The 72,089-nt window shown below is 45.6% G+C and overlaps 1 protein-coding gene across 4 annotated transcripts; it reads right to left on the reverse strand.

The window, feature by feature from the left end:
* Positions 1–5,391: 5,391 nt before the first annotated feature.
* On the reverse strand, positions 5,392–51,024 carry SLC6A20 (solute carrier family 6 member 20). Of its 4 annotated transcripts, none has more exons than XM_049862445.1 (11): positions 50,787–51,024; positions 34,054–34,194; positions 31,971–32,062; positions 28,751–28,978; positions 25,203–25,313; positions 22,398–22,639; positions 21,356–21,518; positions 16,835–17,061; positions 14,713–14,853; positions 10,980–11,145; positions 5,394–8,642 (listed from the first exon to the last, which is right to left on the reverse strand). In XM_049862445.1, the coding sequence occupies exons 1-11, from the start codon at positions 50,905–50,907 to the stop codon at positions 8,493–8,495; spliced, it is 1,782 nt and encodes a 593-aa protein (XP_049718402.1). In that variant the 5' UTR covers positions 50,908–51,024; the 3' UTR covers positions 5,394–8,492. The 4 variants fall into 4 exon arrangements, with proteins under 4 accessions (XP_049718400.1, XP_049718402.1, XP_049718403.1 ...); XM_049862446.1 differs by having other exon boundaries at positions 5,395–8,642; positions 14,713–14,872; positions 16,857–17,061; positions 50,787–51,023; XM_049862443.1 differs by lacking the exon at positions 28,751–28,978 and having other exon boundaries at positions 5,392–8,642; positions 50,787–50,997.
* Positions 51,025–72,089: the final 21,065 nt, after the last annotated feature.

Consider the following 72,089-nt stretch of genomic DNA (forward strand, 5'->3'; position numbering starts at 1 on the left):
TGTGGAAAGAGGGCAAGCCAACAAGCAGGGTATCCCGACTTGGCTTTTCCAGACACGGATTTCCCTGAAGGTGAGGATTTTATTCCGTTCTCACTCATGACCTTGAAGGCTCTTATTACTGCTTCTCCTCTTCTCATCTCCTGTGTCCCAAGGTCCTCAAATATACATGCTGCACAGAATTTTTGGTGGTATTACATCACTCTCTGTCCCCTACACACCGTATGCTTCAGTATCCTCAGTGAGTTAGTAGAGCATTGACTCTATTCGGCAGCAAAATGATCCTGCTTTTCCCTCTTGTTCCCAAGTGTTTACTGTACAATTAAATATTTTTCTTTAGCACAGTTTCTCATTCTTTAAATAATATTTGATAGTAGCACTTAACAATATAGAGGCTATAGAGAAGATAACGAGGTAAATTTGATGTTTTTAGCTTCGACAGAAGTAAATAGTGTATTGGAAGTAAAAGAATATGTCGGCAGTTTTCTGTGAGAATTCAGAGAAAAGGAGTGATTATTTCTGACTAAGTTATCAGGGAAGGCTTCCTGGAGTTGGTGGCCGTTGCTTGGCATATGATAGGTATGGAATGGAACTTGAAATCTGAAGACTGAGTTGGAATCCTGGCTTTACAACCTAGTAATGGTCTCATCTTGGCAAAGCTATCACATCTTGAGGTCAATCAGTTCTTGATTGGAACTACATGTTTGCATTCACGAGCCTTGCCCCTAGACCTGGGGTTCTGCTTGAGCAAGTCTGAGGTGAGGCCTAGCACACACACGTTTCCCTACTCTTACCTAAGGAAGAGAGCCGCTGAGGAACTCCTTGAAATAGTTTCTCTTATTTGTGAAAAGGAGATAGCTATTCATACCTCAGAGTTTGTAGGCTTTAAATAAGGTAACATGAAACAGTTCTCTAGAATGTGGGCATCGGCTCAGTTTCTACACAGAACAGAGGTGAGTGTCAGACTCCTGGACGTCTTTATTTCATGGCCAACAGGGGCCGTCAAGGCAGTGGAGAGGAGTCTAATAGTAGAACATAAAGTAGGGGCTCCCAAGGAGGCAGTGTCAGACCCCCCGGGGGCTGTAGAAGCCCCTTCTGGAAGATTTTATTGGAGAGACCAGATCATCTCCACATTTTCTGTTTCTTTACTATTTATTGTATGAGGTGCTGCTACAAGCATTCTTCAAAGCATTCCTCCATGGTGTTACCCATGGTGGAACTGTAAGCCTGAAATAGACATGATAACATGAAATTGATTTCTAAATTGGTTGTGCCCGTTTAAATTCCTCCCAGTTCCACATTACCACCAATGCTTGGTATTGTCAGACTTCTGGTTTTTGACCCAGTAGGTATAAAATAGTATCTCATTCTGGTCTTCATTTGATTACTGTCATAATCACTAATGAGGCTGAGCATCTTTTCCTAGTCTTCTCCCAGCCCACCTATTCTAGTTCTATGCCTGCTGAGGTCTTGTCCCTGTCTCTGTCAGATTGTTTGTCCTTACGGATTTGTTGAAATTCACCATATTCTGGAGACTAATTCTTTGGTGGTTAGCTGTACTACAAATGTTTTCTCCTAGCTCGTGGCTTGTCTTTTCATTTTCTTTGTGATGACTTTTGGTGGAAGAAATGTATACTTTCAATGGCGTTGAATTTACAGATATTTTTAATGATTTTTACAATAAATGATTAGCACTTCTGGTGCCTGTGTAAGATCATATGACTCAGCTCCAGGGGGCACTTTTTCACATTGCTTTTCCCTTAAAAAAAAAACAAAAAAAAAACCCATTGCTGTCAAGTTGATTTCGACTCATAGCGACCCCATAGGACAGAGTAGAACTGCCCCATACGGTTTCCAAGGAGCGCCTGGTAGATTCGAACTGCCGACCTTTTGGTTAATAGCAGTAGGTCTTAACCACTATGCTACCAGGGTTTCCAGTGCTTTTCCCTTATAGGTCTTTATTCCATCCGAGATTGACTTTGGGGTGTGAACTGAGGGAAGGGTCTGTCTCAATCAAGCCCATTTACTATTCTAGCTGTACAAGGCTGAAGTGTCATCCGTTAAAGCATGGGTCAAAGCATAAAATAAATACTGATTATGCAGTGGAAACAAGTCATCCTCAAAATAGCAAGGCTCTAAGTCCTTGAAAGGTTGCCTGCATCTCTGCTAATGGCGTCTTCATTCTGGGACCCTGAGTGATGGAACTGCATCTGTGTGGAACGCTGCCAGCTGCCTTTGCAGAGGGATAAAGGAAAAAATGTCCACTTAAAAGTGACACGGTCTCTTCTGCTCACATTCCATTGGCCAAAGCAAGTCACATGGCCAAACCTGAAGTTATTGGGGCAGGGGACAGACTCCTTTCCTTGGGTGGAGGTGGGCTGGGGTTGCAGCATGTGGTATAGTGTGACATGGAGTCCATTGTTACCTTTACCCGCATGGCCTACCAGTTGCCGGGAGCTTGACTGTCCTCCCTCCTGATCTGCAGTGTCATCACTGACATCCACCAAGTTCCCCTCTGTCGATCTGTTTGGGGACTTTCCGTTCTGTCCCACTGGCTTGTTGGTTTTCACTGCTGAGAGCTATTCCTCATGAAGCCACGTCTTACAGGAAGGCCTGGCTCTGGCATGAGCGTTGGGCTCCCCTCTCTGCAGTCTGTTAGGCAAAGAGCCTGATGTAGCGCATTTGCCTGAGTGTTTTATATAGTAAATGGAGTTCTCCTGTGTATTCATAGTTGTTTTTTGAAAACAGGGATCTGTGGTGAGAAAGGTTTGGAAAGACAGGACTAAACAAAGGTAAAGAGTTGTCTAAACTGCGGGAGTTGTCAGGCTTTAAAAAGTGACTGAGAGGGAGTGTATGCGAAGCAGCTGCACCCAAACGTTTTGGCCCATGGAACCTTTTATTCATAGAGCACCTCATCGGACCAGTCTTCTGTAGAATACATTTTGGGTCACACAACCAGAAGCATGGGGGTGAGCACTTCAGCCTCAAAGTTGGAAGACATGGACCTTACTTTATTTGCACTTCAGTTGAGTGTTGAATCTGATGGTCTCTTAACTGTAAATTCTATGGTTGTCATCTACACGGTGCTTCCCTAAGATCCATGCACAGATGTGTACGCACACACACCTGCTGAGAGGCCCAGGTAGATCTGCAGGTGGGGAGCTCTTCCTTGGTGTCCAGCTCTCGTCCTTCCCAGCCTCCAGCCTCATTCCTCTGTGCTGGACACCCGTATGCAGAGGCTCCATGAATGTGACTTCACTGGGAGGGGCCAATTAGGAGCTGTGCCAGGTTTAATTATTACAATCAATGCCCTGGTCCCAGGCGAACTGGTTATATGGTCTGTTTATTCTTAGCACTTCCTTTTGTAGATTATTTTGAACATGAATTTGTTTCTGCCAAAGCCCTGGGTATTCATCTTTCTACGTTCACCATTTTCAGTGATGTATGCCTATTGCCCGTTTATTATTCTAGCTGTACAAGGGTAAAGTGTCCCCCATTAAGGTACTGTGTTACATTTTATGTCCTAAATTAAGCTCCTGTTAGTGTTGGGTACAAATGTGGACTCTGGCATTAAAGTAGAAAGTGCGGGCTGTGAGTCATATTTAGAATTCAAGAAGCTCTCCTCTGAACTCTGGAACCACACATCCTCCTGGATTTTGTTCAGCTGTATTCACTGCTCCAATCCCCCACTGACATCTGATCTCAACTTCTCCCTTGTTCCAGTTATTTCTAGAAAGTAATCTCACAATGCTTACCTGATATTTCCACGTGGTTTACAGACATCTCAAATCCAACATGGTCAAACAGAGCTCATGATTTACACCCTCCAGACTGGTTCCATTCCTAGCCTTTCCATCTCAGAAAATGCCGCCAGCAGTCACCCAGGACTTCCATTCCTCACCTCCCTCCAATCATGCATCCAATCCACCAAGTCTTGGCAACTCTCAAAAATACAACTCAAACCTCCTTTCCATATTCATGTCCAAATTCATCTCTTTCATAGACTTACTAAAGTAGTTCCTGGAGTGATTTTTCCAGCTTCCACTCCCTTGCCCCTCTCCAATCCATTATCCATAGCAGCCCATGATCTTTTAAGTGTAAATCACATCATGTCATGCCCACACTAAACCCTCAGAACCCAAGCTCCTTCCCATGGCCTGTTGTAAGGCCCTGCACACTCTTCCAAGCTCCCCTCCAATCCCCCTTCTCCCATTCCAACCAGACTTCCTTTCTGTGCTTTCCTACCTCAGGCCTTTTGCACTTGCCATCACCCCTGCCGATACAGACCTTCCAGGAATTCCAATGACTAGTGCATTGAGAAAGAAATAACATATTGCATTGGACAAATCTGCAAATGACCTCTTTAAAGTGTTGAAAAGCAAAGATGTCATTTTGAGGACTAAGGTATGCCCGACCCAAGTCATGGTATTTTCAGTTGCCTCGTATGCATGCAAAAGCTGGACAGTGAATAAGGAAGATCTAAGAAGAATTAATGCATTAGAATTACGGTGTTGACAAAGAATATTGAATATACCGTGGACTGCCAGATGAACGAACAGGTCTGTCTCGGAAGAAGTATAGCCAGGGTGCTCCTTGGGAGCAAAGATGGTGAGACTTTATCTCAGGTACTTTGGACATGTTATCAGGAGGGACCAGTCCCTGGAGAAGGACACCGTGCTTGGTAGAGGGTCAGGAAAAGAGAGGAAGACCCTCGATGAGATGGATGGACACAGTGGCTGCAACAATGGGCTCAAATATACCAACGATTGTGAGAATGGCACAGAACTGGGCAGTGTTTTGTTCTGTTGTACATAGAGTTGTTACGAGTGAGAACCAACTCGACAGGACTTAACAACAGTTCATTCTTCAACCTTCAGTTCACAAAGCACCTCCTTGACTACACAAAGTATTGTCCTCCTTATGTCATCACATTGGCCTATTTATCTCCTTAGAAATGATCAGTCTGTAATCATCTCATTTATTCGTTGTTATTGTCTGTATCCCCTTCCAGAATGTCAGTGCCACAAGAGCTAGAGACCATATCTGTCCTGCTCATTATTATCCCTGGTGCCTGCCCAGGGACTAGATTGTGATACACAACTTGGGTGACTTTCAAAAAGGCTGATACTGTGCAGGTGGGCGATAGTGAGAGGGAAAAATGATGCACATATGAAAGACTGGTCAAGCAATTCTGGGCAAGAATTTCGTATTCGTAGATGCACTTTGTGCTTTACAAAACCAAAAAACCAAACCCATTGCCGTCAAGTCGATTACGACTCATAGCAACCCTAAAGGACAGACTATAGCTGCTTAATAGGGTTTCCAAGGAGCACCTGGTGGATTTGAACTGCCAGCCTTTTGGTTAGCAGCTATAGCCTTTAACCACTATGCCACCAGGGCTTTTCTTTGCAAAGCGGTGTCCAAATCTGTATTTTTTTCTTCCTCCCCTGACTGGCTTAGGGTGGAAAGTCATGGGTGAGTTAGTTAGTTCTCTGCCCCAGCTTTTCTATCTGTAAAGGGTCAATAGCCATACATTTGTTATTCCATGTAAAGTAACTCATACAAAAGAAGTCTAGTGTCATCATTTGCACTTTCTTTCCCTTAGGCGGGGTTCTAAGGTGACGCCCAAACCTTTTGTGGGTACACATGGAGATGCTGACTGAGAGACGGGCAGAGCGCCCAGGACACTCTCAGAGGGCTGGAAAAATCCTCAGCAATCCACAGGAGCTCATATTGTCTTAAAATCAAAAACCAAACTCGCTGCCATTTAGTTGAGTCCTGCTCATAGCGACCCTACAGCACAGAGTAGAACTGCCCATAGGGTTTCCAAGACTGTAATCTTTACAGGCCACGTCTGTCTCCCATGGAGTTCAAACAGCTAACCTTTCGGTTAGCAGCCCAGTGCTTAACCGCTGTGCTACCAGGGCCCCTTCTATAATTCTGTCTTAAATTCAGCAAATTAGCATCTTTTTTTTTTTTTCTTATGGAATCTAACCCTTGCGAATCTCAACCCTGTGGGCTCTCTGGTGTGACACTTTCCATACCCTGGGTTGGTGTGGTTTCTCTAGTTACATGAGGTAAACACAGAGAAAGATGTTTGGAAAAGATGACTAGATGGATTCTCCCCTTCTTTATTTTCCTCTTTTTTCAGAATTAACGTGTATGTTTACATAATGAGAGCAAACATTGGGTTAACAGGAAGTTCTTAAAACCGTAACCTGTAAATGACAACAAAATGAAAACCCCCCCAAAATTTTCTTTGTTTAGGGTTATATTTATGATAACAGTTGTTTAAAAACAAACAAATATTGCTGTACTTGAGTTTTTAGAGCTAAGCCAAGGGTCTTTAAGTTTCCTGCATAAATACAAAGCTTTCTAGAGCCCACATCTGTCCATAACATGATGGCTACAGTTAAAAACATTTTTATCTTGAGCATATTATTCAATAATAGTGGTACTTCTGTCCCCCCTTGGTTAGCAAAGATGACTCTGCGGAAAGGACTCTTCTGTACAGTTGGAAATGCTCAAAAATGCTTAAAAACTGTTAAAAAGTCATTTTTGATGTCAATAGCCCTATATATGCCACACATTTCCCTTTCTGAATTCGGGCATTGCTTCTCAAATTCGTCTGCACATAAAAATTACTGAGGCCTGGGTCTCACCCCCAGAGTCTGATGGCCTGATGTGGGGGGCAAGGCCTGGGCATCGGGTGTTAAATGACACCAGGTGGCTCTAATGGACACTCGAGGTCGAGAGCCACTGCAGTAGAGAAACTGTGAAAAAAGGAACAATTTAGGACAGGAGACACCTTTTCACTCCTAAGGATACCTGGTGTTCAGGGCTGAGCCACCGTGACTGGGGACCAACCTCAGGGAGGGTGTGGCCCCATGCTGTAAGACGGTGAACCGTGATCGTGATCGCTGGAGGAGAGGAGGGACTGATCCGTGGAGATTCAGAAACCGACTCTGTGCTGTGTATTTGCTACTGAGCATGTCCACTCTTCAAACCTGATAGCTGAGATTTTTTTGACACTAATGAACCATATGATAAGAAATCAGAGGGCTGAAGATTTGGGGTAAAAATTGCTGATTCCTACACTGTAACTGCGAGTGATCTTTTTATAATGACATCAGGTGAGGCTGGAAGTGTGAAACGGCAGCTTTTAAGATAGCAGAGGCCCTTTCTAATGCTTACTTCTGCTGTTGGGAAATTTGTAGCATGAAAAACAAGTTTAAAAAAAAAAAGACATCTCTGGTTCAACATCTCAAACAACTCAAAGAAACGTTCCAGAATATTCCATGATTGCAATGAAGCACAGAATATTAAAGCTGGAAGGGGACCTCTCATTTATTGGGGACAAATTCTCATGGTAGACTGATGCTATGTCATAAAGAAGATGGTGTTCAGTGACAAGATGCTCTCTTTGAATTACATACATTTTAGAAAACTTTCTTATGTACAGATAAATAAAGTTGATTATAGGTGATGTTGGTGGTCTTTCCTGTGAAGAGTTGGCCATCATGTTCAAATATAGCATTAAGTCAGTGGAAATGTTAGGTTCGTCTTCATCCTCACAGTGGCTTCTGACCTTTTTTCTAAGCAATAAGACAGCCTGGGAGCCCTGGTGGCACAGTGGTTAAGAACTCAGCTGCTAACCAAAAGGTGGGCAGTTCAAATCCACCAGCCACTCCTTGGAAACCTTATGGGGCAGTTCTCTGTCCTATAGGGTAGCTATGAGTCAGAACCAACTCTATAACAATGAGTTTTATTAAGACACCCCAGGTCATGTGACCGCACCAAAGGAGGATTGGGGCTGCAAACCATAGTTTGGGCAGTTTTTGTAGGAAGGCCTGGCCCTGGATCCCTGTAAGAGACCTCAGATTAGAGAAAGGCGACTCCCTTTAGGGTCCCCATCTCTTTATGGCCAGTCAATCTTATTAGTATTCAATGGGTGGAGGGAGAACACAGAAATTGTATATTCACCATGACTAAAACAGAGAATTAATTTCACACCACTGACATTCAAATATGTCATCTCAGGCACTTAATTCCTCAAACTGATGTAAAACGATTGCCCTCTATTATTTTGGGTTTTTTTCAACAACAAAACAATAATAAATGCTTAGATTTGATTCCATAAAAATTATAGTCAAATTTCAACTCACAGTGTGCCTTAATTCTAGAACTTTCCTAGAATCAAGAAAGCAATAATCTCCAAGACTGGCTTGACAAACCTGCCTTCCCTGATGACAAGGGGGTGGCACAGCACAGCCCTGGGAGAGAAGGTAGGGAGGACAGGGCCACATCTCGGTGATGTGTGGGTGCTCTGAAGGGGGTCTTTTTCCTCCTGTTCCTAATTCTTCTTTAAAGACGCAGGAAGTTGATGGACTGCGGACTTCTGGCTTCAGTTTTTTAAAAAGCAGCCAAGGAGGTGCCCCTGTAGTTAGTAGCTGTGACAGTGAGCGGCTGACAATGGTCTCCGGGGAGTCCAGTTCTCAGGCCAAGGGGGCTGTGTCTCCCCGCTGGAGGTGGCGCATGACAAAAGTCCCCAGGGCCACCAGGGGGATGCACATGGTAGAGGAGGCCACGAGCAGCCCAATGAAGACCAGCACATACGTAGGGTAGTCCTTGGTCACGAGCTGGCCCTGAAAGGAGAATTCAGGGTCAACAGATGGATCCTTCCAAGCCGAACGTTCTGAGAGCCCTGGCTCCCTCTAGGCTTCAGGCTCCCCAGCATGGTGGAGAGGCACTAAGGGGTGGGCAGAGAGCTCGTGGGGCTGGGAGTCAGTGTACCTAGGGCTGCCCCCTGGCTCTGCAGACTACTAGCAAGTACGGTGAGTGGGCTGCCTGACTCCCCTCATCTTTTCCTTTTCCCTAGTCTAGGAATAATAGAACCTGCTTCAACCTGTGTGTGTAGAGCTATTGTTTGGAGCTATGGCCACCAGGGCTGCAACCAATAAACAGTAACCACAATGAATAATCTAGGGGCTTATATTTGAGGCTACCAATCCAAAAAACCAAAAACCAAACCAGGTGCCATCGAGTCGATTCCAACTCATGGCAACCCCATGTGTGTCAGAGTAGAACTGTGCTCCACAGGGTTTTCAAGGCTGTAACCTTTCAGAAGCAGATTGTCAGGCCTTTCTTCCAAGGGGCCTCTGGGTGGACCTGAACTGCCAACTTTTCCTTTTAGTTAGAAGTCAAGTGCATAACCATTTGCACTACCCAGGGACTCCTAGAGGCCACTGTTCAGGGTACCTCAATGTAGGGGGCACCCCCAAACTCTGATCACCATCACTACCATCTAGTGCTATTCTCAACCTAAAACTCACTATAAAGGTGCCATGGTGGTGCAGTGCTTAAGTGCTCCGCTGCTAACTGGAAGGTCGGCAGTTTGAACACGCCAGCTGCTCCTCGGAGAAAGTCTTCTCCGTAAAGATTACAGCCTCGGAAAGCCTAGGGGGCAGCTCTGCTCTGTCTTGTGGAAATGATCTATTCTGTGCTGTCCAATGCAGTAGCCACCAGACACATGTAGCTACTGGGCACTTGAAATGTGGCCAGTGGGATACAGGAACTGAATTTTAAAATTTTATTTAATTTTAACTAATTTAAGTTTAAATAGCCACATGTGGCTAGTGGCTACCATATTGGACAGTATAGCCCTAAACTTAAAAGAAGTCTTGGTGGACCTTTGGATTTAGCTGGTGGAATGGTGAGTCTTTTCCTAAATGCAAATACATTCAGATTGATGATAAACCTCAAATGAGGCCACCAAGCCATTAAATGCTGGCCTGGCTAAGTGCCGCCTTGTCAGGAAGGAACCCCAGAACAGCTACACCCAATGGGAGGAGGTGCTTGCCGTAAACCCAAGTGTGATTTATAAACCCAGAAGCCACTCAAAGTGTGGTGTGTGAACCTGCCCACAGCTGTCTCTATCTGCAATCACGCAAGTACAGAAACTGTGATGATGCCTGTAGGAATTATTTTAGCAAGCTGACAGTTATCTTGCATCTGTTGAATCTAATTTAAAAAAAAAAAATGGAGCTTGTATTTTGTATATCTTCTTTTTCAACTTATTTTCCAAGTAATTCGTTTTTACTGCATTTTATAAAAGTATCAGTCTGCTAGGGATTAGAGGAAAACAAAACAAAACAAAAACTGGTCTTTCACCATGATGCTGCTGCTTGATCCAAACCTGTGTCAGCTCCATGCGTGTGTGGAGTGGTGTAAGCTGGCCCATGGGGGCCTGGACACCCCTCTGCGCATACCTCACACACTATTAGATGAAAGAACAGCATCTTTTACCCACAGGAAAAGAAATCCAAATTGGTCAGTAGGTATTACTCTTCTCAAAAAGTAAATTTTCTCTTGAACAGGCCAGGCTGACACTCAGACCAAATGAACAGATACGGCTGTCCTGGTTGTTATATGCTGAAATACTGCCCTTCTGGCTGGTGAACAGCCGCTGCCCAGCTCCCCGTGTGAGCCGTTCTGTCCCAGCCATGCCGGGGGCCAGCCCAGACCCTCCCAGGATCCAGCAACTCAAGCACCCAGGACCTTGCTCTACCCGGGCCTCAGCAGGGTCCCTTCCAGGGATCAGGGGTCAGAGGCCATGCCCTCCAGCTTGACTGGCCTTTCCTAAGGAACGTTAGGTGGAAGGAGGTCAGAGGGCCTGCTGGCCAAGGAAATAGACAGGAAATTGCACCTTTACAGGGAGACTGTTCCTCGGTTCCCAAGAAAAAGTCCACCAGGGAGCTTCGATGAGGACACTCACTCACGGTGGCACGTGTTTAGAAACTCAAAGCCCACTCTGCTATCCAGGGCTAAGTGTTCTTAAGTACCTCAGTGATGTTTCCATGCTGGGGCAAATAACCTAGTCAAATCACTGGAAGCAAGTGTTTCTTTGGTTTCAGAAAACTAAAGACCTGTGCTCGTGAGCAGCTCTGGGGGCCCAGCCCAGCCCTACAGGGCAGGGAAGATACCTGAGAGGCATCCCAGGCTTGGTACTGCAGGGTCCCCATGAGGAAGTAGTCACTCAGGTAGAAGATAAAGAGGCTGACGATGAGCAGTGGGCTCACGCCGGCCCACATGACCTTCCAGTACCAGTTCAGACTGCGGCCGGTCATGGACTGAAGGTCACTTTCAAATCTATTTGAAAACAGGGGAGAGAAAGTCTGATTATCCATGCTGCTGGACCCTATGGGTCTCAAAGATTCTGTTCTGGGCACCACTGATGTTTGTGCAGGGCCACTGGGCCCTTTCTAGTACCTTCTGGGGAGAGTAGTGTTGGGGGTGAGCAGGGAAGAAGGGCCAAGGCCACTACAGAGGGGCAGCAAAGCAACCACCCCACAGATATGGGGACATTAGAAGATACCTTCCAGGTGTCAGCCTTCTGGTGAAGGCTCCTTGTTGCAGAGCAGAAGGGCAATTCTCAGGAACGGCGGGAACAGAGAGCAAGAAGGATGTCTGTCAAGCCAAGTCTCAATGACAGGGCGGCTTTGCCTCACACCCCCTCTTCCTGCTGCCCTTTGCCAACAGTGACTCTACTGCCCATTAGAAATGTCCCCAGGGCAAAATCTCTTTTGTTCCTTGAATCTGGAGCAGGTTCGCTGAGTGCTATGGATTGAATTGTGCCCCCTGATGTCCTATACCTATAGATGTGACCCTGTTTGTGAATAAGGATTTTCTTTTGTCATTTTAATGAGGCCATACCATGGTAGGGTGGGTTCTAAACCTAATCACTTCTGAGTGATTAGATCAGAATAGAAACAGAGACACACACTGGGGTATAAGACAGACACCATGTGTGAGGACCTGTTTACAAGCAAAGGAAAGCCAAGCATTACCAGTCACCAGAAAGTGGGAGAGTGCCCACAGAAGGAATCAGTATGGCCGACACTCTGATTTAGACTGTGAGAAAATACATTTCTGTTCTTTAAAGCTACTCACTTGTGGTGTTTGTGTTACTGCAGCACTAGGTAACCAAGACAGTGAGGCAGAGGGAGAGCCAAACCCTGGGTAAAAAGGACTTTGGCCTGCAGGAGCTGACCCAGAGACAAGCTGAGCGGTGCTTCAAACACTCACCTAGTCCACCATCTTGATTTCTGCCATGTCCACAGGCTACCTCTGTTTTCTTTAAATTGACTCTTCCCTAACTTTAGCAACAGTGTCTGTTTCATTGTGAATTTGATAGGCTAATCATGCCTTTTTCTAACACAAATAAATATGAAAGTTATTTTCAGCACTTTGGGGAACGGTGATCAGCCCAGTCTCCCCACTGCGAGGGAAAGGGGGGGACCACAGTCGGACTGTGAAGTGACTTGCCCGAGGACACCCAGCTAGCTGGGGCAGGACTAGCCAGAAACCTGGGTGGGTCTCCTGCTTCCTGCCCAGGACCTTTAAAATTGATCCCCACAGTGAAAAAGGCAGCCACGCAGGAGGGGCTGAGTGGGGTGGGGTGTGGCTGTCACCAGTTGCAACCACAGCCACGTGTTCCTTGTACCTGTTTCATGTCCTGAGTATCTATGCCTTGAGTGTAAGACTTTGTTTAGAAACCATTACCTGCCCCCGAGATGCTGCTGACCTAGCCTGACTCTAGGTCGTGAATACTCAGGTATATAACATGAACAGCTGGGACTTTCAAAACTGCACAGGTCAAAGGTGTTGGGGGGTCCTTTGTCCCTTTACCCCTACCACAACCCCCACTTTTCCTGCATAGAGACAGGTGGGACTAGCTGGCTGCAGAGGCAGCAGGATGCTGTCAACAAGGGGTCACTAGATGGCGCTGTGCCCTAAGCAAGCAGGACTGTGCACCCGCCACTCAGGCTGCTTACAAAGTCTCCAGGGCCCCTCTTGTTTCTCCCTCTTCCTATCACTTACCACTCCCTTTTGATGGAACTATGCCCCTTCTCTCCAGTGGCCCCCCGTTCCTATCTGTCCCTAACCGTTTCTCTTTACCCCAAAACATCCACTCCCTCAGGTGACCAACCTCTTTCTCCCTCTAGACTGGCATTCCCTAGGGGACCAACTCATCCCAGTTTGTCTGAGACTATCCCTATTTTAGCACTGAAAGTTTCACATCGCGGACAACCCCTCAATCCCAGGCAAACGGGGACAGTTCACAGGAACACTAGTGTCTTTGAGATGTTAACAGCTGGGGGGACAACAAAGCATTTCTTGATCAGATAAGTTTTGGAAATACGAACCATAGCCCCCTTCTCTGAGATTCACAGTGCTCTTCAGGGCTCTGAGGGTTCTACACAAAGAAGTCTATCCGGCTTTGTTTGACTTGCAATGTCCTAAAATTTTTGAACATGGAAATCCCTCAGCATTGGCGTGGGACCCAGCGCTCCCTGGGACATGGCGAGGACACTGCTGTAGGGGCTGCCTGTCTCCCAGAGTGTCTGCCACACCCTCCCCCCTGCAAATGAGCCTGGGAGTCAGAAGAGACTGGGAAAGGAAAACAACTTGACACAGCCCCTGACTCAGTGCTGGAAGGTAGGTTCTTGTTCAGTGGCTCCGGGGTGGGGCCTGAGAGTCGTCATTTCTAACAAGCTTCCTGGTGGAGCCCATACTGCTGGTCTGGGGACCCGCTTGGTGGAGCAAGGCTACTGTTGTTGTTAGGTGCTGTCAAGTCGATTCCAACTCAGTGACCCCAAGTGACAGCATAGAACTGCCCCATAGGATTTCCTAGGTTTTAATCTTTATGGAAGCAGATCGCCAGGTCTTTTTCCCACAGAGCCGCTGGCTGGGTTCAAACCACCAACTTTTCACTTAACAGATGAGTGCTTAACTACTGTGCCACCAGGACTCTTTGCGAGGCTACTAGTGGCTCTCAAAGTGTGGTCCCCAGACCCGCAGCATCAGCATCACCCGGACCCCACCCCAGGCCTCCGGAATCAGAACTTCCGGGAGCGAGCCCAGCAGTCTGTGTTTTGACACACTCCCCGGCAGTTCTGATGCAGCTTCTGAAAGCTGCTCCAGGCCTGAGCTCTCAGGCGGAGCTGCACCTTCCATCACCTGGGGTGGGGGCAGGGAGATTTCCAGCATTCCAGCTGAGCTGGGCACCGGGGTGCAGAACTGATGACGTTCTGAATTTGCCAAATTTTTTAGGGCATAAATTATCAGCTGGACTTTGGTCAGGGTTCTTGAAAAATGCCGATGTGCTGAGGTTCAGAATATCTAGTGCCTGGAGGCGTGCTTCCCCATCTCCAGTAAGCTGCTGGGGTCCAGCAGCCCCTACTGACCAACATCCCACAATAAAAAGTAAAAATATGGGAAATAGCAGATATTGGTTGAAGGCAAAGTGAGGGTAGAAGTGAGACAGAAAATTAGGTGAAATCTGGAGCAAAGTAAAAAACTTTCAGAACAACCAACCAACCAACCAACCAGTTACCATGGAGTCAATTTGACTCACGGCGACCCCATGTGTGTCACAGTAGAACTCTGCTCCGCAGGGTTTTCAATGGCTGGTTTTTTGGAAGTAGATCACCAGGTCTTTCTTCCAAGGCACCTCCAGGTAGACTGAATACCGACATTTTGGTCAGTAGCTGAGCACATTAATTGTATCCCCCAGGGACTCTTTCAAAACCAACGTCAAGTTTAAAGAAAACAGTGTGAAGCGCACATTGGGAAATGGTTATTTTCCTTGTGGGGCATGGCCTTTGCGGATTAGGTTTCCTCCCAGCAGTTGGCCAGGGAGATGGGGCACCTCACCTCCTCAGCCCGTACACGTAGCAGATGGCAATCGTCTCCACCAGGACGATGAGCAGCAGGGACAGGGTGGCTGCGTAGTCATTGAATATGTCAAACCAGTAGTTCCCAGAGTCCATGGTGAACACCAAGCCGACGGCGCAGCTGATGAGGCACAACAGACCTGTGGGTCACAAGACCACCTGCTCACCTGCCCAAAGTGCCTTTGCCCTGCAGGGCCCCTGCAGTGGACAGCTGCAGGCAGACCCCCCAGCTCCTGCCTGCTCATCTAGTTTTCTGTGGGACAGCAGGAGCCATAGACCGTCAGGAGGATGTTGGCCGACTGGACCATCCACATGGGTTGGAACAGCTGTCATGGTTTTGTTTCTCGGAATGTGTATGCGGGGGGTGTGTGTGTGGTAGGAGGAGGGCAAAGGTGTCCCAAAGAGTGTCAGCCAGTGTCACCGATGCTGATTCACGGAGCTGTCCTGCAGGGGGACGTTGAGCTCAATGGGAAATCAAAAGTTGTGGGCATTGCTACAGGGGAATCTCACTCAGGTGGCTGGGTTTGGTGATGATATCTATCCTGACTGCTCAGTCCCCATGCTCATGGGAGGTAAAGCGAAGGCAGAAACTTAAGCTGTGGGGCACCCCGTCAGTATTTCTAAAGAGGACTCGTATCCACCAGAAGGGAGTGGCGTGGGAGGAGAAAAAACTAATGTCTGCCCAGCTCCTATTATGCACTGGGCACGTGGCATGCATTGGGTCCTTGAGCCTCTGGGGCAGATATCAGACACCCCTCTTCACAGATGGAGAAGCTGAGGCTCAGAGATGTTAAGTAACTCATGCCCAAGGCCCCATGGCAGGTAAGTCGTGAGTGAGGACTCAGACACAGGCCTTTTTGCTTCCAGAACCTGAGTTCTTGTCCCAGTTCCCTTGAAGCTGCCTCCTTTGGACACCCCATAAAGTGTTTGACTCTAAGGGTCCCACTTGCCCTTTCCACTGCCATACCAAATACTACCAGCATACTACCGCCTTAAGAAGGAAAGGGCTAAGGAGGATACCTAAGGAGAAGGAGTTATGCGCTGGCCAGGGAGCTAAAGGCACAACAATGTCGGCTACGGAGACCAGGTCTGAGGAGGAATGCTAAGTGTTAGAGAGCTCTGATGAAGAGTGGGCAGCTCTAACAGGGGTGGTCAGGACTTCAAGGGCAAAGGGGTAGGAGCTTGGTTTGGTTCAGACTGAGAGGAGGTCCTGAATATGGAAGAATGGTGTCATCAATGGAAACCCTGTTGGTGTAGTGGTTAAGTGCTACAGCTGCTAACCAAAAGGTTGGCAGTTGAAATCCAGCAGGAGCTCCTTGGAAACTCTATGGGGCAGTTCTGCTCTGTCCTACAGGGTCGCTATAAGTTGGAATTGACTTGGTGGCAATAGGGGTGTCATCAAAGGCAGAGGGTTGGGTACATGGTAAATTGTGGTACGTGATCTCACAACAGATTAGTACCCAGGCAAGAAAAGGTGCAGGCTATTTCTACTTGCAACCACGTGGATAAGCATCACAGACAGATTATGAGTGAAGAAAACAGACACAAAGAATGCATAGTGTATAATTTCATTTACGTGAAGTTCAAGAACAGAAAAAACTAATCCAAAACAGTAGAAGTCAGAATAGAGGTTTCCTCTGGGGGGCATATTGACTGGAGAGGGGAGTGAAGGAGCTCGCTGGGGTGCAGGAAACGTTCTATATCTTGACCTACTTGGTGGTTAATTGGGTGGTTTCATATGCAAAATTAATTGAGCTGTGCCCTTAAGAAACGTGCATTTTACAACTGCTTTACCTCAATTAAAACAAACACAGACAAAAACAAGTTCCCTTCTAGCCTGGAAAGCTTTGTGCTATGGTGGGGAGTTTGGTCGTTTCCCAAGGTTGGGACAGCCATTTTACTTCCTAACGATGTGGAGAGCCAAATGCATGGGGTAAATCACATCCACCCAGTCCCTGAATTGCCCAAGATGAGGAAAAGACACCGGCAGGAAGGCTATGAGGTTGTTGAAGACCCCTTGCCACCTCAACAAGCACAGCATTCCTGAGGAATCTTATCCATTCACTTGCCCTCCACCCCATCTCAGCCTTCCCTGCCCCCACCTCCTACGGCTGACCTGCCGACCTGAGATGGCCTCCTTGGGCAGGTGGCTGGAGATGACCTTGCTGTCAGTCAGAGGGGTGAGGATGGCCGCCGTGTTCCCTAGCATGCTCCCAATGCCCAGCATCAGCAGCATGAAGAAGTAGAGCACCGACCACAGCTGGGACACCTCCATGTTTTTAATGGCTTCGGTGTAGACGATGAAAGCCAGGCCAGTGCCCTGGACTGCCTGCCCGTGGGGAGAAGACACCAGTTACACACCAAGGGACTTACACTCTGCTTAAACACACTCAATGATGAGCAATGCTGGGGACCTTGGAACTGGACTCCCATTTCTGTGGCCATGAGAAACCACATTTTGAGGTTTGATTTTCCATCATCAAATCGGCCCCCTCAGGCTCAGTGGGGCTGAAGAGAAATGTGAGCTGTCAGGAGTTCATATTTGCAGAGTAGGCAGAAGACTTTCTGTCAGCTTGGAATGCTGAGTCCCTCTCTTCCACCCCAACTCATATAAATGCTGAATAAAATATAATAAAACAGTGTTTGGATAAATTTCTGCTTCCAATATCATGACTGACTATGTATTTTAAGACCTTGGTGGCTGGAAGCTGAAGTGGGATGGTGGGGCCAGAGCAGCAGGAGCCAGGATTGCGGGGAGCTGACTTGGCCAGCAGGCAACCAGGAGGGGCAGGGTTACTTGTGGCTGTAGTTCTTTGGTAATGCTGAGGGGATATTAAACTGTGGAACAGTGGTGACGTGGGGAACTCCTGTTTAAAGACAAGTTCCCTGAGGCAGTCAAAAGGAATCATGGTTTGGGGGTGCCTCCTGGCTATGAGCAGAAGCAGAAGCAGAAGCAAACTGTCTCTGGGGGAAAACGTCCCTAATTTAGGACTCCCAGAGATTAAGATCAACAATAAACTCAGAAACAGATATACAAACCCACATGAAGACAAGCAACTATGAATCAGCTGAAATAAGAAATAACAGATTTAGAACACTTCTCCCCGAGGGTTGGGTTGCCATATACAGACTATAGGATAGCTCAGTGGCATACCAGTGGGGGACAGTAGAAATAGTCTACCCCAGGTGCAAACAATAAGTGGTGGGGGGGATGCATCACCTGCAGAGAACATAAAAAATAAAATAAAATAAAAAGCCTACCAAAAATTGATCTTTTTATTATTATCATGAGCTTGCAATTCTATACAGTGTCAGTGAAAATACACCTACCACTAGAGCAGAGTGGTATCACTCTCCTGAAAACAGCCACTAATGAAACAGCTATGTATGGAGTATTTAAAGAAACAACAAATAAAATACAAAGATAAACATATAACACTAAAGTATTGGAATGAACAAGTAAATTTAAAAAAATGTGTCTAAAAATAAAAATATATATAATTATTGAATTAAAAGGCTCAATTAGTGGTTAAATACAAGATTAGATGCAGCTGAAGAGAGAATTAATGAACTGGAAGACATCCCAGGAATCAATTCATAATGAAACAAGTAAAGATAAGAAGATGGGAAAATGAAAGAAGGGTTAAGAGACATATAGAACAGGATAAGAAGGTCTAACATTGGTCTAACTGAGATTCTAGAAGGAAAAAAAAGAGAAGAGAGGCAATAATAAATAGATAATGGTGATAAATTTTTCCAAAATTGATCAAAAACATGAATCCATAGACACAATAAACCCAACATCACCAAAATAGGATAAATAAAAATGCATTCATGCCTAGATTGCAGAAGCCAAAGACAAAAAGAAAATCATCAGAGAAAGAACTGGTCATTACAAACGAATGAAAGACTAACATTACAACAGCAACAATGGAAGCCAGATACACAAGATAAATATCTTCAAAGTGTTGAGAGGAAATAACTATCGATCTGGAATTTTCTACAGAGGGGAAAACACTTTTAAAAAGGGGGGTTAAATACAGACTTTTACATACAAACAGAACCTGAGAAAATCTGTCACCCAGAAACCTGCTCTAAAAGAATTCATAAAGAATGTATCTTAAGGGGAAAGGGGAGCAGAAGCCAGCTGGGATATAAGAAGGAATGGTGAAGAAATAAAATGCCAAACATATAAGTAAGTACAAACACTACTTGTATAAAATAATAATGGTGTCCAATTTATGGGTTAAAAAAGACAGAACTGGAAAAAGTGGCATTTAAAGCAGGAGGGATAATATTAAAGTATTCTAAAGTCCTTATATATTTTGGAAAAGAATTCAAGATATTGTTTAACTCTAGACTTTGAACTATAAAAATTTCAAACAAGTATAAGGTAGAATTAAAAAAAAATGACAGAAAAAAGTCTAAATAAATCAATAATCACATAATTCTTATACATATAGTCAAGCTCAAAGTTAAGTGAGAGAAACTCCCAAGTGCCAAAAACAAAGAGGAAACTTGAAGTGAGAGCTTTGAACAGGAGCCAAGGGGGCTTATGTATCATCTGAACTGGATCTAGGCCTGAGGCTGAGGGTTAGGGGCTAAGGATCTGATGCCACAGGCTGGTGGCTGGATGAAGAAGGGAGCTAGGGCTGAACAAGCTACATAAAACCAGGAGATAGAAAGGGGTGCCTCACCCAAGAAATGACCTAGAATGGCTCCATCCTTGAAAAAGAGTACAACTCCTCCCCACCACCCCCCCCCCCCGCCAAACAAAACAAAACAAAAAAATTCCAAGGAAGTTACTGGCAACAAAACCATGGGTGGAAAGAGCCATGGGTCTTCACTATTCTCTATTCTTAAGCACTCTTTAGACACATTCTCTAGAAGTATTCTCTGGAAGTATTCTCTGGAAGTATTTCCATTAATTACAAAAATTAGGCAAATATGCTCACTATCACCTCCACTTCCATTGTGCTGGAAATCCTAGCCAATGCAATATGATAAGAAAAAGGAATTAGATAAAAGGATTGGAAAGAAAAAATGCAAAATTGCTATTATCTACAGATGATAAGATTGTTTACACAGAAAACAGGCAACTCTACAGACAAACATGAAAAATAAGAGAATTCATCAAAGTTGATAGATACAAGGTCAACTTACAAAAACCCTTCGCTTTCTTTTGCAACAGAAACAGTGATAGAAATAGAAATAAAGACATCATTCACAATAGCAACAAAACAAAAAGGTGCCTAGATATAAACCTAATAAAAGATGTGACAAAAATTCATGGAGAAAACTAATTGAAGGATGAAAGAAGACCTGAGTAGATGCTGAGATAAAGTATGTTCCTGAATCAAAAGTTACATTCATAAAGATATTACTTCTCCCCAAATTAAACTGTAAAATCTATACTATTTTTTAAAAAATACCCAAAGGGATATTTTCCAACACAGCTGATCTTAAAGTTCACGTGGAAAAAAATTAAAAAAGGTCCCAGCAGAGCAAAGATAATTTTGAAAAAATATAAAGAAAGGTATTTTTTGTAGCAAAAATTTGAAAACAAGCTAAATATCTAATATGAAGGGAATGGGTAAATGCATTGCAGTATATGTGTGTGATGGAATAAAATGAAGCACTTGAATGAATGAGATTCCATATGTATCGTTATGGGCAGATCTCAAAAATAAAATGTTGAATAAGTAAAGTAACTCTCAGGACCACTTAGGTCCATTTAATAGTAACACAACATTAGTATTATTTAGGGATACATATATGAGTCCGTGGATGGTGCAAGAGGTTTACGCTTGACTACTAACCTAAAGGTTGGTGGTTCAAACCTACCCAGTGGTGTTGCAGAAGAAAATACTGGCTATCTGCTTTTGTAAAGATTGCAGCCAAGAAAACTCTATGGAGCAGCTCCATTCTGTAACACATGGGGTCACCAGCGTTGGAATGGACTTGTCTCAGTGGGCTTGTTTGTTTGTTGTTTATGGGTAATAAAAATGTTAAAATGAATGTTCTTGATTCTGGTGAACAGAGAATAGCTTGGGGTGGGTAACGAAGGGGACTTCAACTTTGTCCCTATAGCTTTTTTTCCCCCCATTTTTATATATACTAAAAAGCTGAACTCCAAATGACAAAGTGTTTATAATTGTTTATTCTGATGGTAGATTTATGGGTGTTTGTTATCTTGTCTGTACTTTCCTATATTTTTTAAACTAAAAAGAGAAAAGAAAAAGGAAGAAAGGAGATAGAGACCCCAAAGGAACTTTATAATAGCTAGGATTCTTATTCAGCACCTGAGAAGTGTGATGGTCAAGATTCTCTTCCCTAAGAATGGACAGGGGAAATGATTTAGTTTGCTAACCAAAAGGTCAGCAGTTCGAATCCACCAGCTGCTTTTTGAGAACTCTTATGGGGGCAGTTTTAGTCTGTCCTATAAGGTCGCTATGAGTTGGAAGTGACTTGACGGCAATGGGCTTTTTTTTTTTTTTCTCCCATGGACAGCACATTTCCACCAAGCCCCATACTCCGCCTCCACTCCACTTTCTTACTGGCGGCCTTCAAAGGAGTTGGATTTGTTATGAAGCTGTGGTGTGCTGCTTCCACAGGGCACTTACTGTGTTTAGCTCCGATTCCAAGCTGCAGTTTTTAATTTGTGGGAACACCTCGCTGTATTTGCTCGGGTAGGTGGATGCTAGGTAGGTCTTCACTTGTTCCAAGTTGCTGGCTGTCAAAAAGCCATCTTCAAGGTCAAAAGAATTGGTCAGCAGCAGAATCACCCTGCGGAGCAGACCATCAGATTGGCCTTCACTGACTAGAAAGGCCACAGTCTCCAACTCTTTCAGAAGCCTGGGGCTCTGAATGGGGCTGCCCATCCCCTCGGCCTCTTCTTTTCTCATTAAATGAGGTCACATCGGACTCCTCTCCCCTTCAACAAGGGGGATCTGTTGACTGGTGACCCTTTTAAAAGGGCAGGGTGATTCTGAATGACTGATGAAGCTTCAGATAAGATCAGCGATGACAATAGAACCAAACCGACACAGCTAGGCCATCTTTACCTCTGGGCCAGGGCCGTCCAGTAGCGCTTTCTGTGATAACGGACATACTCTATATCTGTGCGGCCCAATATGGTAGCCACTAGCCATATGTGGAGATTGAGCAGTTGCAATGTGGCTAGTGTGACTGAGGAGCTGAATTTTCAGTTTTATCTGATTTAAATTTAAGTTTATAAACGGTTACTCCTTGCTAGTGACCACTATATTGGACAGCGTACCTTCTGGATAATGTTTCTTATATACGTGGTAAAGGACTGCAAAAAGTGAATTCCGTGATCTGTACGGCTCAGCTAGAGAGCTCTTGGCTACTTCTGAGGTGGGAACGGTGGGGCAGACGAAACTAAATTTTGTTGACTGCTCTATTGTGATAAGTGCTTTGAACGAGCTAAGCCGTCCCTCATTCCCATAAGGCAGACATTAGCTTGCTCAAGGCCCCCCAACTACTTGGGGAGGGGTGCAAATCTGAACCCTGGATTAAGGACTCCAAAGCTGGTGCCCTTAACTTCTTGGCATCCACCTCTTCCCAGCTGCCCCTTCAGCTCAGTGCTTTGGGGCCCTGCTTCCCCACTTAAGGCCGGAATTCAGTGGGGCTGCCCAGGCTTACTTTCTTAAGCAGTTCTCGTAGTTGAAGGTGGCCTTGAAGCCATAGATGGAGAAGGTGACGATGCTGGCAAATATGGAGGTGAAGCTGTTGATGAGGGACACGATGATGGCGTGCCTCTGGCAGTTGTTAGAGGGCTCGTTGTAGCTGGCAAAGGCAATCAGGCTGCCGAACCCCAGGCCCAGCGAGAAGAAGATCTGGGTGGCTGCATTGATCCAGGCCCTGGGGTTGGCCAACTGCTCCAACTAGAGGGTCAGCAGGGGACAGAGCTGATGAACCCTGGGTGAGAATCTCAAACTCTTGGACCAGCAAGGGAGGGAGGCCCAGAGAAGGGAAGGAACTTGCCTACAGGCTCCCACCAGTTACAAGCAGGCCTGGGGCTGGGTCCCAGCTTTCCTAGCCCCCATAGTGGTGTCACCGGGTGGGTGCAGGGGGGGCGGATCCCACCAGGTAACACCACAGAGGGGGTGACAACAAAATGATTGTCTATAAACTTTTTGTGCAGAAATTATTTTTCATAAAAAATATCCCTGTAGTTAAACAACAAAAACATTTTTTGTAAGCCCAGTTTACATGTATTAACATACCTACAAGGCTGAAACTCTGAGCTAACTTACTCTTTGAACTTTTTACTTGGGCTCCAGTCGGAGCCATCATTATTACCCAATCACAGTGCCGCTTCGAATCCTGTCCACATGAGCTATAAGCACGCATTGTTGTTTTTGTTGATGCCGTGTTTTTATAGTTGCTGATTTCGTCAAATTTTCTGGTGCTTTAGCTATAATACTGTGGTAATTAGGATTTGTGAACCTATATAAATACCTTTTTTGAGAATGAAGTAGTAATTAGAGGAAAAGAAGGAGTGATATACGGAATTACGATTTGTCAGTAACATTAAAAAAAAAACCCAAAAAACATTACTAAGGATTCTGTATGGTCTGGTAGGGAACGAGGTCCACGGTGGGGTGGGGGGGTGGGGGTGGTGACACCATGAGTTACTGCACTGGGTGGCACCAGCCCTAGTGATGCCACTGAGCCCTGGGCCTGAGTCTCATCCATTTCCCAGCAGATAAAACATTTGGGCATCCTTCATGTCATCCATAGCAGCTTACACATAGGAAGTGCACAGAGGAAAATCATAGGATAAAATCATTCAACAACGTATTGAGCCCCTGATTGGTGACCCAGGCACTGTGTGAGTCTGGGTACCCAGAGATGGAGGTGGCGTAGTCTGGAGACTTAGGCCTGGATTTGAATCTCAGAGCTAGCATTAGGGGATACTGGAAAATGTGGGGAACATTTTTGGGGGTGCTACATTTTGTTTCCAGGGTCAGACTTGCTAAATGAAGAATTTGTCCTGCCCCAAAATCAGTAGCGTCCCCTGCTGAGGAACACTGGCTATGGGGTGCTTGGAGAGGGGGTGGGCTGGGTAGGGACCATGGAACACCCTGCTGGAGTGTGGATTTGCCCCTGTAGGAAACGGGTGCCATGGATGTGTTGTGAGCAGAGGAGTGATGTTTATGGTAAATAACTTAGTTAACAGTCTGGAAGGTGGGGGGTATGGATTGAATTGTGTTCGCCAAAAAGATATGTTGAAATCCTAGCTCCTGTACCTGTGAAGGGTGCCCTGGTGGCACAGTGGTTAAGAACTATGGCTGCTAATCAAAAAGGTCAGCAGTTCAAATCTACCAGCTGCTCCTTGCAAACCCTACGGGAACTAGAGGGTTGCTATGAGTTAGAATCGACTTAACAGCAGTGGGTTTTTCTCGTTTGGTACCTGTGAATGTGGCCTTGTTTGGGAAAATAGGTCTTTCTTTGCAGATGTTATCGGTTAAGTTAAAGAGGCCATACAGGAGTCCAGTGGGTCCTAATCCCTTCTGACCGATGTTTTATAAAAGGTGAGAACAGAGTCTTACAGGGGGAAGATACTAGGAGAAGATACAAGACAAGGAATGTCAAGAAATGTCTGGGGCTACCAGCAGTTGGAAGATTCTTCCCCTAGGACAGACAGAGGGAGATCAGAGTCTTGCCTATGCCCTAAATTTGGACTTTGAGAATAGTGAGAAAATAAAATTTTGTTCTTTAAAGCCACCCTCTTTGTGATATTTTGTTATGGCAGCACTGGGTAACTAAGACAGTGGGTTTGGGGTAAGATGGGGCAGGAGGCTCCAGCAGCAATGAGTTGGGGGAGGAAATAGTGAGGAGCGGTGGACCTAAGACTTAATGCACCAGAATTCAGAGGGCCTAGGAACTGCTTCGCCCATTGCCATCGAGTCGATTCTGACTCATAGTACCCTACAGGACAGAGTAGAGCTGCCCCATACGGTTTCCAAGGAGCACCTGGTGGATTTGAACTGCCGACCTTTTGGTTAGCAGCCGTAGCTCTTAGCCACTATGCTAAGGGGCTGCTTAAGAGGTCCAGGGGTTGGGCAAATGGTTTGCTCTTGGCTACTAACATAAAGGTTGGTGGTCCAAACCTACCTAGTGGTACCATGGAAGAAAGTCCTGGCAGTCTGCTTCTGTAAAGATTATAGCCAAGGAAACCCTATGGAAGAATTCTACTCTGTCACACCTGAGGTTGCCATGAGTTGGAATTGACTTGATGGCAATTTTTTGGGGGGGGTGGGGGGAGAGGGGCTGCCTGGCTGAGTAGGTGATCCAGGGCCCACAGGTAACCCACACCCCTCGCCACAATCTGGTGGGCTCACACCAACCTCCCTGGGTATATCCCACCTTCCGGTCACCCTCCATCTTGTCCCCTTTCCACCCATCCTTGAACACGGCAGGACACCTCTCTCCAGCCCGTACCTTGGGAGTGAACATGTACGCGAGGCCATTGGTGGCTCCGTGGAGCGTGAGGCCCCTTACCAGGTAGATGATGAGCACGCAGTATGGCAGCAATGCAGTGAAATACACCACCTGTGGGCACCAGAGGGTGGAGTCAGCCTCCTGGAGGTGTGGTGACCCCATCCCCATAAACCACCACAGTGTCTCTGGAAATGGCATCGAGATTCTTGATCAGACACAGATTCTGAGTTTGGGCTGGGGAAATGGGTTGAGGGGATGTGGTTGCCGACATCTCTAACCACCAGGCAATCTTGTATTCAGTACAGATGAGAGAAAAAGGTATTTGTTATGGATTGAATTGTGCCCCTCCTCCCCCTCAAATAGGTGTTGAATTCCTGGCTCTTGCACTGGTAGATGTGATCCTGCTTGGAAACAGGGGTTTCCTGTTATATTAATGAGGTTCTGTCAGTGCAGGGTGGATCCTAAACCTAATCACTTCTGAATTATAAAAAGACCAGAACAGACACAGACACACACAAAGGGAGAGGACAGATGCCACATTAGGATCAACTACAAGCCGAGGAACACCAAGGAACACCCGAGGCTACAAACAAGAAAGGAATCAACAAGGCTTGGACCCTGATTTAGACTTTCGGCTTCCAGAACAGTGAGAAAATCAAATTTCCATTCTTTAAACCCACCCGCTGTGGTACTTGTGTCACAGCCGCACTAGCAAACAACAGTATTGTTGTCTCTGCCCTCCACCCTCCCTTTAACCTGACCTTATTTCCAAAGGGATCAGAGGCAGCCCACAAAAATATATCAATCATACTAATACTTTTAAATTGCTAGATAAAGAAAAGGAGCCCTGGTGGTGCTTGGCTGCTAACCAAAAGGTCAGCGGTTCCAACCCACCAGCCACTTCGCAGGAGAAAAATGTGGCAGTCTGCTCCCGTGAAGATTACAAACTTGGAAGCTTTATGGGGCAGTTCTACTCTGTCTATAGGGTCACTATGAGTCAAAATCGACTCCATGGCAATGGGTATGTGTATTAGATAAAGAAATCAGCACAAAAGGAAAACATGGGCAATCTAGTAAGACGAGTTCAAAGAAAAAGGCAGCTATACACTATGTGTGTGAGATTCTCCCCAGTTTTTGCAGGTGAGCCAAATTCAGCGCTGAGCTTCCTAATGGCCTAAGCAAAGCAGGAAACACAATTACTTATAAGATTTATATTGTATCTATACTGGGGAATCCAGCACAACTTGTCCAAGGCAGGGTAATAGAAGCTCCATAGACACATCCAAACTTTCTGAGGGACCGAATTACTGGGCTGAGGGCTGTGGGGACCATGGTCTCCAAGAGCATCTAACTCAATTGGCATAACATAGTTTATAAAGAAAATGCTCTACATTCTACTTTGGTGAGTAGCTTCTGGGGTCTTAAAAGCTTGTAAGTGGCCATCTAAGACACTCCACTGGTCTCACCCCATCTGGAGCAAGGGAGAAAGAAGAAAACCAAAGACACAAGGGAAAAGATTAGTCCAAATGACTAATGGACCACAAGTACTACAGCCTCCACCAGACTGAGTCCAGTACAAGTAGGTGGTGCCCAGCTACCACCACTGACTGCTCTGAGAGGGATTACAGTAGAGGGTCTCAGACAGAGCTGGAGAAAAATGTAGAGCAAAATTCTAACTCACCAAAAACAGAAACAAACAAACCAGACTTACTGGTCTGACAGAGACTGGGGGAACCCTGAGAATATGGTCCCCGGACAACCTTGTAGCTCAGTAATGAAGTCACTCCTGAGGTTCATCCTTCAGCCAAAGACTAGACAGGCTTATAAAACAAAATGAGACTAAAGGGGCACACCAGTCCAGGGGCAAGGATGAGAAGGCTGGAGGGAACAGGAAAGCTGGTGATAGGGAACCGAAGGTCGAGAAGGGGAGGGTGTTGACATGTCATGGGGTTGGCAACCAATGTCAAAAAACAATACGTGTACTAATTGGTTAATGAGAAGCTAGTTTGATCTGTAACCCTTTATCTAAAGTAAAAAAATAAAAATTTATATTGTCTCTAAAAGGGTGGTAAAAAAGGGTGGTGGAGGGGGGAAACAGAGGTATGGAAGAAGGCCAGCTCTTCCCATGACTAGGGCCTGGCGAAGCTTGTCCATGAGAGCTCGTAAAGGGAAAGTAGTGATGACAGTGTAGGGACCAAGGTCCCTGCCATAAATACCACAGGAAATTGAGTGATCTGATTTTTATGGCAATCCTCATGAAAGGCCTCACTTTAATGGACTTTAAAATTGCACATAAATGGAATTTTCTGTCAACCAGATCCTCTTTTCCTGTTGATAAGCATCACAAGTTCAATGATGTTTTATCTTTGGTTTTCAAGGTAGTTTTGGCAGTAGCCTCTCATATTCTGGGTAGTTCTAACTTTGAGAAAGCCTTAAAATAGAGATCTTCAAGTGCATATATTCAACCAACCATCCAGAATTGGAGTTTTTTCTGTAAATCAACTCATATATGCACCAGAGCCTCTTCTGTAAAACAAAGACCTAGTTTGTAAGACTATTTTTCTCGTGTAGGCAATTCCCTTGAGAGTGTGGTGCTTCCTGTGTGAATTACATGTGGTGACCTGTGTCCAAATGGGTGTGAACTGCATTCGATCCTTTGTTCCCACCAAGGCATGGCACCATCTTCCTGTGAATTTCCAAGGTGATCAGAGTCATGCTCTGTGCCCTGTTACCCTGGAGGCAGCAGGAGAAGGAGGGTGTGTCTTTTATCATGGTTTCTTAGCTGACGTCATCGTAACTGGGGAAGAGTAATAAATCCATCTGAGATTATAAGAAAATAAACCAGATGCAAGATGGAGATAGGTCTATGGAAGAAAGTAGGCATCTGGCCAATGATCTGAATGAACTCAAGAGAGAACTGGAGGAGGGGTAACCAACCTGCATAACCAGTAGGCACAGAAGATGCTTAGGGTAAACGCTGGAATCTCCCTCTCCCCCAGATGAACAAACTCTAGAATTCTCCTCCCCTTCAGATAAGCAAGTTTTCCAGAAGGCTTTCTGGGGTTACCACCAGGGTGGCTCACTTCTCCCCCAACAGGGAAGCTAGTGGGGTTGCTGCACATGTGATCAAGCCTTTTGGGAGAACCCATCTCTGACCAATCTACAAAATTTTTGGAGGGAAAGCAAAGGAGATTCCAAAAGAAGAGCCAGGAAATGCACATAGTCTTTGTCAGGATTGTTGTTGTTACCTGCTGTTGATACAGCCCCTGACTCATGGCGGCCCCGTGCACAATGGAATGAAATGGTGCCCAGTGTACCCCAGCACAGCTTCTGCCCCTCAACTGCAGAGGGAAACCTCTCAGCATTGCCCAGGGCTGGACCAAGACAACCTCTAGGCATCGCTCAGGGCTGGGCCAGAGCAACCTCTTAGCGCTGCCGAGCCTGGACCAGGACAACCTCTTGGCTTTGCCCAGGGCTGTGCCAGAGCAACCTCTTGGCATTTCCTGGGGCTGGGCTGGAGCAGGAGCCCTTGCTGCTTTGCTGCCCACCTTGCCGGTTGACTCGGTGCCCCTCAGGATGCATAGATATACCATGAGCCAGGCCAGGATGAGGCACAGTGCTGGCTCCCACTGTACACCCCCATTCTCCTGGATGGACGGCGAGATATTGAGGGTTTTCCTGTACCAGAAGTACTGCGTGGAGGTGGCCTTCTCACATTCCTCATCGTAGCCTGTGTGGTTACTGTTCAGTGGGCAGACAGACCACGGCAGGGGGTCCTTTGGGATCAAAACAAGCATTATACAGAGAAGATGACAGCTGAGGCCAAAGGTCAGGGGTAGGGGTGACAAGGCGGTGGCCCTGATAAGAACCTCTGGCAGAGAAGGGCCCCAGTCCCCAAAGGGCAGATGGCCAAGGCACCTGAAGGTGGACAGGGAATTGAAGAGTTTGTTGGGGGCACAGCTCAGGGTTGGGGCTAGGAGAGAGGTGGCGTGGGGGGTGTTGGAAGAGGAGACTCTACATTCATCACAATCTCACACATGTTTGTTTGAAGCCTACTGCACTCAACTGTGGGGGCTGAGAGACTGTATACAAATGGACGATGGCCTGACCATCTATGACCATAGAACTCGGACCCAACACTTTTGAAGCAACCAATGCAGGAAGCCAAGCCACAACCTCTGCAGCAATCAGCCCAGAATGGTCAGGACTTGGTCAGTGACCACCAGCTTCCCTATTTTTTGTCCCCACTTCCAACTCAGGACCAGAGAAAGCCAAATATGCTCCCTAAATCAATCATATAGGATGCTCCGCCTCTAGTCAGTCCACCTTCAGCTTCCCTTGCCAACTGCCTCTAACCAGGGCACACCTGAGGCCTTCCCTTTTGTCCACTCTGAAGCTCTCCCACTTCCCTGTCTCCCTTTGAGTCTTAGCCAAAAGCAAGTGATGGTAGCCGACTCCCTTGTTATAGCAACCTCTGAATAAATAACCTCTGCTTGTTCCTACGTGGATGGTCTGTGTGTATTTCCACAAGTCCCTGGCAAGTCTTGGGGTGAGAGACTTGGGTCCTGGCCTCACTGACTGGTGATGGAGACAGACATTCCTGACCATGAATGCTGGGTTTGGAAGCTGAAGGGGATGAGGCTCAGCACCCCTGCGGTCGTCTTGCCAGCATGAGACAGAAAGAACCTGGTACTAATGACTTCCTTTGAGTTTGAATCAAGCTACACCCGAAGCACTTAGAGTCCGGGATGTTCAAGGGCAGAGGCAGTAAGACCCTCCTCTGTCTAAGCCAGTTGGAACTGGGTTCTCTGTGACTTATTACCACAGGGGCCTACATGGGGCATATCCAGTGAATATGACCCAAGGCCTAGTGCCAAACAGAAGTACTGAACTGAAGAGGGGGGAGGGAAAAGTAAATCTGGCTAGGGGGCTGGGGGTCCCATGCCTGTTCTGCTAGGACCAGCCTCACATTGTTTAGATTTGTATGTATCTGGGTTCTGTAAGGAGCCCTGGTGACGTAGCAGTTAAGAACTGCAGCTGCTAACCAAAAAAGGTCGGCAGTTCAAATCCACCAGCTGCTGCTTGGAAACCCTATGGGGCAGTTCTACTCTGTCCTTATCAGGTCACCATGAGTCAGAATGGACTTGACAGCAACGGGTTTGGCTTTTTTTGGGGGGGGGGAGGGGTTCTGTAACCTCAGATTTAATTATTCAGAAAACAAACGAACAAACAAAACTCCACTGAAAGAAACAAGTCTGACTACCCAGTGTTGGCATCCACTGCTCCTTGATCTGGGTTGCCTGGGACTGGCTTTGAACATGGAATACCGTGGACACGATGGTGTGTGACCTCTCGGCCTAGGCCTGAAGAGCCCTTGTAGGTGCCTGCTCCACTCTCTTAGAAACCAGCTATCATGTAAAGACCTTTTGGCTCAGTCCCTGAATGACAACAAAGAGAGGCTATGTGGGGGACAGCCATGGTCCCCTGCTGGCAGCCAGCACCAAATCCCAGTCAGGTGAGGAAGGTCCTCTTGGACTTTTAGCCCCAGTTGAGCTGCCCCAGCAGACACCACGTGCAGCAGAGACGAGCTTTCCCCGCTGAGCCCTGCCCAAATTCCCAACCCACGGAACTGTGAGCAACAAAATGGTCATTATTTGAAGCCATGGTTTGTTATAAAGCAGATATCAGAAACACTGGGATTTCAATTCTCTCAGTCCACGTGGCTGGGTAGCTTTCCTCTCTCCACCCTACCTCTCAGGGGCTGGTGGGTTCTAGAAGCCACATGCACTAAGATCAACACCACACCTGACCTGGGAGCTCTTTGTGCTCAGCAGGGCTTAGCACACTCCAACAGGAATGGCAAATACGGGCCTGTGTGCAGACACACACTACCCCAAGACCATGAGCGATAATCACTGATCCACAAGTCATCTACAACATCGTTCACACTGGTCCCAAACTCAGCCCCTGCAGAATCCTCCTCAGCACAGCACCAGCATCCTCTACTAAGCAGCTGGAGAAGAAACCGGCAGGAAATAAACTTGGAGGCCTCTGTTGTCTTTGGAAGAAGAAGAGGCTTGGACGTCTGATGGGCCTGAGTGCAAATCCCACCTCACCACTCAAAACATGCTCACTTTGACCACACAGCTGGACTCTCTGTGACTCAGCTTCCTCATCTCTAAAATGGGAATAATAACGTTGCTCTCATAGGATTGAGGTTCTCTTAGGAGAACTTTGGGGTCTACAGGAAAAAGGGGGGCTCAACCTGGAGACAGTCAGAAACCTGGAAAGATAAGTGACAGCGGCAGGAGGGGGAGGAGGAGGGGAAGGGAGAGGAAGAGGAGGAAGGGAAGGAAGGTGGTTACTATCTTGCTGGGTTGGTGAAATCCCTTTCTGTCAGTTCTTTTCACAGGTTTTCCCCCAGTCCACTACACAGTGGTTCTTAAGATTTTGGGGGTCACATCCTTCAGAGAGAACCTGATAAAAGATGTGGACCTGCTTCCCGGAAATGTGCATGCACTCACAGGTGCACAATCTGGCTTACAATTCCAGGGGGCCCATGGACCCCAGAGCTAGGAGCTCTCTGCTCAGTTTGGGGTGACTGGCTTCTTCTCATTCTCACCACTTCCTGCCCCTCCTCACACTGTCCCCCTCAACCTCCACTGCCTTCCCCAGGTAGGCAGCCCCTCCCTGCCCAGCCCTGGTGGGCAGCCCTGCTCTCCTTTCCTTCTTGCTTCTGCTCCTGCCCTGGCAGGGGCTCCCGCTTACCTGGAAGGAGTGGAAGAGGTACCAGAAGCCCCAAGCATTGATGACGTTGTAGTACATGGAGAGGAAGAAGGAGACCACCACGCTAGCGACGCCTGTGAGGGAGCAGAGGGCCGGCCCTGAGGACTGCCCCTCCCCCTCTCTGCTGGCATGAGGTGGCAGGGCCCCGTCCAGTGCACCCTCCCAGGACATGCCTGCTGGGACTGCCCCGGCTTTCTGACCTGCAAAATCTGTAAGAAACTTCACCAGGTTTTTGTGAATCTTGAAAACAACCACCTGTGAGCACCTGTGAGCACCTTGTAAGGGTGGTTTCTCTTTCCCCAACCTCTTTGCCCTCATCTGGAACATGAGGCTGAGGACTTTTTGAACCGAGTGCTAGGTGCTGTGCTAAGTACTTTACATGCCTTTGGTCCTCACGACAATGTTGTGAAGTGGGTATTATTCTCCCCCTTTTACAGAGGAGAAAACTGAGGCAGAGTCATTAACTTGCCTGAGACCACTCAGGTAGTAAGTGGCAGAACTCAGATTCTGCCTAGTGTGAGAAGCACTTTGTCACTGCCAAGTGCTGCCCCAATGCCAGATCTTAGAGTTACTCCCTCCTTGGCTCACCTGAAGTTGAGCTACTTGGGCCAAACCCTGCCCAGTGGTGGCACAGAGCCAGGTGTGAGGAGGTATGTCAGGAGTGAAGGGGACAGGGACTGCCCTGACCTCTGGTCAGGACTGCATGGAACCCAGGGTGGGGCTGGGGCTGAGGGAGAGTTGGCAGTGCACACCCACCCACACCCACCCTCCAGAGCCAATGTGTGCCCCGTCTCAGTCCCACACTCTGGGACATCTCATTAGTATTTTGGAATTGGTTATGGCAGGGGTACTCCCAAGACCCGTTGCCATTGAGTCAATTCCAACTCATAGCGACCCTATAGGGCAGAGTAGAACTGCATCATAGAGTTTCCAAGGAGCATCTGGTGGATTCAAACTACTGACCTTTTGGTTAGCAGCCATAGTACTTAGCCACTACACCACCAGGGTTTCCATTCACATGACAGATAACCGGCAAATGCTACAAGCCAGGGCTTTTTTTTCTCCCCCTTCCTCCTACACTGGCCGTTAAACATTGACCAGCACCCCACTGGCTGGCACCAATCCCTGTTATCTTTCCTATTGCACAGCAAATGCTGCCTCTGAGAAGCCCCCTGTGATTGCTTACTTGGACAGATTGTAAAACCACACGCCTCCGTGTTTAACACTCATAACCATTGGAGATGAGGCAGCTGTTAGAGTTTGGAGATGATAAGTGAGGCCAAGTGTGAGGACACGTTTCTTCTGCAGCTGAGACTGGGTCATGTACAGGTTTGTGCCTCCTGGTTCCAGAAACGTTGCTTTCCTGCTTGACTCCCTTTCTAGGGGTGGAAGGGGTGGGACTGTGGCCCTTGCTGGTCAAAGTTCCTCCTGTTTGCAGAGGCAGCCCTGGACTGTGAGGGCTGTTCAGGGCAGTTAACCATCTCCTGAGGTGCCCGGGGACACTGGCACAGTAACTCAGGACAGGCAGGCTACGAAGCAGCACCCTCTTGCTATCGGAGCTTTCACAGACTGGCGATATTAGTGGCGCCCCACAGCCTCACAGCGGTCCTATGGAGATTAAGTGAATTCGTGCATGTATATATGGTATAAGCTCACGCCTGGCATGTAGTAAGTGCCCACTCAGAGAGAGATGACATTGTTGTTGCTGACAAGCAGGAAGCAGTTATGTGAATTTCCAGAATAGTTGGCCCTGAGTTACAGCTCCTTTGTTGGGTAGCTATTTGCCTTTTACAGATGAGGAAACAGGCCCAGAGGAGAGAGGTGATCTGGTGTCAGTTCTCCAAGGGGTGACCATCCTCCCTCCCTCACTGACAGCCAGTCCCTCTCACACCACATTCTACCCTCTTGGCCCTCTGTCCACCCCAGCCATGCACTCTCTCCTGGGCCCCCTGCTGACCTTTGTTCCAGAAGCTTTTTCGAGGGATTCCCACCCACACCCCTGTGCTGCCCAAGATAGAGTACCTGGGTCCCCAGGTGGGAGAGGACTGGAGAGGGCCCCACGTACCGACACCACTGAGGTAGGGGCTGATGGTCCTCCAGGCACCAATGCTGCCCTGCCGCATGCGCTGCCCCACCGCCAGTTCCAGGTACAGGAGCGGCATTCCCTCCACAATGAGCATGATGATGTAGGGGACCAGGAAGCTACCTGTGAGTGTCCAGAGCCAAGAGCCATGTCATCGCTGAAGAGCTTCACTCTGCCACCCTCCCATTCTCTGTGCAAACGTCCTTCCATTCATCCTCTCTTCCATTCCTCAGGCTTTCCACTTGTCCATTCATCCACCTACCTTTCTACCCATCCATCCTCCCATCTTTCCACTCAGTCCTTCTGGTTGCATGATTTCCCATCATCACACATACCCACCCTTCTGTATTTCCTCTCATTCGTCTGTCTACCATTATCCATTTATCTTCCCACCCATCAATCCAATCATCCATCCTTCTACCCTTTTATCTTTCCACTCAGCCATCCATCAGTTTATTGGTCCATCTACCCACCCATGAATGATATTGTCTTGTTAAAATATTTAAATACTTCCACCCTGGGTGGTAAATCACCACTGCCCCAAGTCCTTTGAGTGCCTCCTCCAGCCCCTCTGCCAGAAACTTCCATTCCATCTTATATTTCAGCAACTAATGGCTGATCAGAGCCAGGACCATCAAGTTGTCAAGTATTTAGGCTATCACCCTGGCATTCATCCATCCAGCTGTCCATCTCCATACACTTCCCTTGGGCTTTCTGCACAGCCTTCATGCTGCCCCATGAGGAGGTGGTCTATAAGCAACCATTTTACTGAGCACTTAGAGCCAGGTCCTGAGCTGGGTGTGGGATGGGAGGTTAGCATCCCTGCTGGCTGCCCTTAAGGGATCATCTCAGCAGAGGAATTCCAGCTGCCTCCTAATTGCCCAGGGTCACAGAATATACCTTTAGGCCTGATGTCTTCATAGATGAGTCAGGGGCTTGGTGTGTGTATGTGGGGAAGCAAAGGGGTCCCCAATGGACAGGACTCTGGGCTCCCACCTCCTGTTACAGATCACCTCTATTTGTATCAGTTTTACATAGCCTTCTTCAGCCTAAACTTCCATTTTAATAAAGTATAACGTGACTAATAAAAATTTCAAACCCACTGGCTTCCAAGGAGCCATGTGCAGGCAAGCACGCGAGTGTGAATGGAGCTATGGAAACCCTCACCACCGTCACACATATGGACAGAGGTGGGGCAGCCTGTGGCAAGGCCACCCACCCACATTGGCCCCCAGCAGATGGCTGACCTGCTGCTTCTCCTGTGGGTCCTGCCCCTTCCTTCTCCTGCCAGCCTCTTAGCTATCCCTCCCTCACCTCCCAGCTCCTTGGCAGTAGACCTGAAAAAGTTCCAGTGGGAGAAGAGGGCAGGTCTTCTGATTAAAATAAAACCCTGACACTATTTTTTACAGAAGGTATTGGGAATCCCTGTGTGGTGTAAATGGTTAATGCACTTGGCTGCTAACCAAAAGGTTGGAGGTTTGAGTCCACCCAGAGATGCCTTGGAAGAAAGACTTGGTGATCTATTTCTGAAAAATCAGCCATTTTGAAAACTCTATGGAGCACAGTTCTACTCTGAAACAAATGGGGTCGCCATGAGTTTGAGTCAATTTCACAGCAACTGTTACTTATTTTTTACAGAAGTAATTGGCTCTGTGGGTGTTAAGGTCAACAATGAAATACATATGCTCACATAAATATATAATATTTTTTAAGTGCGTCCACTGTGCATATAGGCTGTCTTATAACCCACTTTTCTCACCCAGCTGTATCTCAGTAACATTCCCTCCACTATACAATGTCCTTTACATCACCCTTTAAATGGCTGTATAGCATTCCACTATGAAAATAAACCCAGAATTAATTTAATCAATCCTCAGACACTGTTATGGATTGAATTGTGTCCTCTGCAAAATGTATGTCAACTTGGCTAGGCCATGATTCCCAGTATTCTGTGATTGTCCACCATTTTGTCATCTGATGTGATCTTCCTATGTGTTGTAAATCCTACCTCTATGATGTTAATGAGGCAGGATTAAATCTACAAGTTTATGTTGTATTTTAAGTCAATCTCTTTTGAGATATAAGACACAGAAGTGAGCAGAGAGACAGGGGACCTCATACCACCAAAAAAGCAGCGCCAGGAGCAGAGCATGTCCTTTGGACCTAAGGTTCTTGTGCTGAGACGCTCCTAGACCAAGGGAAAACTGATGACAAGGACCTTCCCCCAGAGCCAACACAGAGAGAAAGCCTTCCTCTGGAGCTGATAGGCTGAATTTGGATTTCTAGCCTACTAGACTGTGAGAGGATAAATTTCTCTTTGTTAAAGCCATCTACTTGTGGTATTTCTGTTATAGCAGCACTAGGTAACTAAGACAGACACAGACTGTTTCCAGTTTTCTGCCATCAGAAACAAAGCTCTAGGACAAAACCTGGTCCACTCGGTTGGTTACTTCTTTGGGATAGAAATTCCAGAAGTAGGATTGCTGAGACAAAGACCAAGCAAAGTCTCTGTGGCCGCAACACGGACAGAAAGGGTGTTTCCACGATACCAGGCCTCAGCATTCCTTATAAATCTCTGTGAGACATGAAGAAGGCTAGCTGGATGGTGTTTTAATTGTACAACATTTTGATTGATTGACTGACCTCTTATGCATCTTCAGTGAGTAGGGCTTCATCCTCCCAGCTTCATCCTTCCTGGCTCATGTGTGGGCCTAGAACAAAATCCTGCTTTCTCATTTCTGGATTCTGCTTTGACTACAAGGCCGTGCTCCTTGTTGCAGCACTTTACCAGGTTCCTCTTGATATCAAAGAAGTCCAAGAGACCATCAGGGGCTCTCATTCATGAAATATACGACAATGAAGGTGGTGCCGGCACAACCTGCCTTGGGCAACATTCAAGCCCTTGGTGGTTATAAGGTAATCTCATTTCCACCCAAGGCGTTCAACGATAACCACACGAGGGTTGGCAAGGTCCATGGAAGGCTTGTCTCATTGACCAGGCCTGCCTGACTGCCCACTGCCCAGAGAAGAGTGGAAATCCTAGGGCCTGGTGCCCAGGTGGCACAGCATGGGGAACTTTAGCCCTGCCCATCAATAATTTCCATTACACACCCCCATCCCACCCCATCCCCAGTCATCCATCCAAATAAACACACATCCAGGTGAATTTGCTCTGCAATCATCTTTTCAACAAATTTAACATCCGTATGCAAAAAAGTGAACCTCAGCCCATACCTCACATTTTATATATGTATGTATGTGTATATATATGTATATATATATATATAAAGTGGATCACAGACCGAAATGTATAATTTAAAACTATAAAATTTCTAAAAGAAAACACATGTCTGTCAGTTTGTCATACTGTGGGGGCTTGCGTGTTGCTGTGATGCTGGAAGCTATGCCACCGGTATTCAGATACCAACAGGGTCACCCATGGAGCACAGGTTTCAGCTGAGCTTCCAGACTAAGACAGACTAGGAGGAAGGACCTGGCAGTCTACTTCTGAAAAGTATTAGCTAGTGAAAACCTTATGAACAGCAGCGAAACATTGTCTGATATAGTGCTGGAAGATGAGCTCCCCAAGTTGGAAGGCACTCAAAAGATGACTGGGGAAGAGCTGCCTCCTCAAAGTGAGTCGATCTTAATGATGTGGATGGAGTAAAGCTTTTGGGACCTTCATTTGCTGATGTGGCACGACTCAAAATGAGAAGAAACAGCTGCAAATATCCATTAATAATCGGAACCAAGAATGTACGAAGTATGAATCTAGGAAAATTGGAAATCGTCAAAAATGAAATGGAACACATAAACATCGATATCCTAGGCATTAATGAGCTGAAATGGACTGGTATTGGCCATTCTGAATTGGACAATCATATAGTCTACCATGCTGGGAATGACAACTCAAAGAGGAATGGTGTTGCATTCATCGTCAAAAAGAACGTTTCAAGATCTACCCTGAAGTACAACACTGTCAGTGATAGGATAATATCCATACGCCTATAGACTAAACAAGGAAGACCAGCTAATATGACTATTATTGAAATTTATGCACCAATCACTAGGGCCAAAGATGAAGAAATAGAAGATTTTTATCAGCTGCTGCAGTCTGAAACTGACCAAACACGCAATCAAGATGCATTGATATTTACCGGCGATTGGGATGTGAAAGTTGGAAACAAAGAAGAAGGATCAGTAGTTGGAAAATATGGCCTTGGTGATAGAAACAATGCTGGAGATCGAATGATAGAATTTTGCAAGACCAACAACTTCTTCATTGCAAATACCTTCTTTCACCAACGTAAACAGCGACTATACACACGGACCTCGCCAGGTGGAACACAAAAAATCAAATTGACTACATCTGTGGAAAGAAACGATGGAAAAGCTCAATATCATCAGTCAGAACAAGGCCAGGGCCCAACTGTGGAACAGACCATCAATTGCTCATATGCAAGTTCAAGCTGAAACTGAAGAAAATCAGAACAAGTCCATGAGAGCCAAAATATGACCTTGAGTATATCCCACCTGAATTTAGAGACCATCTCAAGAATAGATTTGATGCATTGAACACTAGTGACCGAAGACCAGACGAGTTGTGGAATGACATCAAGGACATCATCCATGAAGAAAGCAAGAGGTCACTGAAAAGACAGGAAAGAAAGAAAAGACCAAGGTGGATGTGAGAGGAGACTCTGAAACTTGCTCTTGAGCATCGAGCCCCTAAAGCAAAAGGAAGAATTCATGAAGTAAAAGAACTGAAGGTTTCAAAGGGCCTCTCGAGAAGACAAAATAAAGTATTATAATGACATGTGCAAAGAGCTGCAGACAGAAAACCAAAAGGGAAGAACACACTCAGCGTTTCTCAAGCTGAAAGAACTGAAGAAAAAATTCAAGCCTCGAGTTGCAATAGTGAAGGATTCCATGGGGAAAATATTAAATGATGCAGGAAGCATCAAAAGAAGATGGAAGGAATACACAGAGTCATTATACCAAAAAGAATTAGTCGATGTTCAACCATTTCAAGAGGTGGCATATGATCAGGAACCGATGGTACTGAAGGAAGAAGTCCAAGCTGCTCTGAAGGCATTGGCGAAAAGCAAGGCTCCAGGAATCAATGGAATATCAACTGAGATGTTTCATCAAACAGATGCAGCGCCGGAGGTGCTCACTCGTCTATGCCAAGAAATATGGAAGACAGCTTCCTGGCCAACTCACTGGAAGAGATCCATATTTATGCTTATTCCCAAGAAAGGTGATCCAACTGAATGTGGAAATTATAGAACAATATCATTAATATCACACGCAAGCAAAATTCTGCTGAAGATCATTCAAAAATGGCTGCAGCAGTATATTGACAGGAAACTGCCAGAAATTCGGGCCGGTTTCAGAAGAGGATGTGGAACCAGGGATATCATTACTGATGTCAGATGGATCCTGGCTGAAAGCAGAGAATACCAGAAGGATGTTTACCTGTGTTTTATTGATTATGCAAGGGCATTTGGCTGTGTGGATCATAACAAACTATGGATAACACTGGGAAGAATGGGAATTCCAGGACACTTAATTGTGCTCATGAGGAACCTTTTCATAGATCAAGAGGCAGTTGTTCGGACAGAACAAGGGGGTACTGATTGGTTTAAAGTCAGGAAAGGCGTGCGTCAGGGTTGTATTCTTTCACCATACCTATTTAATCTGTATGCTGAACAAACAATATGAGAAGCTGGACTATATGAAGAAGAACAGGGCACCAAGATTGGAGGAAGACTCATTAACAACCTGCATTATGCAGATGACACAACCTTGCTTGCTGAAAAGTGAAAAGGCCTTGAAGCACTTACTAATGAAGATCAAAGACCACAGCCTTCAGTATGGATTGCACCTCAACATAAAGAAAACAAAAATCCTTACAACTGGACAAGTGAACAACATCATGATAAATGGAGAAAAGACTGAAGTTGTCAAGGATTTCATTTTACTTGGATCCACAATCAACAGAGATGGAAGCAGCAGTCAAGAAATCAAAAGATGCATTACATTGGGCAAATCTGCTGCAAAGGACCTCTTCAAAGTGTTGAAGAGCAAAGATGTCACCCTGAAGACTAAGGTGCACCTGACCCAAGCCATGGTATTTTCAATTGCATCATATGCATGTGAAAGTTGGACAATGAATAAGGAAGACCGAAGAAGAGTTGACGCCTTTGAATTGTGGTGTTGGCGAAGAATATTGAATATACCATGGACAACCAAAAGAATGAACAAATCTGTCTTAGAAGAAGTACAACCAGAATGCTCCTTAGAAGCAAGGATGGCGAGACTGGGTCTTACATACTTTGGACATGTTGTCAGGAAGGATCAGTCCCTGGAGAAGGACATCATGCTTGGCAGAGTACAGACAGGGTCAGCGGAAAAGAGGAAGACCCTCAACAAGGTGGATTGACACAGTGGCTGCAATAATGAGCTCAAGTATGACAATGATTGTAAGGATGGCCCAGGACCGGGCAGCGTTTCGTTCTGTTGTGCATAGGGTCGCTATGAGTCAGAAGTGACTCGACGGCACCTAACAACAACAACAAATATATATATATATATATATATATATATATATATATATATATATATATATATATAATGGATCACAGACCTAAATGTGTAATTCAAAACTACAAAATTTCTAAAAGAAAACATAAAACCTTTATGAACCTTAGGTTAGGCAAACATTTCTTAGATTCAAAATCAAAAGCACCATCCATAGAAGAAAATATTGATAAATTTGAACTTCATCAAAAACTTCTGCTTTGTGAAAGATATTATTAAGAGAATAAAAGACAAAGGAAAGACATATTTGCGAAACACATATTTGACAAAGACTTTGCATCTGACAAAGACTTTGTATCTAGAGTATGTAAAGGACTCTCAAAATTCAATAATAAGAAAGCAAAGAATATATCCAAAAACGAGCAAAAGACTAGAACAGAAATTTCACCAGTGAAGATACGTGGATGGCAAATAAGCACAAGAAAAGATGCTCAACGTCAGTGGTTACTAACCAAAACCAAACCCATTGGTGTTGAGCCGATTCTGACTCATAGCAACCCTATTGGACAGAGTAGGACTGCCCCATAGAGTTTCAAGGAGCACCTGGTGGATTCGAACTGCTGACCTTTTAGTTAATAGCTGTAGCACTTAACCACTATGCCACCAGGGTTTCCCAATGGTTATTAGGAAAATGGAAATTCAAACCACAATGAGAAGCCACTATACATCTATTGTTGCTCTTGGGTGCCGTGGAGTCGATTCAGACTCACAGCAATCCCGTGTGACAGAGCGGACCTGCTGTATAGGGTTTTCTAGGCTGTAATCTACAGGAGCAGATCACCAGCTCTTTCTCCTGTGGAGTGGCGAACTGCCAACCTCTCAGTTAACATCTGAGTGCTTAACCATTTGCACCAGCAGATGTCCTTACACATCTATTAGAAGGATTAAATAAAAAATACTGATAATATTGAGTGCTGGGGAGGATGCAGAAGAACTCCCATACATTGCTGGTGGGAATGTAAAATGTTACAGTCACCTTGGAAGATAGTTTGGAAGTTTCTTATAAAGCTAAGCATATACTTATCATATGACCCAGCAATTATAGTCCTAGGTATTTTATTCTAGAGAAATGAAAGCTTGATGTTCACACCAAAACCTAGGTATGAATGTTTATAGCAGCTCTATTCATAGTTGCCCCAAACTGGAAACAACCAAATTACCCTTCAGTGGGTGAACAGATAAACTGTGGTACATCCATAGCATGAAATATCACTCAGCCAATAAAAAGGAACAAACTACTGATATGATACTTACAACAACATGGATGGATCTCAAAGGCATTATACTAAGTGCAAGAAGCCATGTGCAAAAGTCTACACAACTATATGACATTCTGGAAAAGGCAAAACTATAGGGATGGGTTGCCCTGTGATTACCAGGGGATTGGGAGTGGGGAGGGGCTGACTATAAGGGCAAGAGAGATTTCCATTGTGGTGGTGGTAACATAATGGTATGCATTTGTCAAAATTCATAGAACTGCACACACAAAAAAGGTGAACTTTATGTAAATACCTACAGAAGAATCGATGCATTTGAATTATGGTGCTGGTGAAGAATATTGAATATACCATGGGCTGTCAGAAGAACAAACAAATCTGTCTTGGAAGAAGTATAGCCGGAAAGCTCATTAAAGCGAGGATAGTGAGACCTCATCTCACTTACCTTGGACATGCTATCAGGAGGGACAAGTTCCTGGAAAAGGACATCATACTTAGTAAATTAGAGGGTCAGCAAAAAAAGGGAAGACGGTCAACAAGATGGTTTGACACAGTGGCTAAAACAATGGGCTCAAACATAGCAATGATTGTGACGATGGCTCAGGACCAGGCGGTGTTTTGTTCTGTTGTGCATGGGATTGCTACGAGTCAGAAAGAACTCGATGGCACCTAACAACAACAACAAATACATCTCAGTAAAAGAAAACTTTGTTTCGCAATCAGTTAAAAAACAAGTCCACTAATGTCTTACATGCCAGTTTGTTGAGTAGTGTCTGCGTTCTTAAAAACTTGCAAGAAGCGATCTAAGATACAACTACTGGTCTCCCTCTACTTGTTCAGAGCCAAAGAGAAAAAATGAAACCAAAGAATCAAAGAAGAAACTAGTCTACACAAGCAATGACATCACCTACCTTGAGACCAGAAGAACTAGATGGTGCCTGGCTACCACTACCAATCGTTCTGACCAGGGACCCAATAGATAGTTCCAGATAGAATGAGAGAAAAAATATAGAACAAAACTCAAATTCCTAAAAAAAAAAAAGAAAAAAGCCAGACTTACTGGCCTGGTAGAAACTAAATGAACCCGTGAGACTATCGTCCTGAGATACTCTTTAAACTTGAAACTTAAACCACTCCCAGAGGTCACCTTTCAGCCAAACGACAGGTTGGCCCATAAAATAAATATCACCCATGAGTACTGTGCTCATCAAAATAATCGATTAGATGAAATCAAATGGTTAACATTTATCCTAGACGAATGACGAGAAGGCTGGGGGGACAGGAAAGCTAGATTAATGAAAACATAACAACCAAAATGGAAATAACAAGAATGCTGATTGATATATTATGAAGAATGTAACCAATGTCACTGAACAATGTGTGTAGAAATTGTTAAATGAGACCCTAATTTCACGTGTAAACTTACACCAAAAACACAATTAAAACAACAACAACAAAAAACAACATGTTCACTAACCCACTCCCTTCCAACTGAACTGCTCTCCACACCCTTTTTATATAAAAATTCCGACTATGGCACTGTGTGAGGAGACCCTAGCATCAGGGAGAGATACAGTCCTAACAAAGGGTACGCTTGTTCCATATGTCCTGATGGGTCTATTGTGGTACATTAAATATGGCCCCAAATTCTTTACTGCAGCTTCCACCCAGGGAAGGAGTCTATTTCCTCACCCCTTTTCTGGGCTGGATTTGTGACTTTTTTTGACCAAACAGCATGTGGCAAAAAAGGGTGCCATATGAGCTCTGGAGCCTAGGCCTTAAGCGACTTGTAGCTTCTGCTTTCTTCCTCTTGGAGTGCTGTCCTGAGACGACCGTGTAAGGAAGCCCGCCTAGCCTACTGGAGGATGAGAGGCCATGTGGAGGAGAACCAAGGTGCTCCAGCCAACTGCCAGCACCAACTCCCAGACGTGAGGGCAGCCATCTTGGATCTCCCAGCCCAGCCGCCCTGGGTACATGCAGCCACACAAGTGAGTCCAGGTGAACCGAGCAGAGGAACTGCCCAGCTGACCCACAGACTTATAAGAAATAATACATTTTTGTGGTTTTAAGTCATTACTTAATTTACCTCTCAGTACTTCAATGTACTAAAAACAGGACATTTTCTTACAGTAAAAAAAAAAAAAAGTTGCCATCAAGTCGATTCTAATTCATGGCGATCTCCTCTGTGTCAGAGTAGAACTGTGCTCTGTGCTCTGTAGGGTTTTTAATGACCAATTTTTCAGAGGCCTATCTTCTGAGGAGCCTCCCGGTGGACTTGAACCACCAACCTGTCGATAGCAGCTGAGCACGTTAACCATTTGCACCACTCAGGAACTCTCTCACAGTACAATTAGCAAAAACAGGAAATTAACATGGATGCAGTACTATTATTTAATTTACAGGACTTATTCAGATTTTACCAGTTCTCCCACTAATGCCCCTCGCCTGGACTCAGATGCAGTTCACAGTCGCACATCGCATCTAGTCGTCCTCTCTCTTGAATCTCCTTTTCTCTGGGGCGGCTCCTTAGTCCTTCTGTGCTTTTCGTGATCTCGACACTTCGGAAGAATAGCGGGCAGTTACTTTGCAGACTGTCCCTCATACTGGGTCTTGGCAGGCACACCACCAAAGGGACCTCGTGTTCTTCTCAGCGGACACATGATGTGCTTTGTGACATTCTGGTTATGTTAGCTTTGATCGCTTGGTTAAGGTGGCGTCTTCTAGTCTCTCTGCTGAATGTTTCTATTTTTCCTTTTGAAATTATTAAGGATCTTATAGGGAGCTACTCTGAGAGCGGACAGCAATCCGATTTCTCGTCATACTTTTGCCCACTAGTTTTAGTATGCATCGACGATTCTTGTCTGGAACAATTATTATTGTGGTTGTTGCTGAATGATGATTCTCTAATTCCATCATTCCTTCTAAGTCCTGAAGCTTTAGGGTAGTTTGTCAAGTAGAAACAGATTAAAAAAAAAAAAGTTGTCACCAAGTCACAGCCAACTCGTGGTGACCCCGGTGCGGGTTAGAGTAGAACCATGCTCCACAGGGTTTTCAATGGCTGATTGTTCAGAAGTAGATCACCAGGCCTTTCTTCCAAGGTGCCTCTGGATGAAAACAAACCTCCAACCTTTTGGTTAGCATCTGAGTGGATTAACAGTTTGCATCCCCCAGGGACTCCAGAAATAGATATCCAGCCCCGTGTGACTGTCCCTGCCAGTAAAATTCTGTGTCACCCTGAGTGGTGAGAAGTTTACAGTCACAGAATTGTTCAGAAGGCATAAATCCAACTGTCAGCCTGGTTAATCCGTCCTCATCACCCCTTCCTGGGCATCGGCCAGCTCGTCCCCACCACACTCCCCTCCATGTCCGGCTTTCTTGCCTCCACCCTGGCTTCTCAACAGCTTATTCTCAGATCCTGTGGCTCTCCACCTCCCCGCCCCCTACCCTCCCACCTGGTCAAAACCCTCTTTTGGCCCCTCTTATTTATTTATTTTTTTACACCTAGAAAAAACTCCACACTCCCCTGGGCCTCGAGGCTTGCAGCAGAGGGCTCTTGCTCTCCTCTCCGAGTTGTTGGCCTCCCCCTCCACGGCAGCCTTGCCTCTGTCCTGCTAGCCTGGCTCAGGCCCTTGCCCTCACTGTCCCCTCTGCCTGAAATGCACTCTCCCCTCATTCAGTTCTCCACCAAACATGGCCTCCTCACAGTGGTTTCACTGTCTGCCCTCACTAAAACTGCCCCCACGTCAGAGTCACCCTCTAACTTTTTGCCCTGCTTGCCTTTTCTTCAGAGCAGGTGTCTGTGTGAAACTCTGGAACTATTTAATTTGCCTACTTGGCCATTGTTTGTCTTCCCTAGCAGGTAAGCTGTTGTTCCCTGCTGTGCTCACAGCAGTGCTGGGCAGAGAGTGGGAGCACAGAGGATAGTTTGGAGGGAGGGAGGGACGGTGGGAGGGAGGGTTGGAGAGGAGGAGGGAGGGAGGCAGGCAGAAAAGGGAAGGAGGTAGGGAGGAAGGGAAGAAGGAAAGGAGGAACGAAGAAAGGAAGGGAGGGAGGGAGGGAGGGAGGGAGGAAGGAAGGAGGGAAGGGAGGGATGAAGGAAGGAAGGAATCCTTCTGGTCTTATTGTACCTTCCATATACATCACCCTCCCAGATCACCCAAAACTAAGTTGGGGTCCCTGTCTCTGGTGTCACAGCCCCAGCTGTGCATCACACCAAAAGGAGGTGCTGCGTGGTAGAGCTAGTTTTAGTCTAGAGGTCAGGGAGGGCTACATGGAAGAGGTGGCCTTTAATTTAGGAAGAGTAGGTCTCCTGGATGGGAGCATGGGTGCGCCTGGCAGAGGCAAGACAGTACACAGAATGGGGTATACTCAGGGGAGGGCAGAGGTGGTGAGGAGGCTGGACCAGCGGGGACCAGGGATCCTCACGGGTGGGCATCACAATCACAGAGGCCCCTTCCTAGGCCTCCCTTCAATATCAAGGTAAGCTGCGGCTGAATGTCACATCAGAATCATGTGGGGAACTACCCCCGTGCCATGGTAATTCTGACTTGGGGGTCCTGAGAGAAGGCTGGGACATCCTGTCCTGCCTTTATCAAATTAAACACAGAGGCTACACTAAGTCCTGGCCTGGACACAGGATTGGCTCAAGCCCCAGCTGCTCCTCCAGAAGCCACCTTGGGTGAGTCCCTTTTCTTCTCTGAACTTGAGTTTCCTGCCTACAATACAGATGGAGGTGACACGACACCCTAGGAGTGTTGTGAAGACTAAACCAAGACAATGCTTCACATTACACCTGGCACATGCTAGGGGCCCACTTCTGCTTCCAGGCTTAATTCAGTGTAGAAGCTCTAGGGTGAGCAGCAAACGTGGCTTCTCAAGGGGCTCCCTGGCCACAGTCTTTTCTGGCTGCGGGAACCCAATATCTTTTGAGCTTACTTTGAAAAGAACATGGAGTCGATATTTTACAGCTTCTGAAACTCAGGTTCCTGTCCCAGGAGTACTGTACAAACACCATGAGCCAGAGAGTGAAAACACACACACACACACACACACACACACACTTCACAAGTGAACAGCAGTAGTGCCGTTCATCTGTCCCTCCATGGGCTAACCTGATGTGGATCAGTCTCAGGCTGGGTGCTGGCCTAAAGACCTGTAGTGCCCACAGCACCTGGCTCCAGGGGTGTGCTGGGATTGGCTCAGACCAACTCACAAGAGACAATTGTGCACATCTTTCCCCAAACCCTCATTCAACGCCATTATGTTGGTAGTCTGAAATCAGCCATGATGGGAGTATTTACACCACAGGAACTGGCAAATACTACAAATTAGGTCCCTTTCCCAAAGCCAGTTGTTAAGCATTTATCAGCACACCACTGCCAGACTCCTAGCAGCTGGTTGGCCTGGGAGGCACAAGAGCTACCCTGGCCCTTCCTCTAAGCCAGTAGCTCTCAAAGTGTGGTCCACGGATCAGCAGCTTCAGCATCACCTGGGAGCTTGTCAGAAATGCAGAACCTTCCCCCCACCCCTCCACAGGCTTCTGAATCAGAATCTCTGGAGGTGGGGTTCAGCAACCTGTAGTTTATCAAGATCCTTATAAAATAGATAATATTTTATTAGGTAGATGAAAATTTGAGATGCAGTGCTCTAAGTAATTCTGACTTAGCAGAGTAAAAGGGGCCCAAAGAGCTGTCTTCCTGTCTGAGAGCGTCATATTCTCACCTCATGATCAAATGGCCTCTGGTTTCTCCTTTTTTATCCTTCAAATTATCCTACAGAGAAAATTTAAGAAGAAAAAAGTTCCGTATTCCAACCAGCCACACAACTGTTCCATTTCTCCACTTGGGTCCACTGTTTGAGCACATGTTTATATAAAAATAAAGCTCTGGTGTATTTATTTTTTTACACGTTAGGATTTAGCACATTCGCTCCTAATTTCTTCCTGAACGCCCGCCACCTTAGTCTCTCACGTGGCTGTCCAAGACTAGCTAACTTTGTCCAAAAGAGACTGTGTGAAGTTCCTTCATCCGGCCTTTCTTTTTTCCCAGAGCAGGCGGCCAGTGCGGCACTGAGTTGTTCGGTACTTGGCATGTAATCTTCAGAATTAACATTCCTCGCCTGGCCAGGAGACCAGGAAGGAAACAAGCCTCCCCAGTCAGGGGCAGAGCTCCTGGAAAGATGCACAGGCTCCTGATTTGTTTTATTCTGAGAATTATTTTGGCAGAGCCAGAGCTCTGCGGTTTATAAACAAGCTCTTTGTTTGCTGTGGGGTGGGGGGTGGGGATGGGTCACAGCCCTGTTTAGAAGGAAGTTGTACACCCCTTTGGAGCCATACATGATGTGGTTGGTTTACCCTTTTAACTTCAGGTAAAGAATGGGTTTGTAAACTGCCTGGATTTCAGACAACATAAATCACTTATTAATAGGTGACCCCACTGGGCAGGAAAAAGCTTTGGAAAATCACTGGCATCCCTGCCCCATTCGCTCTGTAGCTTTTCATAACAGACCTGGCTCATTCATTCAGCCCACGTGGGGTGCATCCCCTGACCCTGCCACTTCATAGAGATTGGGCTAGTGGGGAGACAGAGGGACTCCAGAGCCACGTGCAGGTCTTCTAAGTGCTCATTTGGCCTGATAGGGAGTGGGAGAGGCAGGGAGAGCAGGCAGGAGAAGGCAACATGGGGCCTGGCCTTGGAGGCCTGGAGTGGAAGCTCTCCAACGCTTAGAACCCATCCCGGGTGGAGGAACTGTCTTGTGCAAAAGCGTGGAAGTTGAGAATTAGGCATTCACAGAGAGTTGTTCGGAACAGCTGAAGTGGGAGAAAACAGAAGATGAGTGGCAGGAAATGAGGTAGAAATATGGGCAAGTGTCAGATGGTCAAAGGCTTTGTGGGCCAGGATAAGCTGTCTGGTCTTTACTGTGCAGACACTTATGCCTGAGAAGGTACTGTCCACCCTTCCTCTATCCGCCCGCCCCCAGCATCCATCTTTTCATCCACCCACCCCCCGATCCATCCTCTACTCATCGTCCATCCACCTATCTATCCAGCAGTCCATCCATTCATCTATCTCTCAATCCATCTGTCCAGCCAGCCAGCCAGCCTATGTATACTCTGTACCAGGCACAAGAGTTCTTTTTCCTGGGATCTGAGGGTCTTCAGGCTGCCCTAGCAACAGCTCAATATGTATTCTATTTCAGAACTACTCAGCCCCACCCACGTCCACCTGCAGACCACACCGATAATGGTATCATTATAAACAAGGACTTAAGTAATCACGTGACAGCTGGCCCGATGTTTGGGAAATGTGCACCCAGGATGTCATGGCTACGTGTGCTGAGAACAGAAGGAAGTGTACACCTCATTCAGACAAATAATTCTTTCAGAATTCAGCTATGAAGCTGTTAGAGCAGATGGCAGCATGTGCCCAGCATATAATTATGGTGTATTTATGTACTTCAAATTAAAAAAAGGATTAGAGAATTTAAAATTCACTATTTCAAAAAACGCTGTGGGTTCACCTCTGTCAAGTTGTTTTTGGGTTGTTGGGGGGTGAGGAGAGAAGGGAGAGGTGTTTTTGGTCTTGATATTCTTAAATGGGTAACGTTTTGTAAATACATTCTGCATTGTCCCTTATGGTAAAAAAAAAAAAAGCATTCATGCTGAGTATAGAAGACACACACACCCAGAATACAAGGTAGCAGACAAAAATCACCCAGAGATAACTGCTGTTAACATGTGGGTGCATTTCCTCCCATTCTTTTTTTCTCTGCATATTTTAAAACATAATTCAGATCACCCATTTTACACAGCTTTGAATCCAACTTCTCCTCCCTTCACTTAATACATAATAATACAAGAAAATACTCATATACAATTTTCTGAAAACACCATTTGGATGGCTGCCAAGAGTCCTATTGCCTGCATGTACCATAACTTATTGAACCAACCTCCCTACAGTTGAGGGTTTAGGTTGTTTCCAGTGTTTTGCTGTTATTGAAAGACAGTGGCTCTCTTCCTATTTTCTACCTTCTGCCTGAATCTCTAATTATTTTCTTTAGAATTCTAGAAATGGAACAACTGAGAAAAAAATTTTTTTTTTTAGTGCTGAGACTCAAATCCATATTGCCACATTGCCTTCCGAAAGAGTACTTGGTCTTCATGGGCTCTTAGCATGTCGTAGGTGTTCCTGGCTGTTGTGACTTTAAGGGGGCCGCGTGTGAGGTGTGGGCTGTTTCCTGAGCAGGTAGTGATGCCTCCAAGGAAAAATTTGTAAAAAGCAGGCAGTGATTTAACTTCCCTGACTTCTGTGGTTCCGAACCCAAGCCAAACCTTTTATACAAATTTTAAAGAAATGGCTCAAGATCCTTTAACCTGTGTTTCAAACCGTGCCGCGAGAGCGTTTAAGATTCAGTTTTGCAAGTCGTTTATTTCTGTTGAACAAGAGAGCTTCCTATCCACTTTTTACACCTTAACGTTAAGACTTACTAGGAGTCAGACCATCTCCACCTCAGGGGAAGCAATGTCCCCCGCGCCTTTGGATGCTCACAAAGTGGCAGCTTGGCCAACAAGAGTGTGGGTAGGGGTCTTGGCTGTCCCTGGGATGGGGTGGGGGCTGCAGAGAGCTCCAGACCAGGACTTTGGATTAGCGCCCCGGATCCGAAATGCGATGTCCTGGGTGTGGAACCTGGTTCTGTAACTGTGGGCAAATCACTTAGGCTCTCTGAGCCTCAGTTCACTCGTCTGTAAAATGGGACCCACCCCAGCGCGCACCTCTGGGCGCGTCAGGACTGGCACCCCTCACGGAAAGCGCCCGGCAACCTTCCTGGCCCGGGAAGGCGCAGCCCTAGGGCTGGTGCCGGCGCCCGCGCCCGCGCCGCCGGGGCGCCTGCACTCACCTCCGCCGTACATCTGGCACAGGTAAGGGAAGCGCCACACGTTGCCCAGGCCCACGGCGTACGAGATGCAGGCGAACACGAACTGCAGCGGGTTGGCCCAGAGCGGCCGCGTTTTCTCCATGGCCCCGGAACTCCGCGCGCTCGGGCGCCGGGCACGGTATGTCGGTGCGCGCTTGCCAGGCTCGCCGTCCCGCCCCGGCTTGGCTTGGGGGTGGCCCCGCGCCGCCGCCGCAGCCGTCGCGGTTCCTCGCTTTTTAATTGCTAATCTTATTAACGGCGCGCCCATTGGAGGGGCGAGACGGGTAAATGGATGACGGCCAGCCCCACCCCGCCTGGCCGCCTCAGCCAGGAAGGCGACCGGGGTCGCGGGGCTCTCGGCAGCGCGCGGGACCCCTCCTGCTCGACGTAGGGCCTTTGTGCCGTCTGCGGAGCTCGTTGAAGTGGCTACTTTCCCTCATCCATTTAACCATCATTTATTGAGGGGCCACTGTGTGCTAGGCATTGTCTGGGTGCACTGCTATGAACAACACAAACATCCCCACTCTCCTGGGGCTGATATCCTGGTAGAGGGAGATGGACAATAAACGCTTAATTGGATTGGCTGAAATGCTCCACTTTCCACCCTATTTGACCTACAAAAAGGGCAATTTCACCACCAAACGCTTGGAGGACAAGGCAAAGCAAAGGGATTTGGGGGTGCGGGGTGGGGCAGGTGGGTTGAGTGGTCGGTGATGTCTTCCCAGAGGGGGGGACCTGACATTTGCCCAGACACCTGAGATGAGGGAAATCCCGTCCTCCAGGCAGAAGAGCCAACAGAAGAACCACAGACAGGTTGTTTCCCTCCTTCCACTCAAGAGTTAGGCCCTGAGGCGCTCTGGAGCTCCTGGTGGGCCAGGAATCAGGTTTTGAACTAGCCCTCTGGGTAATTCTAACGCCCAGGGGCAATGTATAAGTTGCAACCCCCCCCCCTCCCCGTTTTAAGATGAATAGACCTTAGTAGCAGAACCTGTCAGTAGAAATGCCTTCCTCTCTCTTGTCTGGAGGCCTCAGTCAGGGACCTTTCATATTTGTGGCGGCCCAGAATGTCATTCCGCATCTCATCTGGCCCCCCTTGGATGTGCAACAGGGGCAAGTGCTCCCCCTCAGCCCGCCCCCCTCATGCCTCTGTCTGGGGTGCCAGAGATTCTCATTTATTAGGCCTAGGATGGGGGCCTAAGAACACTAATATTTCTGCCAGCCCTTGTGCAAGGTGGTTGAAGGTGTTCTCTGGCCTCCTCAAAGCCTGGTGCTTTGGAGTAATGCAGGATTTGGCCTTCAATCCCAGCTTCGCCACTGACTTAGCTGTGTGACTTTGGGCCAGTCACTTAGCCTCTCTGAGCCTCAGTTTCCTCATCTGTCATGTGAACAAATGTGCTTCCCTCAAAGGGCTCACTTGAGAATTGACAGCTTAACCTAGTACCTGGCACATAGCAAGTACTCGGTAAATAAGTGCCCAATGAGCTGAATGAATAAATGAATGAATGCGTTATTAACGATATGCTTTGAGCAGGGCCTGGCAAGTACTAAGTTACAAAATTGCTTGTTAAATTATGTAGATAAAAACTAAAAAGGGATGAAAAGCAGAGTTGCTAGTGGAAATATTACTTGAGGCTGGTCGAGGAGAAAGGTGGATGGGGTGAGGAAGGTGGCGTTGTTGGCTGCTGTGCAGTTGGCTCCAACTCATGGTGATCTTTTGTATAACAAAACGAAACACTGCCTGGTCCTGCGCCATCCTCGCGATCACTGGTATGTTTGCTTGTTGCAGCTGTTGTGTAGTGCCTTCTAACCTAGGGGACTCATATTTCAGTTCTATATCAGACAATATTCTTTTGTGATCATTTGGGTTTTCACGGGCTAAGTTTAGGAAGTAGGCCACCAAGCCTTTCTTCCTAGTCTATCTTAGTCTGGAAGCTCCGCTGAAACCTGTCCACCGCGGATAACCTTCCTGGTATTTGAAATACTGGTGGCATAGCTTCCAGCATCATAGTAACATGGAAGCCACCACGGTATGACAAATAGGTGGTGGGAAGGAGGTGTAGGCTCCCCCAAACATACTACCTGCTCTCATGCTTTCTGTCTCCAAAACACAAAGCAGAAGAAATGTTAGAGTGCAGGAGAGACTATTTACTTTGTAAACTTCAGATTCCAGATGATGTTTTTCCTACCCTCTCACCTTCTCCCCATAGGAACCCGCCATCTTGGTTTCCATCACCGTAAGTTAGTTTAGACTGCTTTGACCTTCACAAAACTGGAGCCATACAGTCTGCTCTTTCGTGTCTGAGTTCATTTACTTAGCGTTGTTGGTGGAATTCACTCATGTTGTAGGGTGAAGTTATGGATTTCTCCTTCTCACTGTTGTATAGTATCCTACTGTGTGACTATGCTCTGTTCTGCTAATGTTGGAGGAGCATGCTGTCCCCAGCGTGGGACTATTAGGAATGACGTGGTAGTGAACATTCTAGTAATGTCTGCTGGTGGGTACGTGCACTCATGTCTAGGAATTGATGGGCTGTAGGGTAGACATTGCCAAACTATTTTCCAGAGTGGTAGTACAGTTATCCTTCCACTCCCATCCTCACCAACACTTGTTATTCTGTTTTTTACATTTTACCCAGTCTTGTGGGTGTGTAGTGATAAGTCCCTATGGCTTCTAATTTATTTTCCTTGATGACTAATAATTCATGTACCTTTTAATGCAAATTGGGCCATCTGGATATCCTATTTCATGAAGATTCTGTTCCAGCCTTTAGCCAGTTTTTAATTGGGCTTCCCTTAATTTGCTGAGATGGTGCTGTTGTTGCTGCCTTCAAATCGGCCCCCAATCATGGGACTGCGTGCACAATGGGAAGAAACGGTGCCCAGTCCTCCACCATTCCCACGATCAGTTATGAATCAGATCACTGTGATCCATAGGCTTATCACTGGCCAATTTTCGGAAGTAGATCACCAAGTCTTTCTTCCTTGTCCGTCTTAGTCTGGAAGCTCTGCGGAAACCTGTTCAGCATCATGGCGACTTGCAAGTCTCCACTGGCAGACAAGTGGTGCTTGCACGTGAGGTGCACCGGCTGGGAATTGAACCGGGGCCTCCCACACGAAAGGGGAGAATTCTACCACTGAACCACCACTACCAGAACATGCAAATAACCGAAGTGTATTCCGGATACGGGCCCTTTGTCAGGTTTTTGTATTGCAAATTTCTCTCAGCCTGTGGATTGCCTTTTTATCACTAGTGTCTTCTGGTGAATCAAAAACAAAACAAAACAAAACAAATCCATTGCTGTCAAGTCTATTTTGACTCATAGCAACCCTGTACGATACAGTAGAACTGCCCCACATGGTTTCCGAGGAGCAGCTGGGTGGATTTGAACTGCTAACATTTTGGTTAGCAGCCGAGCTCTTAACCACTGCGCCACCACTAGGGTATTCCGACGAATAGAAGTTCTTAATTTTAGCAACGTCCGATTTATCCATCTTTTATTTTAGTGTTCTTCTTTAACGTTTTTTGGAAACTCTATGGGGCGGTTCTGTTACTGGAGAATGGCCTCGGTTCTTGTCTTTGGTGTGGGAAAGAATTCAAATGCTGAGGCAGATAGTGCCAAGCGAGCAGAGGCTTATTAGTAAGCAGAGAGTTAGTAGTAAAAGTACACTTGACTAGGAAGAGAAAGAATCTGAGTGCCCCATAGTCGTTTTTTTAGGGTTTTATACCCTTTGTGTCTCTTTATCTGTCTCTGTTAACATTTAAAAGCCAGGACAAGACCCCCTATGAAGACTATTTCCTTGGCTTAAAGTTTAATTACTAAGTTAGGGATCTTATCAAGTTAGGGGCTTAAGGACTTTATCAAATCAAAGGCCCCTGTAAAGATCATTTCCTTGGCTTAAAGTTTAACGATTTAGGGACCATCTTATTGAGGAATGTCACCACCCCCTGTCTCTTCCTTTGTAGGAATTGTCTTATTGAGGAATGTCACCACCTCCTGCCTCTTCCTCTTCCTGCAAGCTATCCCCCTCCCCCTTACAGTTCTACTCTGTCCTATAGGGTCGCTATGAGTTGTCATCGACTCGACTGCAACAGGTGTCGTTTTTTTTTGTTTAGCGTTTTTTAGGTCCTCTTTAAGGAATCTCTCCCTTGTCAACTCCAAGGTCTTGAAGATGTTACTGAGAATTTAAATTCATGGCAAGGTAAGTCTCATTGATTCAAACAAGGGGCAGCCTTTTTAATGTTGGAGGCATGTTGCTCCCTTCAGCTATCTGCTTGACTTGTTTCTGTTCTCATAAGTGAGTTTTCCATAGAGGGTACCTGGTTATGCTGTGACTTCCAGGAAGTGGGCACCTCAGGAAGATGCCCGGCACAGTACTCTGTCACCTGGAAGCCTGATAACCTTTGGAGTTTGGTAGTTTGACATGGGCAACGGATTGCCTCCACCAATCATGCAGTAAGATGACCCAGGGGCCCTCCACTGTGTGAGGCCCTGGGTGGGGCTGCGGGCAAAACAAAGAACTACTCAGATAACCCCAGAACAGGACAAAGTACATGCAATGGGGCAGACCCTCAGGGCTCCCAGCGAGGTCACCATGCCCTTCTGAAACACACTCAGTGGTTCTAGTCTGACTAGACCAACTGTGCTGCTGGGGCTGCTGGAGTGGAAAGGACAGGCCTGGGAAGGGTGGGTGGGCTTCCACAGGGAGCAGGAAAGCAGAGGGTGGAGCCTGGGGGTGGGCTAACAAATGTTTAACAACCGGCTCTTTGAAGAAAAAGCTCTGATCTGTAGCATTTGCCAATTTCTGTGATGTAAATAAGAGGAGTCCTGGTGACCTAGTGGTTAAGCACGCTGCTGCTAACTGGAAGGTTGGTGGTTCGAATCCACCAGCCGCTCTGAGGGAGAAAGATGTGACAGTCGACTTCTGTAAAGATTTACAGTCTTGGACACCTTATGGAGCCGTTCTACTCTGTCCTGTAGGGTCACTATGAGTCAGAATTCACTGTGAGGTGGAATTCACTATGAGTTGGAATGAACAGCAATGGATTTGGGTGGATTTGAGACCACCCAGAGGCCTCTCTGAAGAAAGGCCTGGCGATCTACTTCTGAAAAATCAGCCATTGAAAACCCTATGGAGCACAGTTCAACTCTGACACACACAAGGTCTCCATGAGTCGGAATCAACGCAACTGCAACTGGTTATGATGTAAATACTCCCACCACGGCCAACTCAAAGCTACCAATGTGATGTGACTGGATAAGGAGTTGGAAGAGACACTCAGTGGCATGCCATTATACAGTATTTCCACCATACAAATACGACAGACATAACACACCTCAAGAACACAGACGATAGTAATGTTGGAAGTGATGAGGTCTGAGTATTTATTACCTCTGGTTTTTACTAATTTCTTTAATTGTAAGTTTATATAACTTAATTTTTAATAATGTCTGTGTTTGACAGCTGGCTCACAAAATCCCTGAAACTTTACAAGTTGGCTGGCTCTCAGGAACCTAGCACATCACAGGGCAGGTTGCAGCTGGGGTAGCAACTCCTGAGTGGCAGAGGCAAGGGGGCCAGGTCAGTTCTCAGCAGGGTGCAGTGCTCAAGTGGAGCAGAGTGTTCAGCCGAGCTAAGCCCCACGGTGAGTACTCCATGCAGCGGGCTTCCTCTGCTTGGATAGAAGGGCCCCTCCAGTGGACTGGCCTGTCCCATCAGGACACAATGCTCAGCAGGATAGAAGGCCAGCATTCCTGAATTACCTGATTTCTGAAAGCGGTGGAGAAAGAGGGGAGTTCCCTGACTCCATTGCATGGGTGTGGGCCATGGCCCATGCCAGGACTCCAGATTCTTAACTCACCAATTATGAAGGCCACACAACTTTCCATAATTTGCTCACCCTGGAGATTCCATTGCTATATAACAGCGGCTCCCTCTTCCCCACAAGATAAAGTCCAAACTTCTCAGCCTGGCTTGTAAAGCCCTGAGGAATTTGACCCTTGCTCACCTAGGCTCCAGGAGAAGCCAGACTTTTCAACTGCCAGAAAATGCTGTGCATTTTTATGCTTCCAGGGAGCTCCCTTCACCAAGAGCACCCTCTCCTTTCTTGACCCAGGAAAATCCTACCTGTTCTTCTTGACCCAGATGAAATATGACCCTTTTAAAGAAAGCCTGGCACTGCCATGCCCAGCCAGAAGACATTGCTCCCTCTTCCTTGTCCCTAAGCCTTGTGCAGAGACCTAGTGTCTAAGGCTTACTGTAAGGAGCCCTGGTGGCACAGATGGTTAAGCACTTAGCTGCTAATCAAAAGGTCATTGGTTCGAGCCCACTACTTGCCCTGCTGGAGAAAGACCCGGCCATCTGCTTCTGTAGAGATTACAGCCAAGAAAACCCTATGGGGCAGCAGTACTCTGTCACGTGGGTTCACTATGAGTGGAAATTGACTTGGTGGCACCTATGAACAATAGTAAAGCTTAAAGATCTGTGTTGTGTTGTGTTGTGACGGAGAGTGCAAGGCTGTGTCCCCCCTGGGCTATGGCTGGCAGCACGTCTTATTCATCCTTTCTTCCCCAGTGCCAGGCACATGATGGATCTCAATAAATGTTAGTTGAATCAATGAAAAACCTGCTGCAGAATCTGAGCACTTAAGCCTAAACTTATCCTTATGGTCCCAGCATCGGAGGGCTGCATTGCAGAACATGTCTTCAGCACATTCAAAGCTTTACTGCACACCTACTGTGTGCCAGGAGTCTGCTAGGCAAAACCTCAGGACAGGACTCTCCTCCCCTCCTGCTGCCCCAGGCACTGCTCACATTCTGTAGGGGAGCAAGGAGGCATGTGGTGAAATAAGAGTGTGGGAGCAATGCCCCCACAGGTGAGTCTGCAGAGGAGGTGCTGGGGGCAATCGGCCCAACTCAGGTGGCGGGGGGAGCAGGTCCTCCCAGGAACCCAGGTGTGCATGTGTATCTGATGTGTGTGTGTCTGTGTGTGTTGTGGGTGTGTGTATATGTATGTGTATGTGTGTAATGCATGTGTATCTGACATGTGTGTGTCTGTGTGTGTTGTGGGTGTGTGTATATGTATGTGTGTAATGCGTGTGTATGTGATATGTGTTGTGTGATGTGTATATGTGATATATGTATGTATATCATGTGAGTGTTGTTTGTACATATGTGATATGTGTGTATGTGTATGTGATATGTGGATTTGTGTACATGGATGTGTGGCTGTGATGGGTGTACATGTATATATGTATGTGGTATGTGTGTAGTGTATGTGGTATGTGCTTTGTGTATGTGGATATGCATATGTGATGGGTGTACGTATGTATATGTACAGATAGTCCCCAGTTTACGAGACGGTTCCGTTCTGACAACTCTATTGTAAGTCATTTCTGACTTAAGTAGAACACCTTTTTTTAAAGCTTTCATAGCCTGCCATACCACAGGGTTTTGAACAGTAAGTCATAACATTGAACATCTGCAAGTGAACATCTGAGAATGGTAACATCAGCCATTACGTGCTGCCACGCTCTATGTAGTATGTATTATTAATGATAAGATGTACAAAAGAAAAAAGACAGTCGTAAGAGCGGTTCGTCGTTAATGTGAATGGGTTGTAAATCGGGGACTGCATGTATGTGATGTGTGTGTAGTTGTGCATATGCATGTGGGGTGTGTGTGTTGCTGAGGACGGGGAATTGTCCTGTCACTTTTCCTTCAGACCTAGGATCCCTCTTGGCTGCTGGTGAAACTTGTAGCCTCAGAACCCTGGAATCTCATAGTTGAAAAGACCCCAAAGTAGGGACCCTTAAACATCAGTGTGCCCATGTATCCCCTGGGGGTCTTGTCAAAGTGCAGGTTCTGATTCAGTGGGCCCAAGTTGAGTCCTGAGATTCTGCATTTTGAAGAAGCTCCCAGGTGGCGCCAATGCTGCTGGCCCAAGGCCCTATATCCCCAGATCAGACCAGCTAACACTTCCTGTGCTCCAGGCATGTTTGCATACTTGTAAACCACCATTTTTGCCATATTTGTGAACCACAGGGACTATTAGTTATTTTTTCTTTAATTTACTTTTTCACTTAAATACATTTAAAAATGAAACTTTGTATCACTGCCCTAAATGTAAAGCTAGTGTTTTTCTTAATGCATTTTAAGATTAATCAATAAATACTAAAATTACAAAAAATCTCTCTCTATGGTGCCGCCTCAAACCACCATATGTACTCCCAGGAGTATGTGTACCATAGGGGGCATCACAGGGTTTGCCCACAAACTGTGCCCACAGAGCCCCAAAATTCCCAGGATGTGTCTGTGGGATTGTGTCCAGGCTTGGGAAGGAGTGGTAGGAACCCAGCCAGAGTAACCCCACAGTGATCTGTTTTTGTGTATTGTCTTTCTATGTAGAATTTTATTTGACAAAAGAGTTAACGTCTCAAAACGGTAGCAGAAACCTATGGCTCCAACTTACACATTTGATTTAGAGGAGAGGCTCTCAAGTTGTGATCCCCAGTATGGCAGACGCTGGCCACATGTGGTTATTTAGCTAATTAATTACAGTGAAATAAAATGTAAAATTTAGTTCCTTGGCTGCACTAGCTGGGAGCACGGGAACCCCATGTGACTAGTGGCTACTGTACTGGCCAGTGCAGAGAGATAGAGAACATTTCCACCAACCCAGAAAGTCCCATTGGATGGTCCTGACTAGTGGTGTATGGAAGGAGGGACTCAGTGGTAACTCCTGCCAGGGAGCTTTGCCTCTCCTGGGCCTGAGCTGTGGGCAGCTGTTTGAGATAAAGCAATGTCCTGCGCACCCACCCTATTCCCTTGTTCCCAGAAGAGAAAATATGAAACCTTTCTCTCCTCCACCTCACACAATGGTGACCAGGGCATCTTGGGCTGTCCCCTCATCACGGTACCTCATCCTCCCACAAGGAGGCTGGATGTGCCCTGAGTGGCTCTGTCCCTTGAACCCACTCCAGCTGCATGATGGGAAACTCCTGCCCCTACTCCTTCTGCTACCTTTCTAGTCTCCTGGGCCCCAGACTCTGCTCTCTGTCCCACTGGGGCCCCATCTCTGACCCTCCCTGTTTTCCCAGTGCTTCCCTGCTGGCCTGGGCCTCATCACCAGCCATTTCCATGTATTTCTCACCCAACCACCTTTGCCCTCTGATCCTTTTGCTGTTTCTTAGCCCTGTGCCTCCCAAACTTGGGGATCCCTGAGGTCCCCAGACTGCAGTCAGGACTTTCTAGATAAATCTCAAAAAGCTGTAACTGCATCTGCTGCAAACATAGGTTATTAGACCTGTGCAGGATCTTGCTGCTGCTTACTCCTTTGAAATACATCTCTGGTTGAGGTCCTGTCTTTGTGGTCCTTGGTCAGGGCTCTAGATCTTCTCAATATGCTTCAAATCTTTCTGCCTATCTCCTTCATTCCATGGATGTCTTAACAATGGTCCTGAGAACCCCAAAGACCTGAAGGTAACTCTTTCAGGCTGGGCTGCTGCCTGGAATTCTCTCCCCCTTCCAGTCTTCCTAAGCGTGGGATCACACTTTCTCCTGGGGCTTTGACATCCCTGCTCTACTACCATTTCTGATAGCTTTTCCTTTACATACCCCTTTCCTTTTGCCTAAAAACATTCTCAGATTCTCTTAGCAGCTTTTAAAACCTTCTAGATCTGTTTACCACCTATCGTTATCCAAATGTATGAGCCACAGTCCTTGCCTCAGTTCCTCATCACACCACTCACTCCCTTACCTCTTGTAAGGGAGTACTGTGGCACCTAGACCTAAATTATAATAAATCCACTCTGTCAAATATAACTGGAAGCATGTAATGGGACCTATCCATTCTTTTTTCCTCTGTTACAACGGAGAAGGTAGGAGAGGGGCCCTCTACCTAGCTAAGCCCCTTTCCAAGGCCAGGACTATGTTTGCCCTCATTTTCCTCTGTGTCCTTAAGTAACCAGGCTGATATTAGGTATACAGTAATTTTTAAATAAAGACTAGATGTCATGATCTAAAGATATCAATATTGCTAGTGAATGGGAACATTTAGAAAATAATATTAATGAGTAGAAAAACACATATTCACTCTATTTCTTTCTTTTTTTTTTTTACTTTTTATAATAAATATAATACACATACAGAAAATTGAAGAAAAAATCTAAAGCATAACAAATTTCATATAACTCAGGTCAAGAAAGGGAACATTGCCAGGACCCTAGAATTCCCTTCTACCTATCTGCCTCATGACCTTTGAATTCTGGACTTTTCCCTGCACGGGTAACCACTATGTTGACAGTCCCTTCCCTGCTTTTTTATGTGGTTTTGCCACCTAAGCATGAATTGCTAACATTATAGTTTTATCTGTATTTGAACTTTATATTACGGAATAATATAGTGGCTATTCTTTGATATCTGACTTCTTTTGCCTCATATTGTTTTTTAAGTTTCATTCAAGTTGCTGTGTGTAGCCGTAGTTGATTTTTTTGCTAACCTCTTGCATTTACTATATGATTATAAACACAATTTACTTATCTGTTTTACTGTTGATGGGCATTTGGATTATTTCCAGTATTTGGCTATTATGAAGAATGCTGCTAGAAACATTCTGGTACGTGTATTCCGGTACCCATGTGCAAACATTTCTATAGGTGGAATTGCTGGAAAATTATATGTACATATCTTCAATTTAGTATGTGATTCCTAAAGTGGTAGTATGAATTCACACGTATTTGCCAATACATCCATAGCAGCATGAGAATTCTAGTTGCGTTACATTCTTGCATTGTCTGAAGAAAGTAAGAAAGGAGAAAAAAAGAATTATAAAAAAAAAAAAAAATCAGGACAAATAGAAAGCACACACTAAGAAGAAATAATGTTATCAGTAATTATAATTAAAGCAAATGGATTAAATGGGTCAGGTGAAAGACAGAGACTATTAGGCTGGAATAAGAAATTCACATACATAGTTACATGGCATTTACAAGAGGCATACCAAAACGTAAGACCACAGAAAAATATATAGTGAAATGATGAAGAGGATGTACCAAGAAAACGTTATCCAAAAGAAAAATAAGGATAGCTGTATTTCGTCAGACAAAATAATATTCTAAGGAAAAAAAGTTTTATTAGTGATAGAGAGGACATCTATCACCAGAAAGGTACAACATTTTCTCACTTGAGTGTACTTAATAAAATAGCTTCCAAAAACAACAAGCAAAAATTGATAGAACTACAAGGAGGAATTGACATACCTACCATCATGATGAAGATTTATGCATTCCTCTTTTTATTAATGGTAAATGAAGCAGAAAATAAAAAGTAAAGAAAACAATTAAAAATGATAATCTTAGATTATTAGATTAAAAATCAAATCAAACTTCTAGAAATGATAAGTACAGTTATTGCAATTAAATACACAATGATTAGACACAGCTGAAGATAGAAGTAATGAATTCAGAAATATTTCAAATGAAAGTATCCAGAACATTGCAACGAGAAATAAAGAGGTGAAAAAGAATTAAGAAATAGAAGGTGTGTAGGGCAATGAAGTCTAACACCTAGAGTCCTAGGCAAAATGCTAGTAAAATTTTGCTGAAGATAATTCAAAGCAGTTGCAGCAGTCCATCGACAGAGTTCTGCCAGAAATTTAAGCTGGATTCGGAAGAGGATGTGGGCCAAGGGATGTCAGATGGACCTTGACTTAAAGCAACGAATACCAGAAAGATGCTGACCTGTATTTTATTGACTATGCAAAGGCGTCTGACTGTGTGGATCATAACAAATTGTGGATAACATTATGAAGAATGGGAATTCAGAACAATCATGCTTTTGTGGAACTTGTACACAGACAGGAGGCAGTCGTTTGAACAGAACAAGGGGATACTGCATGGTTTAAAATCAGGAAAGTTATGCATCAGGGTTATATCCTTTCACCATACTTATTCAATCTGTATGCTGAGCAAATAATCCAAGAAGCTGGACTATATGAAGAAAAACACGGCATCAGGATTGGAGGGAGACTCATTAACTACCTGCGATATGCAGATGACACACACTTGATTGCTGAAAGTGAAGAGGTCTTGAAGCATTTACTGATGAAGATCAAAGACTACAGCCTTCCATGTGTATTACACCTCAACATAAAGAAAACAAAAATCCACAACTAGACCAATAAACAACATCATGATAAACAGAGAAAAGATTGAAGTTGTCAAGGATTTCATTTTACTTGGATCCACGATCAACACCTACGGAAGCAGCAGTCAAGAAATCACAAGATGCATTGCATTGGGCAAATCTGCTGCAAAAGACCTCTTCAACGTGTTAAAAAGCAAAGATCTCACTTTGAGGACTAAAGCGTGCCTGATTCAAGCCATGGTATTTTCAATCACCTCATATGCATGTGAAAGCTGGACAATGAATAAGGAAGACTGAAGAAGAATTGACACCTTCGAATTATGACGTTGGTGAAGAATATTGAATATACCAGGGGCTTCCAGAAAAATGAACAAATCTGTCTTAGAAGAAGTACAGCCAGAATGCTCCTTAGAAGTGAGGATGGTGAGACTTCGTCTCATATATTTTGGATGTGTTATCAGGAGGGACCAGTCCCTGGAGAAGGACATCATGCTTGGTAGAGCAGAGGGTCAGTGAAAGAGAGGAAAATCCCCAGTGAGATGGTTTGACACTGCGGCGGCCACAATGGGCTCAAGCATAACAGCAATTGTGAGAATGGCACAGGACTGGGCAGTGTTTCGTTCTGTTGTGCATAGGGTTGCGATGAGTCGGAACTGACTCGATGACACCTAACAACAACAGAGTTCTAGAAGGAGAAGAGAGAGAGACCGGGACAGAAGCAATATTTTAAGTACTAACAACTAAGCATTTTCCACCAACAGATTCATGAAACCCATTTAATGCTATAAAAAGATAAATTCATCAATATACATCATCATGGTGCCCCAGAACATCACGGTGAGACCCAAAATTATGACAAAGACCTTACTGCACAGCAGTGTTTAATTTGTGGGATTTGGGGAAGAAAAAAAGAAAAAGGAGAATTTCAGCCTTGGACAGGTAGAATAGCCTCTAAGTTAGGAGGAGGATGATAAGAGTGCAAATGTTCTAAGGAGGTTAAGACAGTGAACGGCTTTAGACTATGTGAAAGTACACAAAGTAATAATTTCAAGAAGTTGCCTCCAAATGCCTTTTATAGCTATCTAGGATTTAATCAGAATTCATACATTGCATTAATAGAGTTGTTTTTAATTTAGAACAGCTTTCCCATCTTTTTATTTTCGTGACGCTGACTTTCCAAAGAGACCAGGTGAACTGTTTGAATTGCAGAATGTCCTGCATTCAGAATTTGTCTGTTTCCTTGTGGTGTAATTTATCTTGGCTTATTTTGCCCTCTAACTTGAGGAGAATGTGTTCAATTTAGTCTTTGTTGTTCTTGTCAGGTACCGTCGAGTCAGTTCCGACTCCTAGCAACCCTGTGTACGACAGAACGAGACCCTGCCCGGTCCTGCACCATCTTCACATTTGCTGTTATGCTTGAGCCCATTGTTGCAGCACCTGTGTCAAACCACCTCACTGAGGATCTTCCTCTCTTCATGGACCCTTTACTTAACCAAGCATGATGTCCTTCTCAGGGGACTGGTCCCTCCTGATAACATGTCCAAAGTACATGAGACGCAGTCTCACCATCCTCACTTCTAAGGGGCATTCTGGCTGTACTTCTTCCAAGACGGATTTGTTCGTTCTTTTGGCAGTCCATGGTACATCCAATATTCTTTGCCAACACCACAATTCAGAGGTGTCAATTCTTTGGTCTTCCTTATTCGTTGTCCAGTTTTTGCATGCATATGAGGTGATTGAAAACACCATGGCTTGAGTCAAGAGCACCTTAGTCCTGAAGGTGACATCTTTGCTTTTCAACACTTTAAAGAGATCTTTTGCAGCAGATTTGCCCAATGCAATGTGTCTTTTGATTTCTTGACTGCTGCTTCCACTGATGTTGATTGTGGATCCAAGTAAAACAAAATTTTTGACAACTTCAATCTTTTCTCCGTTTATCATGATGTTGCTTATTGGTCCAGTTGTGAGGAGTTTTGTTTTCTTTATGTTGAGGAGTAGTCCACACTGAAGGCTGTGGTCTTTGATCTTTATCAGTAAGTGCTTCAAGTCCTCTTCACTTTCAGCAAGCAAGGTTGTGTCATTTGCATAACTCACATTGTTAATGAGTCTTCCTCCAATCCTGATGCCCCATTCATCTTCATATGGTCCAGCTTCTCGGATTATTTGCTCAGTGTACAGGTTGAATAGGCATGGTGAAAGGATACTACCCTGACACACACCTTTCCTGACTTTAAATTATGCAGTATCCCCTTCCGCTGTTTGAATGACTGCTTCTGGATCTGTGTATAGGTTCCTCATGAGCACAATTAAGTGTTCCGGAATTTTCATTCTTTGCAGTGTTATCCATAAAGGCATTCACACAGTTGAATACCTTAGCATAGTTGATAAAGCAGAGGTCAACATCTTTCTGGTATTCTTTGCTTTCAGCCAGGATCTGACATCAGCAATGATATCCCTGGTTTCACATCCTCTTCTAAATCCGGCTTGAATTTCTGGCAGTTCCCTGTCGATATACTGCTGCAGGTGTTTTTGAATGATCTTCAGCAAAATTTTGCTTGCATGTGATATTAATGATATTGTTCAATAATTTCCACATTCGGTAGGATCAGCTTTCTTGGGAATAGGCATAAATATGGATCTCTTCCAGTCAGCTGGCCAGGTAGCTGTCTTCCATATTTCTTGGCATAGACGAATGAGCACTGCCAGTGCTGCATCTATTTGTTGAAACATCTCAATTGGTATTTAGTCTTTATATGGTATATATATATTTTCTGCTATTGATTTCTAGCTTCACTCCTTTGTAGTCAGAGAAAATACTTTGTATGATTTTAGTCTCTTAAAATTTGTCAGGACTTGCCTTGTGACCTAACACGTGGTCTATCCTGGAGAATGATTCATGTGCACTGGAGTAGAATATATGTTGTGCTGTTGTTGGGTGGAGTGTTCTATATATGCCTGTTAAGTTCTACCCGGTTTCTAGTGTCATTCAGGTCCTCTGTTTCCTTGGTGATCTGCTTTCTAGATGTCCTGTCCAATATTGAAAGTAGAATATTGAAGTTTCCATCTATTTTTATTGTCCATTATATACTTTTTACAGCATTTTATATGTTGTTGTTAGGTGTCATCAAGTCGATTCTGACTTATAGCGACCCCGTGCAACGAAGTAGAACTGTCCCATAAGGTTTTCTAGGCTGTAATTTTTTCAGATCTTTTCTCCCGAGGAGTCTCTGGTGAGTTAGAACTGCCAAGCTTCCGGTTAACGGCTGAGTACTTAACCGTTTGTTGTGCCACCAGGGCTCCATAGCATTGTATATATACTTAGGCAATCAACTATTTGATGAACTTTTGAAAAAAGCTGAGTGTACATTCTTTTTGAGTTTATATTTTCCATCTGCAAAATGGGGAACAGTAATGGCTTCCTTCACTGACCACTTGTAAGCAGTTTAAAGTACCTGGCAAAAATCTAACAAGGGGCAGACAGCCCCAGGAAGGCGAGGAATTGCTTGCCAGAGCTAATGGACAAGGTGGCCACACAGAACTGGGGCTGGGTTAGCAGCTGCAGGCCATGGCTGTTTCCTGCCCTGCTTCTGCTTGAAGATATGAATAACACCAATGGGACAGAGATGACTTTAACGGTAGCCTTCAAAGCAAAAGAAGTCTAAGGCTTGGAAACAAAGAAGGCTTTATATAAAATAAACCAAACCCGTTGCCAACGAGTCGATTCCAACTCATAGCAACCCTATAGGACAAGGTAGAACTGCCCCATAGGGTTTCCAAGGAGCACCTGATAGATTCAAACTGCCAGCCTTTTGGTTAGCAACCGTAGCTCTTAACCACTATGCTACCAGGGTTTCCAATAGTGTAGGGAAATGCTAAAGTAAATATTTGAATTTATACTTTGCCAGTCCATACTGGTAAATCCTCAAGGTTTCCTATGACTTGGAGTAAAGTTAAAGTAAAATGATGTCCTGTGACCTTTTGTCCGTCCGCCCACCTCCAAAGGACAACAGCTTCAAACCACTAAGTGGATTATCTGTAAATTGACGCTGATATTATTTGAAATTACTAAGTTGAGTACACAACAGAAAGTGGGCATCATCTGGAAAGACTGGAATGGACCAAGCAGGCATTTTTCAGGTCAGAGAGAACAGATGCAGAAATAAGTTTATTTGGAAAACATTGTGGCTTCTCACCATGACCACTCAGCTGATCACCTGCGTTAAGAGGTGGCCATGTGCTATGAAAACACGGAGCCCAGAGGGCAGGGATTAATCCTCCCGTACTGTTTGTTGGTCTTGGCTAAATTTATTTCTTCACCTCAAATATTTTTGCTGGGAACCAGCCGTCAAAACCAACAAGAAGGCATAATCTGGGACGGAACACTGTGCAAATATTTCTAAGGGTCAACGTACACTTGGGGCCACGCTGTCTCAATTAGTCACCCCCTAAGGACTTTGACTGTGTCCTGTGGTGCTGTTCGGGGCTTGTTCTTTCATTTCATAACAGAGAGGCTGTATGAAACTCGCTATGCCAGAAAACACACATGCTTCATTTCACAAGCTCAGCAGTTGAAATCATATTTGATTTCTTCCGCCCCTTGCTACTCAAAATAGGGACCAGCAGCAGCTGCATCGGCGGGAAGGGTGTGAGGAATGCAGAGTCTCAGGCCCCATCCCGGATCTGCTGAGTTGGAATCTGCGTGGTGAGGAGGCTCCCTGGAGATTTGTAGGCAGGCTGAAGGCCCAGGAGTGACACATCAGGATCACCGCCGGGGCTTTAAAACACAAACACACACACAAAAAACCGCGACCCTATAAACACAAGTCCCAGTGAAAAGCAGACTTGGCTGAGGAATCTTTTGAATGTTGGGGTTTTCAAAGGTGTCGTGGCGGCTGGTGCAAGCTAACTTTTTTCAGGAGAGGAAACGTCTTACCACTCACCGCCACTCACTGCTCAGCCCCTCTTTCTGTGACCCTTTACAGACCTTCTCCCCTCCGAATCCCACCTCCCTTTTCCATTTTCTGTGTCTCTTGTTTTTTTTTCTTGTTATGGTCGACTTCTGCCTGATCTTCCCTACCTTTTCAGTTTCTTCTCTAAAATGCATTTGAAGTCAGCAGAAAAAGGTCTTAATTTTTGTCTTAATATGCAACAAAAATTTCTTTTAATGAACTTGAAGGACTCCAGATCGTTTCCCTGCTTGCCAAGGTGCTTCACTGCCTGGAAATAGTTCAAGGACCCGTTAGCAGTTTTGCTAAATGTATTCCCTGTAAGAAGCTTCCAGAACTTCCCATCTGGCTTTCTTGTTTCCATTCCTCAATATGTGACCTACTTGGCATTACTGTTTTTCATCCTCTGCCATGTTCTGTTTTCATTTATTCAGTACTTTTTTACTATGGTATATAGCATACCCACAGAAAAGTGCACAGATGGATACACCAAAAAAAAAAAAAAAAACAAAAAACCCAAACCCAGTGCTGTTGAGTCTGACTCATAGTGACCCTAAGGGACAGAGTAGAATTGCCCCATAGTGTTTCCAAGGAGCACCTGGTGGATTCGAACTACCGACCCTTTTGTTAGCAGCTGTAGCACTTAACCATTACGCCACCAGGGTTTCCAGACAGACATAGCCTAACAAACAATTATAAAGCAAGTATTCACCTAACCCAGGTGAAGAAGTATTTCCTGTGTGCAAGAGGACTCCTCTTGAGTACCCTTTCCAGTTCTTCAACCCCTTCCTCCCTCCCTCCTCCCAGAGCTTACCACAGTGCTGACTTTCACGATAAATATTTCTTTGCTTTCTTCTATGACTTTACTACCTATCCATACACCCTGAAAACGGGTTTACCTGGTTTTGAACTTTGTATATCAATGAAATCACAAGGTCTATCATTTTTGCGTTTCACTTTTTTTGTTTAATATCCTGTTTGTGTGACACATCCATGTCGTGTATGGCAATAATTTGTGTGTTTTTGTTGCTATAGTCAATTTTATGAATACAGCAGATGGGAATTTTCAGTAGAACATACTTTGTGTGATTGAGGTATCCCTTATGGTGTAATATACGGCCAATTTTCATAAATATTCTGTATATGCTTTAAAAATGTGGATTCTGTGGGTTTACGAAGCCCTGGTGGTGCAGTGGTTAAGAGCTCAGCTGCTAATAGAAAGGTTGGTGGTTCAAACCCGCACAGCAACCCCATGGGAGAAAGACCTGGCAATCTACTCCCTGAAAGATTACAGCCTAGGAGAGCCTATGGGGTGGTTCTACTCTGTCACTTGGGGTTGATATGAGTCGGAACCGACTTGATGGCACCTAACAACAACAAAGCCAAATTCGTTATTGTATTGTTCCTATCTTCTACATTATTATACCCACTCCTCACTTATTAGCATGGTTAGGTTCCAAAGACCAGGTCATTATATGAAAATTGGCATTATGCAAAAATAGAGGATGACCACATCAGATCACAAAATGGAGAATGACTATGTCATTACATAACTGCCAAATTACATCCTTATGTAACTGCCAAATTATATCATTACATAACTGCCAAACCACTGAGAATCATGGCCCAGCCAAGCTGACACATAACCTTAACCATCACAGTCAACATTACTCTCGCCTCGCACCTTAGTGTTCGTTACTGCCAGATGTCTGTCATTAATGTCCAAAATAGTCGAATAGTAGATTTTTCACTATTGCGGTAAATTTGAAATGTCAGATAATGAGGTAGTCGATAAGTGAGGAGAAGGTGTATTGATCTTTGATGTTAGCTTGTTGTATCAATCACTGAGAGAACAGAGTAGGACAGAATAGAACTGCCCCATTACAGTAGGCTGTAATCTTTACAGGAACAGATGACCAGATCTTTTCTTCAGTGGAGGTACTATGTGGATTCAAACCACCAACCTTTTGGTTAACAGCCGAGTGCTTAATCCTTAGGCCACCAGAGCTCCTTCCCTTACTGATAGGCCTCTCTAAAATGCCACTACCATCCCCAGTATTTTATGTCCTCATTCCTGCTTCTATCCCCTTGGTACTTATCACTATTTAGCACATTGCATATGTTTCTTATTTATCATGTTGGATTCATTCCTTTATTTAAGAGAGAGTTCTCGAATTTACCTATGTGCCGAGCAGTATTCTGGGTACTGAGGGTACAATAATGTCTTAGTTATCTAGTGCTGCTATAACAGAAATACCACAAGTGGATGGCTTTAACAAAGAGAAATTTATTCTCTTATATTCCAGTAGGCTAGAAGTCCAAATTCAGAGCGTCAGCTCCCGGGGAAGGTTTTCTGTCTCTGTTGGTTTTGGAGGAAGGTCCTTGCCATCAATCTTCCCCTGGTCTAGGAGTGTCTCAGTGCAGGAACCCCAGGTCCAAAGGACGTGCTGTGCTCCTGGTGCTGCTTTCTTGGTGGTATGAGGTCCCCTATATCTCTCTGCTGGTTTTTCTTTTTAATTTTTCAGAAGAGATTGGGTTAAGACACAACCTAATCTTGTAGATTGAGTCCTGCCTCATCAACGTAACTGCCACTAATGCTATCTCATTAACATCATAGAGATAGGATTTACAGCACAGGGAGCCCTGGTGGCACAGTAGTAAGAGCTAAGGCTGCTAACCAAAAGGTCGGCAGTTCAGATCCACCAACTGCTCCTTGGAAACCCTGTGGGGGCAGTTCTACTCTGTCCTATAGGGTCACTATGACTTGGAATCAACTCGACGGCAACGGGTTTTCTGGGTTTTTACAAGACATAGGAAAATCACGTCAGATAACAAAATGGTGAACAATCACACAATACTGGGAATCATGGCCTAGCCAAATTGATACACGTATTTTGGGGGGACATAATTCAATCCATGACAAATAATAAACAAGACAACCCCAGGTCCCAGTCCTTGTGGAGCACACAGTCTAGTGGAAAAGCAGACAAAAAACATGCTCTTACTTCTCCCATCTTAAAAAAGAAAACAACAACCCTTCTCTTGACCCCACTTCCTGTTTCTTTGCCAGCTTCAGCCTTGTTTCTTGGCTCTGTTTCATAGTTGTTGTTGTTAGGTGATGTTGAGTTGATTTCAGCTCATAGTGATTCCATGTGACAGAGTAGAACTGTCCCATAGAGTTTTCTTGGCTGTAATCTTTATGGAAGCAGATCGCCAGGTCTTTTTCCCATAGAGCCACTGAGTAGGTTCCTACCACCGGCCTTTCAGTTAGCAGTCAAGCTCTTAATAATTGTGCCACCACGGCTTCTTTGTTTTATAGTAAAGTTCATAAAAAGAGATGTCTATTCTTACTCTGTCTCCAGGTTTCCCTCCTCTCACGTCCCCTTACAGTCTCCTCAACCAGGTCTTTCCACCAACCCGTCCAACAACACTCTTGTCAAGACCACTCATGACCCCACATGGCTGAACTGAAAGATGAGTTCTCAGACCTCATCTTCCCTGACCCCTGAGCACCATCTGACACAGGTTTTATTCCTTCCTCCTGCTGCGCTGTCCCCAGTCGGCTTTAGGACAGCACTCTTTGTTGGTTTCCTCCTGTCTCATTGGCTGCTCCTTCTCAGTCTCTGCCGCTTGTACAGCACAAGGAAGCAAACAAAAAACCAAACCCAGTGCCGCCCAGTCGATTCCGACTCATAGCAACCCTATAGGACAGATTAGAACTATCCCAGAGAGTTTCCAAGGAGCTCCTGGCAGATTCAAACTGCCAACGCTTTGGTTAGCAGCTGTAGCACTTAACCACTACACCACCAGGGCTTCCACACAAGGAAGCAGAAGACAGAAAACCAAAATGACAGAAAGCAGGAAGTTGCTGATCGTTGGGAGTCTCACCAAGGACGCACACGCACATTGTTAGCAGGGTCCACATTATCACCATGCACCACGGAGTCCCCCTCGCTTCATCCACCCCCCCACCCCCCCCGCCCCCGGACACAGGGGAGAGCCTCAGTCATGCCAGGAAACCACTGCTGGGCTAATAGGGACCATACCCGGGGATACTGGTAATTGTTCATTGGCCCCATGCTTTTCCTTATGTACGACCTGTTCGCTCCTTTAAGATGGGGTTAATTCTGATGAGAGATCATTGATATCATTTATGAAGTAGAGTAAACACTAGTAAAAATTTTCAAATATTTAGT

This window comes from Elephas maximus, chromosome 20 (assembly GCF_024166365.1).
Source record: "Elephas maximus indicus isolate mEleMax1 chromosome 20, mEleMax1 primary haplotype, whole genome shotgun sequence".
Taxonomy (NCBI): domain Eukaryota; kingdom Metazoa; phylum Chordata; class Mammalia; order Proboscidea; family Elephantidae; genus Elephas; species Elephas maximus.

Bases quoted from the DNA above. Each gene is read 5' to 3' on its own strand.
- SLC6A20 (XM_049862445.1), bottom strand. From the start codon at position 50,907: ATGGAGAAAACGCGGCCGCTCTGGGCCAACCCGCTGCAGTTCGTGTTC. The intron at 22,640-25,202 runs GTACGGGCTGGA...CTGACCCTCTAG, and splicing joins CGTACATGTTCACTCCCAAG to TTGGAGCAGTTGGCCAACCC. The intron at 11,146-14,712 runs GTGAGGTGCCCC...GTTTTCAAATAG, and splicing joins TACGTGTACGGGCTGAGGAG to ATTTGAAAGTGACCTTCAGT.